Here is a 71,676-nt window from a genome sequence, read left to right as displayed (position 1 = left end):
AGTTGCAAACTGGGGGTTCTCACTGGCAAGCAGAATGGTTACATTACCACCTGCAGGCGGTGGAGCCTGCAGGCAGGTGCGTGATGCCTGGGGAGTGAGTGAGGGGGCAGTCTCCTGGTAGGTAGGTGGGGCCTAGTAGCAGACAGGTGAGCAGTTTGGTCTTGAAAATAAGCTGCCCAAGTTTTTTAGTGGTGTGTGTGTGTGTGTGTGTGTGTGTGTGTGTGTGTGTGTGTGTGTGTGGTGGGTATGAAACCTAGGGCCTCATACATTTGGCTTGTACCCTACCCCTGCACTACATCCCTAACCCCCAAGTTTTAAAAAAAAACTTCTTTAACGGTCTGAGCAGAGAGAGCCTTATGTAAATTTAAATTTCATTCCTCCTACACACACACACACACACACACACACACACACACGGGCCTCACTCTACATAATTCCACTCTTGGTGGATTCCCCCGATACCCACCCCACCACTAAAGTGCAAGATATATAGAAATAGAGAAAGAGAGACCTGAAAATAACTCACTTAAATAGAGCACTTCTTTGTCATGTGCGTGCTCAAGCCTGGCCCTCACTACACTGAAAGGAAGCTTTGGTATTGTGGTCTCGCTCACTCTCTTGTTCTGCTTTCTCTGTGAGAGAAAGAGAGAGAGAGAGAGAGAGAGAGAGAGAGAGAGAGAGAGAGAGAGAGAGACCACTCCTTTGTTTATGGAGCTTCTCAAAGTGCCATGCATGTTGTGCCCATGTAGTGCCAAGGACCTCTGTGGTAAACTGCACTCTACAGTTCCTGCACTCTCCTGTTTCTTTCTAGTCTTAATGCTCATTTCCAGTTCTTGTTCTCTTCTGTTTCTCTTAGACATGCTAGATGTTGGTATTTGGGACAGGACAGGACATCAGCCTGGGTGACTGATATGTGTCTTTTTAAATATTTTTTTGCCTCCAGGGTTATTGCTGGGGCTCAGGGCCTGCACTACAAATCTACTGATCCTGGAGGCTATTTCTCCCCTTTTTGTAGCCCTTGTTGTTTATTGTTGTTATTATTATTGTTGTTGTTGTCATTGTTGCTGCATAGGACAAAGAGAAATTGAGAGAGGAGGGGAAGACAGAGAGGGGGAAAGAAAGATAAACACCTGCACACCTGCTTCACTGCTTGTGAACTGACCCCGTTGTAGGTGGGGAGCTGGGGGCTTGAACTGGTATCCTTGTGCCCATCCTTGTGCTACGCACCATGTGCGCTTAACCCACTGCGCTACCTCCAGGCCCCTGACTGATATGTGTCTTAGAGAAGAGGAGACTGGAGAAGAGATAAACCTGCTTCTCAAGTTCATGAGGATTCCAACCATGTCTCCTTGACTCAAGAGCTTTTAGTATGACTCTTAACTTTTTCTTTGCTGATGTTTTCTTCTTCCCAGAAAAAGAAAAAACCAAACTGCAGAAGCAGAGAGAGGATGAGCTAATCCAGAAGATCCACAAGCTGGTGCAAAAGAGGGACTTCCTGGTGGATGACGCAGAGGTGGAGCGGTTAAGGTGAGCGGGCAGCAGGCTGCTCTGCACAGGTCACTGGGCCCCAGTTCTGGTTGGCTCTTCCTAGCCAGCAGCTTCCTCTGCTCCCAACACTTGCAGTTTGGCCTAGTGGGCATGGTCTCTGCAAACACTCTCCAAGTGCTATATCTAAATGAACCCCCAGCCTTCTAGTCTGAGAGCCCATTTCACATTCCAGAGAAGGATCTAGCTTCCAAAAGGCTGGCAAATGCCTGTGAATCTTAAATGCCATTTGAGAGGGCAGAATGTGTCACTCATTCTGTTCACTGTGCTTTCTTCCTCCTGAGTCCTCCAAGGCACTTTGCTTCTCCTCATCAGAGTAGGGTGCCCTTTGAAGGGCTGAGCTCACTTGTTCTCTGAGACCTGCCACATAGCTCATGGGAGCATAGGTATCTGACTTAAAGGGGAGGTGTTTCCCAGCTCACTGATCCTTCAAAAGGGATCAGTTCCACACTAGACGCTGGGAGGCACTTACTTCTTTGTTAATATGTGTGTTTACTTATGTGCAGGTTCATCAAATACAGTGTATACACACAGCAACCATACATATCATGCAACAACATACACAACAAACTACACATACCACCTCTATGTAACATACAGCATACATACAAATCATGCATAACACACAGCACCCAACATACAGGCACCATCCACACAGCATGCATCAACACACACCAGCTCTACACAGCACATATTAGCACACCACCTACACACAACAGTCACCCCACATACACATAACATAACCAAGATGCATGAACATCCACATAGGACACACAACATAAATGCACCAACCACAAAAACCTGATACATGGTCCCAGACACCTCACCTCACTCCTTGTTTTGTTAGTCCCTCAATTCACTCCTTGCTCACTGTACTTCTCTTTTTCTTCTTTGCCTGTTTTCACAGGGAGCAAGAAGAAGACAAAGAAATGGCTGATTTCCTGAGACTCAAGTTAAAACCTCTAGACAAAGTAGCCAAGTCTCCAGCTAGTGAGTGTACACTTTATTCTTTCTCTTTCCCCCTCATCCAAAAATAAAGGGAAACAAATAAAGCACATGTCTGGGAGCTGGAGAGGACACAACAAAATACTTTCTTTTTTTCTTATTAGTGATTTAATATTGATCTACAAAATTACATGTCAATGGAAGTATAATTCCATACTGTACTGTTCCCACCACCAGAGTTCTGAATCCCCAATCTCTCCATTGCAAACCACAACAGTTCTCCTAAGGTTGCAGACATGGGTTAACTATCATCTCTACAGTTTCCTACATTTGTACATAATTGCCCCCCTTTTCTTTCAGGTCCAGTTCTCTCTTCCCCTCCAAGCCACATATAACCCTATTACTACATCCAAATGTCCCTCCCTTTTTCCTTCTGTCTCTCCGGGTCCTGAGCTTGAGTTCGGAGACCTCTTATCCTGTGCCTCCTATCACTTCCTCCCCACTGGGAGTATATAGATCAAAATTATTTTTGGGGTACAGAATGTAGGCGTTCTGGCTTCTGTAATTGCTTCTCCGCTGGACATGAACATTGGCAGGTTGTTTCATACGCCCAGCCTATTCCTATCTTTCTCTAGTGGGGTAGAGCTCTGGAGAGGTGAGCTTCCAGGACACATTGGTGAGGTCATTTACCCAGAGAAATCAGGATGGAATCATGAGGGCTTATGGTGACATTCCTGATGAAAGTGACCAGTGGTGACAGGGATCTGTTATAGGTCTAGACCCATCATATTTGTGTGGAAATCCAAAAGTTCTCTGACTAGGGCCCCAGATGATGAGGTGGCATGATATTGACTGAAAGGGCCAATATTAAGTGAGCCAGTCTCTTGCCCCTATTCAACTTTTGTAGTCCTCTTTTTATCTGATGACCTTAGACTTTCTCCTGTTGTTTAAGTGTTGAGTGTCATTTGTTGAATCCAACCAGAACTAGGTTTTGGGGATCTGTCTTCTTTGGGCCTTTCTGCTAGATTGCCAATATAATTTGATCTAAGTCTAATTGATTAGAGACTTTATAATGCCTTCTTTAGGTATTTCAACTAGGATTTCAGGTTCATTAGGTTTGAGTCTAATCACTGAGGACTATTGAACACTTTTACTTTGAGTTATATAATTGCCCCTTGCTTCTGGATACATGTGCACCTGTACCTAGTACCCTAAACCCTAGCCAATATCTAGTATCTGTAACTTTGTTAAATAGTATGTCATCTAACATGGATGTAGGTAGTCCCACGTGTTAGGAAATATCTCACCAGGTTTGAGGAGTTGTGAGGTTGACATCTCAGGCTCGTTATCTCTGGCTACAGCCCACAGTAAGAATTCAGTAGCAGCATAATGCGGGAATGGCAGCATTAGTAGCAATTGGGTTTTGGTCAGCAGAGGTGGTATGGCAGTAAGGAATCAGAGAGAGAAATATCAAGAAGTATGGGCATAGTCCTAGAGGTACCCAGACTGGGAAAAATGAGGCTCTTAAAGAGAATGAAAAGAGTTTCTTGTAGTCTTAGAAAGAGTTTAAAGTAGCAATAATTAATTATTATAACCAGATTAGTTGGGGGTTTGTTTTCTATAATAATCCAATGATTAGCATCTACAGTAATATACTTGACCTCACTGAGCTTTGTGCCCTTGTATCTGAAAATCCTTGTATTTTAGATCCTGACAGGTTTTGACCTAACTGTCTGGCCTAAAGTTGTAGTTGACGTAGATCTTTAAAAAACTATATATGCAGATATATTTTTAGAGCTCCTTGAACAGTTTAAGCCCATTGTTAGAATCTGATCATCAGGGCAGAGGGTAGATGGCATAATGCTTATGCAAACAGACTCTCATGCCTGAAGCTCCAAAGTTCCAGGTTCAAGCCCCTGAACCACTATAAGCCAGAGCTGAGCAGTGCTCTTGTAAAAGAATAATAAAGAATTTGTACACCTATATTCATAGCAGCACAATTTGTAATAAATAGCTAAAACCTGTAAGGAAGCCAGGTGCCCAACAATGGATAAATGACTGAGAAAGCTGTGGTATATTTACACAATGAAATATTATGCAGCTATTAAGAACCATGAATCCACCTTCTCTGACTCATCTTGGATGGAGCTAGAAGGAATTATGTTAAGTGAAATAACTAAGAAAGACAAAATAAAGAATTTGATCATACAAATCTGAAACATTAAATACTTAGGCTTTATAAAGCAAATATTTACTTAGAGCTATGTGCTAGGCAGTTAGAGAACCTGAAGTATTTAATCTATTTTCCTCCTGACACAACAAAATACTTTCTAGAGACCAAACCTTAGCACAGGAAGAAAATCTTCAGCACCAGCTTCATGAGTGCAGCTAGGTGGTTGTTCGAGCTCTCCTGTCTAAGAGGATGCTGTTTGTGCTTCCATGTTCTGTTGCTGTTGTCTTGAAATTTGTCATCATCTTTGGAATAAGGGGCCCACGTTTTCATCTAGCACTGGGCTCTGTAAGGTATACAGTGGGTTCTGGTCACTGCTGTTGCTCTCAGCTCACACAATGGGGTGCATTTCATAGAAGGAGCTGAGTGACCAGTGAGGCAAGAATCTGGGGGCCAGGACTCAGGGTGCTCTGGCCTCTGCTGGGCCTTCAATCTCTGGAGGAGGAGCTAAAACAGTGTTTGCACAATGTTCTCAGAACATAAAATATTCCATGTGAAATAACTTTGAGAAATGCTGTATTTGAGTCTCTATTTGGAGGGGCCCAACCTTCATTAGCACATTAAAGTGGTAACAGGAGCTGGTGTCAAGAAATTATCATGTCTTTGTTGACCCAGTGAGGCTACTTGCCTTATAAGAAATGGATGCTCGAGTCAGATCGGATGGGCAAAATGGGTAGTTTATTAGGAGAAGAGCATCAAGAAAGCTAGAGAAAGAGTTTACTGGTTGGGTGCATGCCTTGTCCTGTGTGTGGCCCAGGTTTTAATCCTAACACCACATGGGAGGTGATACACAGCACCAGAGAAAGCTCCTGTACCAGTTCCTTTCTTTCTCTCTCTTGCTTCTTCTCCATCTCTCTGTCTGAATTGAGAAGAAAAAAAAAGTGTCCTGGGAGCAGTGAAATTGTAAGGCTCCAGCTCTGGGGTGGCGGTGGGGGGGAGGGGCGTGAACTGAGAACCAGGACTTCTGGGATTGTGTCCTTGTCTTTCTTCCATTTTTCATGTCTGCCTCTCTTAGCATTGTTAGCTTCATTTTCTCCAATTACACAAGACTTCTCCATGGGACCAGAACTCCAGAATCATAGCTTAGCAGCAGTCAGGAAATGTGATACATCTAAATATATACATCTCAGCAGAAGGTTCTGATGGACCCTTCTTGGGTTATTTCCTCATCTCCCAGGCCCATCATTGTCACCAAGAGTCTGGGATATTGTGACTGACTAGGTCTGTGTTACATGCCCACTCCTATAGCCTTGGGGCACAAGCTGTTAACAGAGGAAAGTGGACTGGGACTCTTGCCAGGAAGATGAAAGTCAAAGCTGCCAGCATCTTCTATAATCATAAAGCTATTTTCCCTGGCCACCTACTAATATCTTATGAAGTAGTTGTGGACGATAGGGGAATAGCAACAGAGAAGGGCCATGGACCCTTCTACAGGTCCCTCAAATGGAAGTCATATGGTCTCTACCTATTCCAGCATTCTTGGTGGGCTGCTTCTTTCATTAAAGACAAAGTAGAAAAACTCCACTTATTATTATGGAGAAAAACAAGGAAAGTTGAGTTGCCTTCTTTTTTTTTTATTGTTGTAGTAATTATTGTTGTTGTTATTAATGTTGTTGTTGTTGGATAGGATAGAGAGAAATGGAGAGAGGAGGGGAAGACAGAGGGGGAGAGAGAGATAGACACCTGCAGACCTGCTTCACCGCTTGTAAAGTGATTCCCCTGTAGGTGGGGAGCCAGAGACTCAAACCGGGATCCTTATGCCGGTCCTCGTGCTTTGTGCCACATGTGCTTAACCCGCTGTGTTACCACCAGACTCTCTGGAAACTTGCCTTCTATTCATGCTTTTGGATAGGAAAAAGAATTTTGGCAAAATAAATAAATAAATAAATAAAAATTAACTAATCCAGTACCACATGCAAGGAACCAAGTCTGAGGCCCAAATATATACTACTTAACTGGTGATAAGATACTAAATGAAATCTCTGGAAACCTAGGAAAGCAAATACTAAACTGGGTAGGGGATGGAGCAAAGGGTTTTACATGCAAGAGGTCCACAGACTCAATTGTTGGCAAGTGAAAGCTAAACAATGCTTTTATCAAAACAAACAAAATGCAAAAAAAAAAAAACTTAGTAGGAGGCTCTTATGCATCCCACCATATGAATCCCACAGATAAAACAACTTTCATGAAGATGAGTCATCAGTAAAAATTAAAGACCAGCGGTGCATTGAAACACCATGGAAAGACATCAGTAGATGCAACAAAGAGAATATCCCTCTCAAGAACCAGAAATAGCAGATTGCCTAAAAGATATAATAACACTAAGTCTATTTAAAATGATGAAAGAGCTAAGTGGAAGAATAAATCCCAGTATCAGATGGCAGGATGGCATTATGAAGAATGAATAAATAGATTTACCTTCTCAAGCAATTATTGTCAGTAAAGCAAAAACTCAGTAAATCAAACAGAAACACAACTGAAGAGAGAGTTGATAAGTTGAAGCACATAACTGAGGAAATTGTTCAGGAAGCAGCACAAAGAGTCACAGATAGAAAATAGAGAGGCTATGAAACAAAATAACAATAAGAAAGTCCCACATGCACCTAATAAACATTTACAGGAGTGATAACAGAGAACAAGAGATGGACAACAGGTAAGTATTTTCCAGAAATAAAAGACATAAACCCTCAAATTGAAGGGAGGTGAACAAACATTCCCATCTGCGCATTTCCCAGACACTTAACTGTTAGGCCTTGTGGTTTGGCTGATACACCAGCAGGGAGAACTGACTAGAAAGGCAAAAGGATGTGTGGCTGGAAACAAGGACAAAAAGCCAGTGGAGGTGGGAACAATCACTAGGCCCATATAAGCACACACACCAGCTCTTCTTATATCTATAGACTTGGAGCAAGGACTAACATTGGGCTGTCAGGGGTCTGGGGCTGTGGATGGTCAGGACTCTTCTTACCACATCCCACTCTGTCTGTCTCTCTCTCTCTCTTTTTCTCCCTGTGCTCCTTCCTTGCTGCAGGCTCTCGAGCAGAGAAGAAAGCGGAGCCCCCACCAAGCAAGCCTACCGTGGCCAAGACGGGGCTGGCACTCATCAAGGATTGCTGTGGGGCCACCCAATGCAATATTATGTAGCTCCCCCATGTGGGGTGCCTCCAGTGCCATGGGAACCACACCTGTTGTCTTCATAGCCCCCTTTTCACCGGGGCCCAAGATTTCTCCAAAGTGAAAGGGGTTGAAGGCAAGCCTGTGACTGCCACCAGGGGCCATGTGCACTGCAGGTGGGGCCTGGCCAGTCCTGTATAGAGTGTAGCAATAGGAAGTACCCCCCCCCCAACTGTCGCATGGCCCTCCCCAGAGCATGCCAAATCCAGGAAACTTGTCTCACTGTTTCTCCAACCACCAGGAAAGGTCCTTCCTCCAAAAGAAAAAAGCCTATCTTCACTTCTCTCTAGCTGTATCTCACCCACTGTGCAAATGAACTGGGAGAGGGGCATGCTCCCCAGCTGTGTGTAGTTGTGACTTTTCAACATGTTGGGCCCATCCCTACCTCCCCCAACCCCACCTCCTAACTCTGCTGTCATGCCTTAGCCCCTGTCTGTATCCTTTCCCTGAGGTTGTACCCCACATGTCTCGAAGATAGAGAGAACTTATCCATAAACACAAAATTTGTGTGCAGTGTTGTGGTCACGCCTCCCACTTCCATCCCTCCTGTGTCTGAGGGGTTTAAGGTCAGGAGCCTGTCTCTCCACTATGGGCTCTTCTTCCCTTGCAATATTTGCCCCTGGGGTGTAAGGCAGAGGGGGGGCTGAGGGAGCCTGGACTGGAGCAACACCAAGTGCTCAGAAGAGGGAGTGGAAAGGTGGAGGCTTTAATAGCAAAGGGAAAGGAATGGGGCCCAGAGCAGGTGCCAGCAGGACACCACTCACCAGCCTAACACAGACCTCTGCAGACCACAGCCAGCAGCTGCGGGAGAGACGGCTTGACACAACCAAGTCCCATCCATCCATCACTGGGGGTGTATTTTAACCAGCTTTCCAATTCATCTGTATAACCTGATGCACATTTGCTCCAGCCAGCTGGGTCCAGCCTGTGTGACCTCTCTCTGTATGTGTGTTGTGACCGGTTGCAATAGCTAGCCCCACTCAAGATTCGCTGATGTTTCCATGCAAACGGAGACCACACAATATTGAAAAAGGTTTTACTTTTTTTTCCCCTCTTGACCATGGGTGTAATCTATGTATCTAGTAAGTTGTAAAAAAAATATATAGTAATTATAAAAGTTTCTTTGGTGGTTTTTGTGTGTGTGTGTGTCTGTGTGTCTGTGTGTGCGTGCGCGTGTGTGGTTGTTTTAACTCCCAGAATTCCTCTAAGAGACTATGCTGATCTTTTTAATGCATTTTTTTCATGATTGGCATTCTGTTGTACAGTTTGTTTTTTCCACTTAGAATTCAATCACTACCTTTCTCCTGTGTCATTAAAGGCTGTCATTAACATAACATTAAACACTCTCCATAACTATTTACAATAAGCTCTGTAACCCATATTGTAAATGTCTAGGTTGCTTCTAGTTTTCTAGTCTTATAAATAATGTCTTGGTAAGCATCCTGGGGAATAAAGCTCCTTCTCAATTTCTGATTTGTCCTTAGATAAACTTTAAGAGGCCAAGTCCACATAGGTTGTGCTTTTTTTCCCCCCAAATATTTATTATTGTGGATTATTTTTTCTAGGTGGGGAGAGGAGGAAGAGACCAGGGATCTAGGTCTCTACCTAGATCCTAGGGGCTCATATATAAGAAGCATATACCACTGAGCTTCACCCTGACCCTTTTCAAAAGATTTGTAAAGCAATAGCTCATCTGACTGTCACTCAAGTTACAGCAACTTTGGAGTGGAACAAATCATTCTTTCTTTTTTATTTCTTTATTTTACCACTCCCATAACCAAAGATCTGTGTCCCCCATCCCCATACCAACAGATAACCACTATAGTTCTCCCACAGTCTTGAAAATTGGTTGTCATTTTTTTTTACATTTGCATGATCAATTGTTTATGTTCCACATGAGTGAAAGCATTCTGTAGTTGTCCTTCACCTTCTTCCTTGCTTCACTGAGCATCATCTTCTATAATTCCATCCATTTTATCCCAAAGGGCATAATATCACCCCTTTTTATTGCTGTATAACATTTTTTGAGTATATGTTCCATAAATTTTTTATCCAGTCATTTATTGAAGGGCATTTTGGTTGTTTCCAGGTTTTTGCTATTGTGAATAAAGCCTCTATAAATATTGGGTACATATACTTGCTGAAATCAATGTTCTTACCTCTTTTTATTTTTATATTTTATTTATTTATTAATTAGAGGAATAGGAGGAGACAGAGAAAGAACCAGACATCACCATGGCACATGTGCTGCTGGGGACTGAACTTGGGACCTCATGATTGAGAGGCCCCAACACTGCATCACCTCCCCGACCACAAGTCTTATTACATCTTTTGGGTATATGCCTAGCAGTGGGATTGCTGGGTCATATGGCATCTCCATTTGTATTTGTTTAAGGATTCACCATAATGTCCTCCATAGTGGTTGTACCAGTTTATATTCCCACCAGCAGTGTAGTAGTTCCCCTCTGTCCACATCCTCTTTTAACACTTAACGTTCCTTATTTTATTGATGGAGCCCATTCTCACAGGTGTGAGGTGGAATATCAGTGTGGTTTTAATCTGAATTTCTCTGATGATGAGTGAATTAGAACATTTCCACTATGTTTGTGGGCCATGTATATCTCTTCTTTAGAGAGCCGTCTTCCCACTTTTGTTTTTTTTTTAAGCTGTATTAGTTCTTTATAAATGTTTGATATTAACTGCTTGATTGAAGTATAGTGTACAAATATCCTTTCCCATTTGCTGGGTTTCCTGTTTATCCTTATGGAATTTTCTTTTGAGGTGTAAAAGCTTTTTAATTTGATATAATCCGGGGCCAGGCGGTGGCACACCTGGTTGAGCGCACACACTATAATTTGATATAGTCCCATATTCTTTTTTTTTGTTTGTTTTTATTTCCCTTGCCCATAGGGTGGAGTCTCCAAATAAGTCTTTAATGATAAGATCCTGAAATGTTTCACCAATGTATTCTTCTATGTATTTTATATTTTCAAGTCTAATATCTGTATCTTTGGTCCATTTTGAGTTAATTTTGGTGCATGGTGTTAGGTGGTGTGGAACAAACAGTTCTCACCAAGGACCCTGGAGTCCTGTGTTCCAAGGACCCCCTTGTGGGCTGTACACTCTCAAACCCTCCTTTTCTGCCTCCCACTCACACTTCTATATGATTTTTTAAAATGCATAGTTAACAATGAACCTAAGACCTCGAGCATGCACACTACTGCTTAGTGATCACACTGGCTCAGATTTTCTGAGAGAGAATAGAACAAGAGACAGACACAGAGAAGAAGACACCATGGCATCACTCCACCATCCATGGAGCCCCCTCAGTGCCATCCATGATGCTCCCATATGATGCTGGGGTTCAAACCTAAGGTTTCACATGGCATCACAGGATGAGTGTTCTAGTGGGTGGCCTATGCCAGCTACTGGATGTAGGGCTTACCTTAAATTTCATCTTGTCCCTTTCGTTAATTACATCAGCCAAGACCCTGTTTCCAAAGATGGGTTCCATCTGAGATTGCAGGTAGGCACAGGATATTCTTTCACCCTGGACACAGACCTTTCTTACCCCTGCAGTGAAAGCCCAGGCTCTGTGCTCCCTTGTGGGCCTGGCGAGCCTAACCTCAGAGCAATTAGAGAGCAGTCACTCACCAGTCTAACCAGCCATGGAGATCGAAGTCCTCATTAAAATCCTGCTTCCGGTATCTCCACTGAGCCCTGGGCTAGACCAAACTGATGTTCCTGCTCTCCCTACTGATTTCTTTCAAAAGCCAAAAAACACCATTTATTTTGGCTTTCACAGGAGAGCAGAAGGAAGTAATCATTTGAGATGGTCCTGGATCACCAGGCTGCCTTGCAAAGTTGGGCCCTGGGATCCCACAGCACCCACACCCACTTTTTGGAAACCAGCTGAGAGGATGATAATTGGAAGAACATTAAGAGCTGTGCAATGAGGCATGCAGACACACACACTCTCATTTATTCTTCACCTCAGTCCCACAAGGCAGATGGTGGTCCCCTCTGCAGATAAGCAATCCTCCCCCAAGATCTTTGGGCAAAGTCCCTTGTTTAGAGGTGAGAGGTCACCATTGATCACTCCCCGCCAACACACACACACACACACACACACACACACACACACACACACACACACGTTGTCCCTTCCCTTTCCTTTAGCATCAAAATCAATATCTGCTCCAAACGGGAGCTGGAGAGAAAGCTCTCTAGGTACAGTGCATGCCTAGCCACACACAGCTTCAAATCTTGGTACCACATGAGAGATCCTATGCCACCAGAGGAAGCTTGGGTGCTATAGGGCCTCTCTTCTCTTCCTTGTCTCTTTCTGAATGAGTAAGAGGCTTGGAGCAGTGAAATTGTGTATGCATGAAGTTCTGGCTCTGAAAACACACACACACACACACACACACACACACACACACACACACACACACACACACACAGTTTGACCCAGAGGTGGTGTGAATGGAAGAACTATATGACAAGGGACCAGAGGACTTTGCAGTAGGAGGGACTTGGCTGATGCCAAGTGTGTCTGTCAGTCAGGGGAGAGCTCTCTCACCATGGGGGGGGGAGGGTTGGCTCACTGTCCCCACTTGGCAGATAAGGGAAGTGAGGCTCAAAGAGAAGCCATAGTTCAAGGTCACACAGCATACTTATGTAAGTGGTAGAACCAGGACTTGGGTCAGAGAGAAGGTAAAAGCCTAGCACAGGGTGTTTATTTCTCATTGTTTATCCTGGCTGCACCAACATGTTGTCATTAATTAGGGATGACTCAATAAGCGCAGCTGAGTCTCTTATAAGTCTTTCCACTCAGTGGTCTGCTGCAGGGACTCGGCAAGTCAGCTCATTTGTAATTGGAAAAGAACATTACAACATTACAACACTCCTATTGCCACCAGCCAAGACACAGATGCCAGATGACAACAAGACAGCTAGCTGGGTTTTAGGGGGCTGGGCAAAACACTCAGGAAGTTGACTGGAGGAATAAATTCCAGGCCATTTTTGCATCCATTAAAGTGTTAAGTCTACTCAATGTAGGTACCCCTGTATGCTCAGGAGACTGGCAGATGTCACACAGAGAGATAGGAACAGGCTCCCTCTCTGACATGAAGTCTGAACAGAGCCCCTGATCAGAGGGAGGACTTAATCATGGAGTAAGCCCACCCGAGTTTAGAATCTGGCCTCGACACCTCCCTTTGAGTCTGGATCTGCTCCACTGTATCTCAGTGTGCAGTCTGGAACAGGGAGAACCAGATGTGTTCAGACTAAGACAGATGTGGGAAGAGAGCAGAACAAGGCCCATTGCAACATAAATCTTCACAGGATGAATTGACAGGTAGCTCTGAGATGAGAAGGGGAACCAGCCTCTCTGTGATTCTCACAGGGTCTGGGGCCGAGAAGGCGAGTAAATTTAGGCTTCTTGATGCTGACAATGAGCAGACACAAGAACACACTGCATGGCTTAACTCCAGTGTTAGCAGAAGCCTCATTCTAGGTATCCAAGCCTTTCCCAGGGGCTTCTGAACTAGTCACACCTCATTTTGACTCCCTCTCCTAACCCCTTTCCATGACTATCCCCTTCCTCAATATTTTCTCTCTAGTCTCACATGAAACCCTTAAATATATATATATATATATATGGAGAGAGAGATTCAGTTATTAATATAAGAAAGAGAGAGAACCAGAATGCTACTGTAACACATGCAACTTGTGGAGTCAAACTCAGGACTTCATGCTTGTGAGTTTAGCATTTTATCCATTATGTCACTTCTGGGCCACAAGTTTGTATTTTTGTATCTTGGGGGAAATGATACTATTGAGTGGCTTCCCCTGCCCATTTTTCCCCCAGTCTCTCTCTCTCTCTCTCTTTCCTTTTCCCTTCTCTTCCCTTTTTCCTACCAGGGTTGCTGCAGAGGTTTGGTGCCTACATGATAACTTTACTTCCTGTGGCAATTTTTTTTTTCTGATACTGAGAAAAATAGGAGAAAGTTGTATGTTTTGGGGGGGAAAGACACCTGCAGCACTCCTCTGCTTGTGAAGTTTCCCCACTGCAGGTGGTGAATAGGGACTTTAATCTAGGTCCTTGCTTGTACATGGTAACATGTGCTCTACCAGGTTTGTCACCACGTGGCCCCCAATCTCGATTTCTTTTGAGAGAGGGAGAGACACCAAGGCACTGCTCTCTCATCCATGGAGTTTCATCTGGTTCTGTCCATGGTGCTTCTATGTGGTATTAGAGATTGAACTCAGGATCTTATGCACTGTAAGGTGTGTACTTCGCTAGCTGAGTCATCTCCCAGCCCTACATCCCACTGCAGAACAGAGATATATGTGCCAGGGAGATAACATAGTGATTATGCAAAAGACTTTTATTCCTGAGGCTCCAAAGCCCCAGATTTAATCCCTAGTGCCACCATAAGCCAGAGCTGAACAATGCTATGGTTGAAGGTTGGGGGAGAAAAGGAGAGATTTCTTCTCTTATTCTATGTCTGATGCAGACATATCACGCCCAGGGACTGCCAACAGAGAACCTATAGCCAGCCAGTGGGTTTAGCTGTCCTCACAGAGACACAAGAACTCTGTGGGAAGTAGAAGGCATGCAGGCCCTGTATCTGGGGAGACTTGCAGGCAGAGGTGATAGATGAGGCCTTCACAGAAGTACATGGAGAAGCCTTGACATGAGCAGCCTGAGGAGTTCAAACAAGATAATACCACATAGGCCCTGTCAGCCCTGTTCACATCAACTATGATGATTTTTGACTGGCTTCCTACCTCTCTGCCCTAATTCTCCATTTCCAAACCCTTCCTAAGCTCTTCCCTCCCAGCAAATGTTAATTCTTCTCTCCATCTTGCTGAGGAAACTTCTGGCCTTCTACTGCTGGTTTGGAATTGTTAGGCTCCATATTCCATGTACCTGAGAAGTAAGGAGTTCTCATTAAAAAAAAAAAAAAAGAGAGAGAGAGAGAGAGAGAGAGAGAGGTGGTCCAGGAGGTGGCGCAGTGGCTAAGGCACTAGACTCTCTCAAGCATGAGATCCTGAGTTCAATCCCTGGCAGCACATGTACCAGAGTGATGTCTGGTTCCTCTCTCTCCCTCCTATCTTTCTCATAAATAAATAAATAAAATCTTTAAAAAAAAAAAGAAAAAGAAAAAGAAAGAGAAGTAAGGGTTCTCATCTTGCCAGCTCCAAACCCCAAAATGCCAAGAAAGCTTTGACAGTGCCCTCTAGTATTAATTAAAACATGCCAAATTGGATCATCTTTCCCCACAGGGTAGAGGCATATAAGGCTCATGCTGCAATCACATTAGCAGCCTGGAGGGTGGCCAGCTACTACAGGGGCTTAAGTGATGCAGAAGAGCACAAGGTCAAGGAAAACAGCTTGTGGCAGGGAGGGGTAGAGACAAGTCAGGGTTCTTGCACCTTCTTCAGCTTCAAACACAGTTTGAGACCTCCCCTATCCTGGAGGCTCCAGGAGGTCACAGATGCAGGCTCTATAGAAAGCAGAGGTGAGTCCCAGAGTGACACTCCTGCAAAAGGATAGGAGAGGGTGCACTGGTTTGAATCTGGTTTGAGATAATGACTTGTTTCTTTTCTGCACAGACAGATCTGCTTTCTGAGGTCCCAGGTTCAATCCCCAGTCCCATCAGAAGCCAGAGCTGAGCAGTGTTCTAGTTTCTGTCTTGCTCATTAAAATAAAAAATTTTTTCAATGTATTTTTTATTGTTGTTAGTGATGTTGTTGTTGGATAGGACAGAGAGAAATGGAGAGAGGAGGGGAAGACAGAGAGGGGGAGGGAAAGATAGACACCTGCAGATCTGCTCTACTGCCTGTGAAGCAACTCCCCTGCAGGTGGGGAGCCGGGGGCTCGAACCAGGATCTTTATGCCAGTCTTTATGCCAAGGACCTGCGCTTAACCCACTGTGATACCACCTGACTCCCAAAATAAAATATTTTTTAAAAAAAGGGCTGGCAGAAGTTGGGTGGTAGCGCAGCAAGTTAAGCGCATGTGGTACAAAGTGCAAAGACTGGTGTAAGGAACCTGGTTCCAGCCCCTGGCTCCCCACCTGCAGGGGAGTCGCTTCACAAGTGGTGAAGCAGGTCTGCAGGTGTCTATCTCTCTCTACCCCATCTGTCTCCCTCTCCTCTCTCCATTTCTCTCTGTCCTATCCAACAACAATGACATCAATAATAACTACAACAATAAAACAACAAGGGCCACAAAAGGGAATAAATAAATATTGTTAAAAAATTGGGCTGGCGGGGGTCGGGCAGTAGTGCAGCGGGTTAGGCGCACGTGGCGCAAAGTGCAAGGACCGGCTTAAGGATCCCGGTTCGAGCCCCTGGCTCCCCACTTGCAGGGGGAGTCATTTCCCAAGCTGGTAAAGCAGGTCTGCAGGTATCTTTCTCTCCCCCTCTCTGTCTCCCCCTCCTCTCTCAATTTTCTATCCAACAATAACAGCAATGACAACAATAATAATAATGACAACAAGGGTAACAACAAGGGCAACAAAAATGGGAAAAATAGCCTCCAGGAGCAGTGGATTCATAGTGCAGGCACCATGCCACAGTGATAACTCTGGAGGCAAAAAAAAAAAGGAAAAAAAAGTTGGGCTGGTAATGACCACAGCCAAGGTGGTCAGCAAAATGGATTTCTTCCACAGGGAGAAGACTGGCAAGCACCCTAATTTTATTCAATATTTTTATTTATTTATTTATTTTTAAAGATTTGACTTATTTATTAATGAGAAAGATAGGGGGGGGAGAGAGAGAGAGAGAGATGGAGAAAGAGAAAGAACCGGGCATCACTCTGATACATGTGCTCCCAGAGATAGAACTCAGGAGTTCATGCTTGAGAGTCTAGTGCCTTTGCCACTGCACCACCTCCTGGATCACTATTTTATTTATTTATTAATGAGAAAGACAGCAGAAAGAACCAGGCATCACTCTGGTATATGTGCTGCCCAGGACTGAACTCAGGACCTCATGCTTGACAGTCCAATTCTTTATTCACTGTGCTCCCTCCCTGGACCACTGAATCTGTACTTTTTTTTTTATTAAAATTTTTTTAACTAGCTTTATTTATTTTTTGGATACAAACAGTCAGAAATCAAGAGGGGAAGGGGGAATAGAGAAGAAGAGAGAGGGGCCGGGCAGTGGCTCACTTGGTTAAGTGCACATAGTACTAAGCACAAGGACCTGCACAAGGACCCGGGTTCCAGCCCTTGCTCCTCAGCTGTAGCAGGGACACTTCACAAGCTGTAAAGCAGGTCTTCAGGTGTCTGTCTTTCTCTCTCCCTCTCTATCTCCCCCATCTCTCTCAATTTCTCTATGTCCTAGCCAATAAAATAGAAAAAATGGCCACCAGGAGCAGTGGATTCATAGTGCTGACAATGAGCCCCAGCAATAACTCTGGAGGCCAAAAAAAAAAAAATGTGGGAGAGAGACATTTGCAGCACTGCTTTACTATTCACAAAGCTTTCTGGATGCAGGTGGGGACTGAGGGCTCGAACCCAGGTCCTTATGCATTGTAACATGTGCACTTAACCAGGTGCACCACCACCTGGCCCCCATGGTATTTTTATCTTTTTGCCTCCAGGGTTACTGTGGGGGTATGGTGCTGGCACTATGAATCCACCGCTCCTGCAGGCCATTTTTTCCTGGTTTATTGGATAGGACAGAGAGAAATTGAGAGGGGGAGAGACGATAGGGAGGAAGATAGACACCTGCAGACCTGCTTCACTGCTTGTGAGGCAACCTCCCTGCAGGTAGGGAGCTGGGACTCGAACTGGGATCTTTCCTTGGGCCCTTGTGCTTCCTACTATGTGCACTTCACCTAGTGCACCACCGCCTGACTCCTTCATCCTAGTTTTATATTGGAGACTTTTTGTGGTTACTTCTTATCCTCTGCACATTGTTATGAGTAGGAACTAGCCCAGTTCAGAGGGTCTCAACTACAAAGGCTAATGTTTCATTACTTGATAGTGTCAGAGGTCAAAGCAAAAGGGCCCCAAAGATGTTCGACCAATTTCCATTTCATCTACCAGAACAGGTGAGATGTTAGGGGATTCCCCACGTGAAAAGCTGACAGCATATGGCTGGTTTCTAATGCCCACTCATGAGTAAATAAAAATCACTCACTTTGAGAACTCAAATTTGATGCTTGCTTGTAAAGTTTATTGACAACTGTTTGGTCCCAACACACAAAACAGCACTTGAACCACAAAAAAAAAGTGTTCAAACAAAGTAGACAGTTAAGAGAAATATCTCTTCCCCCAAGCCCAATTCAAAACAAACAGTGCAAATGGGAAAGGGGGGGGGTTGTGATAACTTTTGTCTGTTTTATATTTAAACAGGTAAATCTAATCGGTACATCTCTCCACCCAGAAATAAAGAATTTCATTGTCTTAATTCTCTTACATTATTTTGTCACATCATTTAATTATGCCTCTGGATAAAAAAATAGACAGCGATTGGACTGGCCATTGCAGAGTACGTTATGAACACAATGAGCTTGCGCTGCATTCTCTGACATCTCAAACATCTTCAAACAGCAATTATTAGCATCTCTCTCTCTCTCTCTCTCTCTCACACACACACACACACACACTCATGCACACATGTCCCAGGTTGGTGGGCAGTGGGGCTAGAGTATGGTTCTACCACACTCACACAACAGCCCCCAACCCTAGTCTCTTTTTTGTTGGTTGCCCAAAGAAGCTGCCCTTATTGACTGCTCCCAGTGACTTGTAATGGTGCCTTGGACATGTTTCAAGTTCACTTGCTCACTAAAGCCTAAGTGTGCAAATTCAGCCTTACAAAATCTCAAGAGTAAGGCAAGTGATATTCTCAAAACCAACTTTGTTAGACTATTTAAAAAGCTCCTTAAACAATTTGCACATTTGCATTCCACCCCCTGTCACACTATGTCTGTAGAGCAAATAATGCCTTTGGAAGGGTTCACAGAGTGTCAGCACGTTTAGAAAGTTTTTCCAGTGCTGTTACATCCTGACTGGGGCCCTAGGTTGGGATCTGGGAAACACAGGCTTTATTTAAAAGACTTGGAGAACAAAAATCTTACTTGTAAAAATCTCTCGATAGCCCTTATTTCGTGGCATTTTATCAAAATGCTGGCTTTCTAGAAATTACAAAATGTAAACATTTCCCCAAATAAACCATCTAACTAGTGGAAGACCTTATGCCAACAGGTTTTCTCTGCTCTATGGATGAATCCGCCATTTTGCCCAACAAATACAACCCATTGTAAATGTCAGGCTTTTCCAGGAGGGGTCAGAGGTCAGCCATCACCAGGGTACCTCAGCCACCTCAAGGCGAAGGTCATTCCACAGGGCAGTGCTCCCTCAAAGGCTGGCTTTCCCCAAATGCCAACATCAGACACCACGAAAGAACCCCAACATGCTTCCAGCATCGAGAAGTTAACAGAGTAAAAACACACTATGAAAAGACACTGAGCTAACACAGGCACACATGCCCACTAAGCTTCCCAGCTACCAAAACCAGCTTTAAAATTACAAAAGCAAGGTTAAGTTGATCAACCTTGGCCTTTATAGGTCTAGATAGAATTTCTTTCTCTTCCTAATGGAAAGAGTATTGATACCATTCCTGTTTAAGAACTTTACCCTCTTAGCTCTGATTTGTAATTTATGCATTTGATGCATATTTTAGAAAATCAGACTCTCTTTCCAATATTGCCTCTTGACACACAATAATGTGTGTTGGAACTCAAATGCTAACTTCAAATTTGTGACACCAAGACCATCTCCTTTTCCTTAACCTAATGCATGTCAAACTGGAACTTAACATAAAGGGGAAGCTTAAAACATTCTCAACTGTCTAGAAAGCTCCTTAAATGGAGCCATAATGTGGAAACATTTTTAAAATATTTGTGATGAAGCCACATTTGTCATCTACAGACATAGTTTAAAAAAAGAAGAAAGACACACTTACAAGTCACATGGAAGCCAGGAACCTCCCTATCCAACTTGAAAAAATACATTCCTCCTCCTCACCTACCCTTCTTCAGTGTGTGAATGTGCAGGGTCACTGAACAGGCTTCGCCTCAAAGATATATCATGCATTTACCAATACTGTCTGAAAACATCAGTAAGCAAAGGCTTAGAGACTATATTAGGCTACATGTAGGATTATACCACTGACGTGGCTAGTGGAAGTCAAACTGCTTCCTTCTGACTGTTTTCTTCTTACAGAACACCATTATGTTTCTTAATAATGAAGGAAAATTTGGTAGAATATATTAAGGATTCTTTTAAAATAAATGACAGAAGGTGTACAATATATATATTTTAAGAATAACTGGGGGAGAAAAAAAAAGCGGAAGTTCAGCTCAAAGCTGTGTTCAATATAAAAGGAACAAAACATTGTGGAAGACACCTAGAGGTGAAGTTAAGTGTGTGGGGGGGTTCATTAAAGGCTGTAATTTTGGAACCCACTTGTGTGTACAGAATCAGACTGTTATTTCCCCCCTATCCTAATCCTATATTTAGGAGAGTCAAAGCTTGGTTATAGGTGCAAAGGAAAAGTTGGCTGCCAATTTTACTCTGGTTTTGGGTTGCTTTTTGGCTGGGCTTTCCACAGGGTCCTTGCTGAGCAGTGATTCAGGGGGCTCCGATGAGGGGGAGCTTGGCTCTGGGCCAGTAGCAGAGATGCAGGAGGAGCTGGCATCAGAGGGCAGGCTTCCATTCTTGATTAGTACTGGAATTTCTATGGTCTGTCCTTGGTTTAAAATCATGTCTATAAACACAGAAAAGCAAAGAGGTTTAGTTCTAGGACCTGCAAGAATGTGTTTATTCTTAGTTTCTTTCTCATGTTTTCTAAAGAAAAAAAAAAAAGGAAGGAGGGAGGGAGGAAAACGAAAACATTTTTAGATGTAACTGTTTATACTGATGATGAGAGAGGGAGGGAGAGAGAGAACGGAATACCATTTATCTCTGGCATATAGGTCCTGAGTGACTGGGACTATAGGGGTAAGAAGGTGGCTCAGTACAGAGCGCAGCACTCATATGTGCAAGTTCAGAATTTAACCCTCAGCACCACATGTGTCAGAGTAATGTTCTGTTCTGGTTCTCTCCCTCTTGTTAATACATAAATATACCTTTAAAAGAGAGAGAGAGAGAGAGAGATTATTTGAATAACCAGATTAGGTAGTGCTGAGCCTGAAAAGTGTAGTTTTTTTCTCTCCATTTAAGCACTTTGTATGTTAGCATTAGGGTTTTACTTTTGAAGTCCACAGAAGACCAATGTCCACACCCAGCCAACACAGTATTACCTACCAGGTTCTTGAGGGTGTTCCTCAAACTGAATGAGGTCAGCAGACTGGAGGATGACGGGATCCGGTCTCAGCTGAGGGGATGGCAGGCATGAAGGGACAGGTGCGCACAGGAGGTCCACAGGAGAGTTGTCAGTCAGGCGGAGAAGCTCCTGCTCCACTGAACAGGACCCTGGACAAAGAAGGCAGGCTGTGTGGGAGCAGACTCAGAGGCCAGACTATTAAGAGGCTATACCTGAGAGGCTCATTAGAGATGAAAAAGGCCAAGCAGCAATAAAGACTCAAGGTTTAAAAAACAAAACAAACAGCACTGCAGACAAATTAAAACCACATTGAGAATCCACATCATGCTTGTGAGAATGGCCTCCATCAACAAAATGGGAAATGACAAGTATTGATGAGGATGTAGAGAAAAAAGGACTTGGCTACACCATTTGTGGCAATGTCAACTGGTGCAGTTTCTCTGAAAAACAGTATGGAGAATCCTTAAACAAAAATGGAAATGCTTCTCAATCCAGCATTATCATTCTTAGGCATATATTTGAAAGACATGAAAACACTCATTTAAAGGGATGTATGAGGGGGCTAAGTGGTGGTGCACCTGGTTAAGCACACACATTACAATGCACAAGGACCTAGGTTCAAGCCTCTAGTCCCCACCTGTAGGGGGAAAGCTTCATGAGTGTTCACCAGGTCTGCAGGTGTTTCTCTGTCTCTCTCACTCTATCTCCCCCCTCCTATCAATTTCTCTTGTCTGTATCCAATAATAAACACACAAAAAAATAAAAATAAATAAATGGATATCCACACTTGTTGGTATGCATGAGACCCCTTCTGTTTCATTTGGTTTAAATCCCCCCTGCTTAACACGATTCTATTTACATAACCACTTCATTCTATTTACATAACCTCTGTTAACAAGCACCACCTTCCCTCCAGGGCATTGGTGGTTTAGTGGTAGAATTCTCACCTGCTCCACCCCCTCTCCTTGTCACACCCTGATCCTCTCCTTGTCACACTCTGATTTTCACCAGTCACTTTTCTCTCCACCCTCTCTATGTCACATCCTGTTTCCACCCTACTTGGCAAGTATATATAAAGACAGCATTGTGAGTTTTACGGTACCTTTAGTTTAGCTTAGCTTGATATAGATTGTGCTGCGTCCTGCATGAATAAAGAGATACTGCCTACAGCTCAACCATGAGTCCCTGGTCGTCTGTTAACCGCCCGTGAAGCCAGCCCGGCGAAAACAACACATACCCCTATATTCCTGGTTGCACTATTCACAAAAGCCAAGGAGTGGAAGTAACCTAAATATCCACCAACAGATAACTGGATGAAGAATTTATGGGATATATTCTCAACAGAGTACCACTCTGCAGTTAAAAAAAAGTTGATATTGTGCCTTTTGCAACATGACTATGCTTAGAGAAGTAAAAGATGAAAGACAACTATCAGATGGTTTCACTCATGTGAAATATAGAGAATTAAAACATGCAAAATTGCCAAAAAAGAAGAAAAAGTAGCTGATCTATGTCTAAGACTTTGTGAGAACTATAGGGACATGAGGGTACAAAACATTTTTTCCCAGAGCATTGCTCAGCTCTGGCTTATGGTGGTGCAAGGGATTGAACCTGGCCTTTGGAGCCTCAGGTATGACAGTCTCTTTACAAGACCATTATCCTACCTACCCCTGCCCTGTAATCTGGTAATTTGTAAATCACTTGATGACGGGCTTTTTGGCCAACACCAGGCCAGCCCATCCTCTAGAGCCTCCGTCAGGGAATCCTTGGAAGTCCCCCACAGGCAATATGGGCCTAGACTCTGTAATAGACCCATATCTCCACCATCATTCATCACTCCCATCAGGCCCCCTCCAGTGGCCTCCCCAGGACCCTCCCTCACTGTACAGCAGCAATGGCAGGGACTCTCACTCTCTAAAGGGAGGCTGGTCAGCCTACTCTGCCCCTCGAGGAAGACGGGTCCTGACATAAGAGCAGCCTAGAAGGTTCCAGCTGCGACCATGAGCTCAGACTGACAGGGACTCAGAGGTCACACAGGCTCCTGTGCTGAATGTGAATGTATGTGGGTCCTGGGTCAGATTGATGGGGTAAATAGTCAATTGTATGTATATACTTTCTTCAGCCTTCAAAGCTACTTACTCTGGACCTTAATCCAGCTTTCTAGTTCTATACTGAACTCTGACACCATCTTCCCAGACAATATTTTTTAGTTCACCTGCAGGTTAGATATTAAGCTTAGGCATAATAGTAATAATAATAATAATAATAATAATAATAGTGTCATGGGGCCTTAGGTACATACCTAAAATAAGCTTCCTATATTCTTTCCATCTCAAGATCCCTATTCTCATCTGCTCTATTCCTACTTTTTGTTTCCTATTTATTAAACAAATTTGACCTGCTTTGTACCCTACCCCTTTTGGCCAGCACGTTGCAGATGTTACCATGATTCCTTCCTGACTTTTCTGAGCAGACGCCTTCACCCATGTGTCCTGGAGCCTCCCCTCCCCAGAGCCCTGCCCCACTAGGGACAGACAGAGACAGGCTGGGGGTGTGGATCCACCTGCCAATACCCATGTTCAGCAGAGAAGCAATGACAGAAGGCAGGCCTTCCACCTCCTGCTCTCCCAAAAGAGTTTTGGTCCATGCTCCCAGAGGGGGAGAAATCTTATTAAAAGATGACCAGAGAGCTTTGAATTTCAAATATTGAAATGATTAACTTTCACGTTAGCTATATCAAGACTTAGATAAAGAAAACTGACAGTTTCAACAGGAGACTCTTACTTATTTATCTAAATGACTACAGACCCGCAGCTGTAGAGTATCTAGTGGACACTAGAAGTTTATTTAGACAGTATGATTATTTTTTGTTCAACATATATTAAAGGGCCCAAGATCACATCAAATTGATGGGGTTTATAGTCAACAATACCTTTCCCATATTTGGGAGCTACTCTCTGCCCTGATCCAGCTTTCTGGTCCTTCTGCCAGAAAATAATAATAATAAAGAAGAAAGAGAAATGTCACAGGCCATGATAGTACCAGTCTATGTTCTAGGGAATAGCAGCCTCTTAAAGTCCTAGTGCAGAAAAGTATTCTGTAATTGTTTTCTGAATAGGGAAAATAAAAGGTGCTGAGAAAGAGTATGAGTTAAATGATCGAAAGTTCAGAATGGAAAAATTGGGATCCCATTCTGTCACCTCCTAGCTGAGTGATCAGGCAAGCAAGCTACTCGACCCTCCAGAATTTCAGTTCCTTTGCAGAATAGAAACAATGACAACTGAAAATTGGGCTGACAGCTAAAGGCAGTGATTTGCATAAAGGTAATTTATAAAATGTAGAATGCTGCAAAACTGTTTTCAAACACAGCGTGGCAACACTTGTTTGATGATATAAACTGTCATGTAGTTTCCAAAATTCAAGGAAGGCAAGGTTGGAGGCTGAGAGTGGCTCGCACTTTACCATGCACAAGAATCCAGACTTGAACCCTGGTGCCACACCACATTGGGGCACCTGGGGAAGCTTCATGATCTTGGGGTAGCTCCTTATCTCTCCCTTTCTGCCTCTATCACAAATAGAAAGGAAGAAAAAAAGAAGTGTTGGGAGTAGTGGAGTAGCACTGGTGCAAAGCTCCAGAGGACAAAAAGTGAAATTGCTACAGAGGGCTGGGTGGTGGCACACATGGTTGAGTGCACATGTTACAATGTGCAAGGGCTTGGGTTCAAACCCTCAGTCTCCAGTTGCAGGGGGGAAAGCTTCACAAGTGGTAGAACAGTGCTGCAGGTGTCTGTCTTTCCTTCTCTATCTTCCCTTTACCTCTTGATTCTCTGTTTCTATCCAGTAAATAAATAAATTAAGTATTTTTTTAAATTGCTATAGGATTTGAGCAAGTTGCTATCTGTCTACTTGCAGAGATGGTTCCATATAAAATCTAAGTGATTCCATGTTGTTTTCTGTAATATTAATTCCTTAGTACCAAACCTTCCCAGGAAATTCCTGTGACAAAGGTGTTCTTTTGCTTCTTCTTTTTTGTTTGTTTGTTTTTTAAGATTTTATTTATTTATCAGTGAGAAAGATAGAAAGAGAGACAGAAAGAACCAGACAACATTCTGGTAAATGTGCTCTGGGGACTGAACTTGGGGACCTCATGCTTGAGAGTCCAGTGCTTTATTCACTGCGCTACCTCCCAGGCCACTGAAGGTGTTCTTCTTAACCCAACTTTAGTCAGGGTTCTTGCCCTTGATCTTTAACTTCTGCCCTGTCCTTACTGGGTTCAGGCTAAGCAACAATCTTGGGAAAACAAGTTTGGCATGACTCCCTGACCTTTGCAATCAGACCAAGTTCCTTATCCCTACCCTTGCTGTTTTGACCTGCTCTCAATAAGATTCTCCCTCCAGTTCCAACCATTTTGCCCCAAGGACACTATCATTATTTTTCTGGTTGCTAAGTAATACTCAGCAGAATGTCCCATAACTTTCTCAGTCAGTCATCTGTGGATGAGCACTTGTGCTGCTTCCACTCTTTGTTTAACTAATTGTTATTATTTAACTAATGTTTGTGAAGAGTAATTTCTATCTTTATAAACTCTCTCTTCCTTAGCCAGTGGGAGGAGGAAAGTCCACCTCCCAAAAACAGGACATAAGCTCTCTTTTTTCCACTCTAGCCAAGGAATGAAACTTCAAGAATTCATTTCTTTTTTTGTTTTGTCTTGTTTGTTTTACTTATCACTTTACAGACTAGACAGAACTATTAGTAACATCATTAGATTACCAACACCCTACAAAAACCATAGCCAGTTGGTCTAGGAGGTGGAACAGTGGATAAAGTGTTGGACTCTCAAGCATGAGGTCTAGTTCAATCTCCAGCACTGCCTATACCAGAGTGATGATCTGTTTCTTTCTCAAAACAAAACCACACACACACACACACACACACAGAGCGCCAGTCAACTAAAAATGTCATCAAATGCAGGGTAACATGGTCTAGGAGGTTGTTGAGGAGCTAGAGCATTGGACTTGTAAGCATGAGGTCCCAAGTTCAATCCCCAGCATTGCATGTACCAGAGTGATGCTCTGTTTTTCTCTCTCCTACTAATAAATGAAAAACTATTTCAAAATGCAGAACATTTAAACAAACACAAGACTGTAATCAAACACCAGAATGACCTGAAAGAGGCACAGCCCATCACCTCTAACTAATGCAGATGACCTCATGACCCAATCACACCCACTTCCCACCCTCTCTTCTTACCATCGCCTCCTGCTCCGAGTTTGAGTTCGGGCACCTCTAGGATTTGCTGGGTAGCTAAGGGCCCATTGTCCTGACTGGCAGGGGAAAGACCAAGTGAACTCAAACGACCTGGAGGATAAAGAGCACCTGTCAGAGAGGGAGGTGTTAGCAAGAAAAGCAGGTGTATGGATGGGGCAGGAGGTGAGTGCTTACTTACTTTTCATGTCATTTTTTAACACCACAATTCTCTTATGACCGTGTCCTTTTATCCAGACCACCTGCATACAGACATACTATAGGTTAAGCAGCAGAAAGGGAGGGAGAATCAAAGGGAGGGAGAAAGGGCTCAGTGTCACCTACTATGCCTGCCTTATACCTAGTAGGGTTTAAAAACAAAATCAGGGGGTCAGGCAGTAGCGCAGCGGGTTAAGCACACATGGTGTGGAGTGTAAGGACCAGCGTAAGGATCCCGATTCGACCCTTGGCTCTCCACCTGCAGGTGGGTCGATTCACAAGTGGTGAAGTGCAGGTGTCTATCTTTCTCTCCTCCTCTCTGTCTTCCCCTCCTCTCTCGATTTCTCTGTTTTACCCAACAACGACAGCAATAACAACAATAATAACTACAATAACTATGGGCAACAAAAGGGAAAAAGTAACCTCCAGGAGCAATGGATTTGTAGTGCAGGCACTGAATCCCAGCAATAACCCTGGAGGCAAAAAAAAAAAAAAAAAAAAAGTGCCAAGGACAATTTGACTGGTGACTCCCTGGAGTCTAGTCTACACAGGCCCTCCCTTGTGTGTCCAATGAGGCTGCACTAATCACAATAACTCCTTCAGCTGCTAGGGTGCTGACTCTATAACCTGACACCTTTCTGATGGCAGGGTCTTAACTTATTCACCTGACACACAGGGACCTGTAAGGGGGGGAACGCTAATAGTTTTCATTATTACAGTGTGTTGGGGAAGAGTCTACCCACAGGTGCCTGTCACAGTATTCTCCTGATATCATTCCATTTTTCTGTCAGGAGAGCAAGCCTTGGTCTCAAGGAAGCCCAGGAAGGCACTCACCTGTGGGATTGCTCCCAAGAGCTCCTCCACTGTATTGTAGCCGTATGTCTTAGGTTGCAGAGATTCTCCGACATACTTAGTATAGGCCAAGGAAAATTCATGAAGGAAAAGCTGCTGGTAGTGGTATGTGTGAAGTAAAGACCGCACATTCTTGGCAAACACATATAGACTAGTAAGCTTCACACACTCCTCTGTCTTGTCGTTGGTAAATACCTGGTCAAAGAGAAGACACAGCATTAGAGACTTCCAGAATGACTGACAGGTCCTGTCCCAGAAGTGAGGATCTTCACTTGGGAGTGAACTTGAGAATTGAACTCTCACCCCTTTGTACTATTTCCTTTTGTTCAAGACCCCCAGGCTTCCTTTCTCTCTCATGTACTCTTTTTTTTTAAAAATATTTATTTTATTTATTTATTCCCTTTTGTTGCCCTTGTTGTTTTATTGTTGTAGTTATTATTGTTGTTGTCATTGTTGGATAGGACAGAGAGAAATGGAGAGAGGAGGGGAAGACAGACAGGAGGAGAGAAAGATAGACACCTGCAGACCTGCTTCACCGCCTGTGAAGCGACTCCCCTGCAGGTGGGGAGCCGGGGTTCAAACCGGGATCCTTATGCCGGTCCTTGTGCTTTGCGCCACCTGTGCTTAACCCGCTGCGCTACAGCCCGACTCCCATCTCTCATGTACTCTTTCTTCAACCCTCTGCTATCTGAGGTTTGCAAATAGAACTAAAATTTGCTCAAGACTATAGCCTTCTCTTGGAGGAGATCTTTCAATAAGTCAGCTCTGCCTTGGCTCTCACATACTGGCCATTTTCAAGTCAATTTTCAAGTTCACTTAGAATTCTTCTAATCTTCAAATGCCATTCTTAAAAGGCTACCTGGATGGCCAGGCACTTGGTGGTCATTTGTGACCTGTATCTGACTAAAAAGTCATAGGGAGTCACTATATAAATCACCTACTCAACAAGTTATCTATTCAGAAAAAAAAGGAGGGACAGGTAGCAAAATCCAGACTGGAACAAGACCATTCTCTGCCACTGTCCCCCAGTCCAAGAATCAAGAGGGGCCAGGGCTTTTATCCTGTTTTGTCACTTACTCGGGCAGCTTCTGTACCTTCCTGTGCTTTAGTTTGTTCATCTAATGAAATGACCAGCTGGTCCCTTCCAGCTCTATGCCACCTAGTCTATGCCACTAAGGTACCCAGAAAAACTCAACTCAACCATTTTTATTATGACAGTTCCAAAGAACCATTAGCACTCACACCTCTACTAAGTAAGGCAGACTCTTCAGAAGTTCAGTCAAGGTCATGAATCCATATTCACAGGGGTTGAGAGGAGCACTGTGGGTCATTTCATAATGTCTCTTGAGCTCATCCACAGAAAGGTAGGTATTTCCTTCCCATGACATCAGCAATACTAGCAGCTGGGCAGTGAGTGCACGCAAGGACTTGCGGTTTATCAGCTGAATCTGTTTGCCAGATTCCATGTCAGCAACCTGGGGGAAACAAGTATTCACATTCCTGTGAAGGCCAGAGAGACAGCCTAGCTCATACTCAGCTCAGCTAATGCTGCTTCAGCTAATGAGACTAAGGAAACAGCTCTCATTTCTTCTCTTAAATGGAAATAGTTTTATTTGTTTGTTTGTTTTTTTTAATGTAGCATCAGGGCCTCACACATATGCAATACCATCCGGGTCAATTCTTCTATTATTCTTTGAGGTTAAAACAGACAGACAGAGAAGAAAGTGCCAATCCACCATGCATGGAACTCCCATGCAGTGACTAGGCTCAAATCCAGGGCCTCACATGTGGTAACATATGCATTCTACTGGGTGAAGCATCTCTCTGTCCTCTTGAAGTAGTTTTTGTTTATTTATTTTATTTTTTTCCCACCAGGGTTATTGCTGGGGCTCGGCACCTGCACTACGAATCCACTGCTCCTGGAAGCCATTTTTCCCCCCATTTTGTTGCCCTTGTTGTTATACTTGTTAGTTTTGCCACTGATGTTGTTGTTGTTGGATAGGACAGAGAGAAATGGAGAGAGGAGGGGAAGACAGAGAAGGGGAGAGAGAAAGGTAGACACCTGCAGACCTGCTTCACTGCTTGTGAAGTGACTCCCCTACAGGTGGGGAGCCAGGGGCTCGAACCGGGATCCTTATGCTAGTTCTTGCACTTTATGCCACTGTGCTACTGCCTGACCTCCTTGAAGTAGTTTTTGAAGTAGGTTTGACTTTAGCTTCTTTGGCACACTAGATCAACATGTCAGGTGAGATGAGCACAAACCGCTCTGCCTGGCACAATACATATAAAGTGCTGGACTCTCAAGCCTGGGCTCACAAGTTCAATCCCCAGTAGCACATGTAACAGAGTGATGCTCTCATTCTCATTCTCTCTCTCTCTCATTAATAAGTAAAATCAGAAAGAAAAAGTTCCCTGAACATCCCTAACCAGAAACTTCCATCAATGCCATCCCTCTCTTGGAGTTCTCTTTCCACTCCCTTCTGTGGAAAAGCAATAAAGACTGGAGAGCTGATATCCACTTGTCCAAAATTGTGTTAAGGGCTGCTATATTGGGGTTTGTTTAGATGACACTCCATGGGGCTTCTCTGCAGACCTTCTTCTAGTTCATCAGGTCTAGTCCTGAAGATGACATTTTCAGGGGTTAGGTGGTAGCTCACCCAGAAAGTATACATGTTGCCATGTTCAAGAGCCCAAGTTCAAGCCTCTGGTTCCCATCTGTAGAGGGGAAGCCTTCATAAGCAGTGAACCAGTGTTGTGCATATCTCTCCTCTCTTTCCTCTCTATCAAAAAGAAAAGCTATTTTCATATATGATTATATATCTACCACTCATTCTTTTAGTTTCAAGATTTAAGTAATTATGCATTCTGGATGGAAAACCTTGTGAAAATGACTGAGGTTAGCATTTGGAGACCACACAGGATACAAAGAAACATACCTGATGACAGAGAGAGAGAGAGAGAGAGAACACACCTTTATTAGAATTAAAATAGAATTCTGGTAGCCCTATTATTGAGACTCTGTTTTTATCCCTTTACCTGCCTCTTTAGGGAGGACACAGGTCTTGGTACCCACTACCAAAGCACATCAGAAGGAAGGCCTAGTGGTCCGGGAGGTGGCGCAGTGGATAAAGCATTGAACTCTCAAGCATGAGGTCCTGAGTTCAATCCCCGGCAGCACATGTACCAGAGTAATATCTGGTTCTTTCTCTCTTCTCCTATCTTTCTCATGAATAAATTAAAAAATATTAAAAAAAAAAAAAAAAAAAAGGAAGGCCTAGGTATATAAAAATCTCAGAGGTGGGTCAGGAAAATAGCTGAGCTGGCAGAACACAGAAGTTGCTCCTGGGGGCCCCACACCCATCTCAGGAGCTTGGCAGGAGCAAGGGCTTCCCACTTCCTTGCCCCTCTACCCAATGCCCTGGTCAGTTCACCACAGTGACTAGCTCAAACCTTCTCCACAGTCTTCAATTTTGAATTCTGTCTCCTTCCTCTAAGTAGCTGATTGCACTTCATCTACTTGACGGGGGGGGGGGGGGGGGGGGGCTCTTGGAGGATTATTCTGATTTCCCTGGTGTAATATGTACTTAATATCTGTAATGCCTCTCCCCCCACCTACTTTCATTTCTGTCAAGATGTCTTTGTTTTTTTTCTAGGTGACTTACACAGTAAGGGTCTTTATTTTACTCATGATAGAAATAGATGAGAACCAGGTCATTGCACTGGCACATTTAGTGTCAAGGAATGAACTCAGGACCTCATGCTTTTAAGTCCAGTGCTCTAGCCACTGTGTCACTGTCTAGACTCTTTAGGGCTCTTGATTTAAATAATACTTTCACCTTAAATTAACACATCCCACTGGCAAGTCTTGTATATTACTGAGGTGACATAATTTACATGAGACTTTTGCTGACTTTGCATTTGAAAATTTGACACAATACTTTGAGCATTAAGTATTTAAGAAAACATTTTAAAAACTTTTATTTATTTATTATCACTGAATAGAGACAGAGAGAAATTGAGAGTGGAAAGGGAGAGAGAGAGAGAGGGAGACACTTATAGCCCTGCTTCACCACTCATGAAGATTTCCCCCTACACTTGGGGACCAGGGCCTTGAACCTGGGTCCCTGCACATTGTAATGTGAGTGCTTAAGTAGGTGCACCACCACCTGGCTCCAGCATTGAGTATTTTGAAACTTTTTTGGCCACATAAAAAAATAAGTTAAATTTAGATGACAAATACAATTTGCAGAAGTCACAATATTTGTCACACTATTCGCATCAGAGGTGTCCCTCTTTCCACTAAAGTGAACCCCTATCCACCTGACTTACCTTCTCCAGAACCCCTGTCCATCATCCTTTATCTTTATTTATCTTCTGTCTTTTTCACTGACCCTCCTCAGGTGCTCTCAGACATGCTCAGGTCTAACTGGAAAGCACCACCACCAAATATCACTTTTGTTTCCCTTGGGCCTATGTCTTTAGCTTCTGTCCTCTTTCTTTACAAGTAAGCCAACTGAAAACTAGGTTTCTTGTTGCCATTTTCTTGTGGCCTACTCCTCATTCCTCAATCAGTCCAGTGTGGCTTCTGTCCCCTTATAACACAGGTGTCGGCAGCCAGTAACATCAGGACCTCCAGTTAGGAAAGTCTGAAGGGCACAATAGTCCCTGTCTCACTTGTTCTCCCAGTAGCAGGTAATGGTGCTGGTTGTTTCTCCTCCTTGGCCATGAAAGCTCTGCATTCCCACTGTCACTCCCACTCTCCCATGAAGCTTCTTCCTATTCTAAATGACCAGTACATAGGTTCCTTCTAGGCTATTGTCACTTTGTAAATTTCCCTTTCTACCTTCTTGTGGTGAGTTTTCTTGGTCCTGTGGTAAAGGTGACCTGAAATAGTCAAGCTGTTCTGTCTAGGCCTGGGCAGGTCAGCTCAGCCCAGGGTGGGGTAGGAGAGGAGGTTTCCCTCTCTAATCTACTGTTACCAGCACCCAGAGGCAATTCTGAGGCTAGCTTCCTCCTCAATCAACTTCTTATGTGAGTCAGTCTGGAAAAATAAGAAGAGATCTGTGATTAAATTTCACCTAAAAACTAGAGAAAGGGGCCAGATGTTGGCGTACCTAGTTAAGAGGACATACTACCACGTGCAAGGACCCAGGTTCAAGTCCCTGGTCCTCACCTGCAGGGGGAAAGCTTCATGAGTGGTGAAGCAGAGCTGTAGGTGTCTGTCTCTCTATCTCCCCCTCCCATCTCAATTTCACTGTATCTATCCAAATATATATATATATATATTTTTTAAATTTATTTATTCATGAGAAATATAGGCAGAGAGAGAGAGAGAGAAAGAACCAGACATCCCTCTGGTACATGTGCTGCCGGGGATTGAACTCAGGACTTCATGGTCGAGAATCCAATACTTTATCCACTGCACCACCTCCCGAACCACAACAATGTATATATTTTAAAAACTTCACAAAGTTCTGTTTAGAAAGATCCATCTTCAAGTCAACAGTGCTGAGATATAAATACTGAGAATAAATACTCTGGGATAACAGTGACCCTCTCAGTTTAAAATAAGAGAAAAGAAAAAAGAATAGCCATACACTGTATGGCTATTGATAAATACACAAAATCCAAGACCAAAATTCTAAAATGCCAAACCAAAGTCATTTTCCTATTACCTTGTCAGTCATGAGGTGTTCACGAAATACAAAGCAAGTTATGAAGCAATAAGCTAAGCACATGTGAACAACTCAATGTGGACTGTGGCCCCACTAATTTTACTCTGAAAAAAAGAAAAGAGAGAAAGAGAAAAGCTGTTTACCTTTACAACATGGCAGAGTTTCTGTGTTAAAGCCGAAATAGAACTGACATCATAGTCTTGGAGGCGAAATGTATAACCAAAGGTTTTAGCATATTCTGTAAGTAGATCTGTCATCATAAGGCAGTTATCTTTTTGGGACCGAAGGAGTTTAACAAACTGGGCAGCTAGAGCTTTGAATCTTTCTACCTCTGTCAAAGTAAGGATTTTTTCTTCTCCACATTCCAATACCTTGGAAAAACACACAGGGAGAAAGAAAGGGAGATTTAACAAATTATTACTGCTTATGGAACTAAATAGTATGAAAATATAACCAATAACTAGACACTTTAGTGTGAGTGTTTTATTTTTTTTTAATTTTAAAAAAATATTTATTTTCCCTTTTGTTGCCCTTGTTGTTTTATTGTTGTTGTTATTATTGCTGTTATTGATGTCGATGTAGTTGGATAGGACAGAGAGAAATGGAGAGAGGAGGGGAAGACAGAGAGGGGGAGAGAAAGATAGACACCTGCATACCTGCTTCACTGCTTGTGAAGTGACCTCCCTGTAGGTGGGGAGCCAGGGGCTTGAACCAGGATCCTTACGCTGGTCCTTGTGCTTTGCGCCACGTGCGCTTAACCCGCTGCGCTACTGCCCGACTCCCTTATTATTATTATTTTTTTTATTGCCACCGGGGTTATCACTAGGGCTCAGTACCAGCACTATGAATCCACTGCTCCAGGTGGCCTTTTTTTTTCTTTCTATTTCATTTGATAGATCAAAGAGAAACTGAGAGAGAAGACAGAGATAGAAAGGGAAAGAGAAAAACACTTGCAAATCTGCTTCATTGATCATGAACTGTCCCCTTGAAGGTGGGCAGCAGGGGTTAGAACCTACGTCCTTGCATGTAGTAATGTGTGTGCTCAACCTGGTGTGCCACTGCCTAGCCCCAGGCACTTTTTATTTTTTAGTAAGAGAAAGAAAGGCAGAGAGAAAAGACCAGAGCTCAGCTCTATGGTTGGGCTGGAGACTGAGCCTGGGACCTAAGTGCCTCAGGTATAAAAGTCTTTTGCATAACCATTATGCTGTCCTCAGCCCTTTTTAGTGTTTTTTTTCACACTAAACTCAGCTTTACATATTAAAAAGTTCTGGAAACTGGATGCACAGCACTGTAAACACATTTAACACTACTGAATTATACAATTAAAATGGTTAAGAAAGTGATGTGAGTTTTATCACACAAGAGTTATGTTAAGTATTTTGGGGTTAAAAATAGTGATATCATTGAAATCAACAACAGAGATTGGGTTTAATTGAGCATACCACTTTCATCAACTCGTGTTCAATCTGACTTCCAATGTAAGATTTGAAAGGTATGACACAAATGAAAGAATATTCACTTTAAGAAATCAAACTCTTGGGCAGGGGAGATAGTATAATAGTTATACAAAAAGACTCTCATGTCTAAGGCGCTTCAAGGTCCCAGGCTCAATCCCTCACACCACCATAAACCAGAGCTGAGCAGGGCTTTGGTTAAAAAAAAAAATATATATATATATATATATATAATAAATAAAAATAAAACCACTGAACCCTTTTTAAAAAGTACTAATCCTAAAACAAGTTTAAAGAATAATTTCTTTCTTGAGCAAAAAATACTTTCAGTTAAAATCACTAATGAGCCAAGAACATAGTTTCTCTGATCAGAATATTTCCAATTTTCATCCTAGTTTATAGTTTTCCTACTTCCCAGAAAAATGGGTCTGAAAACAACAGGATTTTTCCTTAATGCTGTTCAGAAAAATGTAGTTAAACTATTTACTTACTTGTAAAATGTCAGGTATGGCTTCAAAAAGTTCAAGTAGTTTGGTAAAACCATAGTATGCAAGTTTGCACTGCCGGCCAAAGTGGTGGTGGTAAGAAGGGATGAATTTGTTAAAAGGCATCCGAAAATGGGGTTGATGCCGCAGCAAATCAACAACATCCTTGGAGAACTGTTTTGTCCTTTCTATTTCATCCTGAGTACGTTCTTTATAATAACAACAAAAGCAAACAAAAAAGACCACATAAGTCAGTCTTTTCCCACTATTTGCATTTAATACTCTATAGTTAAGTCTATGGGCAGTTTATAATGGCAATCATCCATCCATGCCTTCCAAATACACATAATCTAACACATTCATATCCTCTTCTCTCATTGTGGGTAGTTTTTGAATTTGCTCTAGGGGAGAAGACCGGAAAGTCCCGAGGCACTGTGGTATAACACAAAACACACACAACCTTTTTACCTCTGTCAAATTTTTTCTTCTCCACATTCCAATACCTTAGAAAACACACAGATGTATGTCATTTCACTTTATAAGCTAAAAATAACTTCTCTAGATCTGTCTCCTCTGTCTGCACACCATATGTGAGCTCAATAGATATATAGAACAGCGTGTGTGTGTGTGTGTGTGTGTGTGTGTGTGTGTGTATACTTGAAAGATATGGACTGTATAATCTGTATTTGGGAAAGTAATCTAGAAAGGATGTCTAAGAAATAACACTTCTGAATCTTCACATGCTTTTATTCATCTAACCTTCAGTTAAAATTGCTAACAGAAAAGAGTACCAGGCATCAAAAGTTTAACAATAACACACAGGAGAAAAAGCTTGGATGTAGTATTTGTTTCTATTATGTTTGTAGAACTGGGAAAAGACTGACACATCACTCATTTCTGCTTTGGAATACTACGAGTTCATGGATATCAGTCATCTGTAGGGGCAGAATTTAAGAACCACTGAGTAATCATAGTAGGAGAATGTGATAGTATTTACATTTAATTTTATCTATTCTATTTTCTGGACCTCAATTGGAGCTAATAAAATGTAAAATGCAAGGGCAGAAAGATAGCATAATGATTATGTAACAGACTTTCATGCTTGAGGCTCTGAGGTTCAAGGTTCACCTCCAGCTCCACCATAAGCCAGAGCTGAACAGTACTCTGGTAAAGAAAAAAAAAAAAAAGTAAATACAAAAACATTCAGTTGAATTTAAATTTCTTGTCAAGTGTTCATAGTAAAGCAGCTCAGTTAGAAAGAAGAGACTATCAACACTCATGGTAACTTATTCTAAACTGGATAATTACAGCAGAAACAGTCACAGATGGCTGCAAGAGACATTTGAAGAAAGTGCTGGTTTTAACTTTATTTCTCCCATGAGAGTGAATTTTGAAAGACTAGCATGCTTTTCTTCCGGACAAGTGGTTTCACTTACTATGAAAAACCCAAGATCCACTATATAGTAGATAATCGTTCTCACTATGTCTTCCATGGACTTTCCAGGAAACACAGAGGACAGGGAAAAGGCATCCCTAAGTGAGTTCATGTTAAAGTAATCACTGTGGTAATAGTTGGTTTCTTTTAAAAATATATTTATTTATTTATTATTATGGGATAAAGAAAGAGAGAAGCTGAGTGGAGGGCAGACAGAAAGAGACAGACACCTGCAGCCTTGCTTTCCCCCTATAGGTGAGGACCAAGGGTTTGAACCTGCATCCTTGTGCACTGTAATGTGTGCACTTAACCAGGTGTGCTACCATCAGGCCCCAGTAATCAATCACTGAGGTAGACAATGTTCTTCCAGAAAATTTAAGTCAACATACCTCTTTTGGGAATACAAATCACCATTTCATTATCTTGTTGGGACAAGCAGATAGTTGTGTCTGGAATCTCTGAAATAATATCGATCAGTTCACAAACACCATATTCAGTGACATCCCAGTCCTTTGAAAAACACCTAAATTTTAACCATGGAAGTAGGAAAAGAATGAGAAACATTACTTTTCCAAAAGAATGCTACATAGAAAAGTTAGATAATTATTAAAATGAGGGAAAGTATTTTTAAATACTTTCTTCTTATAAACTCACCAATGATAGGCCTGTGAGAATTCTCTCACAACAACCTGTTTGCTGGCTTGGGATTTGAGAAGTTTGAGTAAATCCTGAGTAAACCGCTTCACCTGGGCCCTATGGGTAAGGGTCAGCAAACGCCTGGAGCCCATCCCAAGAATCTGCAAAGCAAGAATCTGGTATTTATACTGTTAAGACTGACTTTCTTCAATAACATGCTCTTGTCTTTAATTGCTCTCACAAGAAGTGCCCTTATTGTGTGAGATCTGCATTTTGAAATGCAGATCTCAAAATGTAGATCAACAAAATGTAGATCTTAAAATGAATCATCAAGTACCTGGAACCTATCTTTTTTTTTTTTTTTTTTTTTGCTCTATACACCCTTCCAAAAATAGTACTGAGTATTGGACTGAGGAAGTGGCTCAGTGGTAGAGTGCATGCATGAGACCCTCGGTTTCAGTCTTTTTTTTAAATCACATTTTTAAAAATGTATACTATTACTCTGAACAATTAAGCTTGTCTTTGAAGGCTGATGTTTTCAGGCTATTCTACAAGGGGAAGCTATTCTAACAATGTAACTTAATAGGTAAAGATTTCTTAGGAACTGTTCTGCTCATTTGTAATTAAGGTAAGTCCATGTTCACAGCAGCTTCTCTGTAACAGCAATTCTAGGAAAGCTGTACTGGGAAGGTCAGTATATTGAGACCAGAAGGACAATAGCCTCAGTGTCCTAAGAAGCACCTTTAAATTGGACTTACTTAAGTTTAAACTTAATTTGTTTTCTGGAAAACTGAGAAGCCACCTGTCTGTGTTTTCTGCATGCTGAAGAGCTTGGTCAGGATGTCTTGCTCTGAGTTCATTTGCCAGAACATAGGTTACCACCTATCCTGGTTTGGGGGCTGCAACAATCATATCTATAGAGGGAAATTCCAATTTATAAACTATTTCCATATTGCACCAAAGGAAAAGACTCTGGAGTGGGTGAGGGTGGGGAGAATACAGGTCCAAAAAAGATGACAGAGGACCTAGTGGGGGCTGTATTGTTATATGGAAAACTGAGAAATGTTATGCATATATAAACTATTGTATTTACTGTTGAATATAAAACATTAATTCCCCAATAAATTAAAACTAAATAAATAAATAAATAAATAAATATTCCCAATCCTCACCTGCAACACATGAGGCACTGCTTCCAATAATTCAATCAACTTGGAATAGCCATAGTCTGATACCCGACATTGCTTTGCAAAGTGGTGGTGATAGGAAGGGATGAAATGACTAATCGGTATGACACAGGATGGTTGATTCTTCAGTAAGTCAATCACTTCTCTACTGAACTGGATCAGCTGTGGGTTACCCACAGGACTTTTAGAACGTAGAAGCCATGGGTCTAGATATGTGGGGAGTAAAAAAGAAGGTAAGACAGAATGACTTCACCAGCTCAGATAAAGGTAACCTTGAATAATCCTGCTTGTGCTCAATTATGATCACACAGCTTTACTTCTTGGCTCTTCTACTCAGGTCCCACATAATCAAAAGCCAAGCCCAGTGTGTCTCCAGACTAGCAAATGCTTTCCCACCTCACCTTGAAGTCAAGTAGCCAAAGTAAAGTACATCCCTTCAGTGCTAACTTAAAGTACAAGTAGCAAATACAGAGGATGTTTTCTGCTTATAAATTTATTGTATTTCAAAGATCCATAGGTAACTTAGCTAAGTGAAACACTCTCCCACAGAAACAGAGTCATTTATGGTCTTCAAGCAGAAGAGCCCAATTACTGCTACTGGAGTGAAAAGGTGGCTTTGAAAATAGGAAGTGGCAATACAAAACTAGCATAATAAAAAATTCAGTAAGAAACAGGTCATTGTGATTCTTTTGTAAGTTCATATAATTAGGACAACAGTTTCATTATAAAAATAATCAGGTGCGGGGGTCAGGAGGTAGCACAGTGGGTTAAGCGCAGGTGGCGCAAAGCACAAAGATCGGCATAAGGATCCCGGTTCGAGCCCCTGGCTCCCCACCTGCAGGGGAGTCGTTTCACAGGCGGTGAAGCAGGTCTGCAGGTGTCTGTCTTTCTCTCCCTCTCTCTGTCTTCCCCTCCTCTCTCCATTTCTCTCTGTCCTATCCAACATCAATAACACCAATAACTACAACAATAAAAACAACAAGGGCAACAAAAGGGAATAAATAAATAAATAAATAAAATAATCAGGTGCAGCCTTGGAGGTGGTACAGTGGCTAAAGCATTGAATTCACAAGTACAAGGTCTTAAGTTCAATCCCTGGCATCACATGTGCCTGAGTGGTACAAAGGTTCTCCCTTTCTCATAAATAAATAAATGAACCTTTAAAAAATAATCAGGGGGCAGGTGATGGCACACCTGTTTGAGTGCACATTACAATGTGCAAGGACCTGGATTCAAGTCTCAGTCCCCAACTGTAAGGGGGAAGCATCAAGAGTGGTTACACAGTGTTGTCGCTCTCCCTCTTTCTCTTTTTTAATTTCTTTTTTTTTTATTATCTTTATGTATTTATTGGATAGAGACAGCCAGAAAACGAGAGGAAAGGAGTGACAGAGAGGGAGACACCGCAATATTACTTTATCACTTGCAGAGCTTTCCCCTTGCAGGTGAGGACTGGAGATTCAAACCCAGGTCTTTGCACATTGTAACATGTGCACTCAACCAGGTGTGCCAGCACCCAGCCCCACTCTCTCCCTCTCTATTTCCCCTTCCCTCTCAATTTATGCCTATTCAAAGTTAATTTAAATATGTGTTAAAATAAAACAAAATAATAATCAGGATGGGGATGTAGTTCAGTGGGTAGAAAGTGTGCCTTCTAGGCCTTTGGTTTGATCCCTGGCACTACATTAACACCAAGTGCAGAGGAAAATGGAACATATGGATGGTGGAGTGGTGCTTAGGGGATTCTCTCCCTTCTTCTCTCTCTTTTTTAAAGATTTTATTGGGAGTCGGGTGGTAGCGCAGCGGATTAAGCGCAGGTGGCTCAAAGCGCAAGGACCAGGCATAAAGATCCTGGTACGAGCCCCCGGATCCACACTTGGAGGGGTGTTGCTTCACAAGTGGTGAAGCAGGTCTGCAGGTGTCTATCTTTCCCCCTCTATCTTCCCCTCCTCTCTCAATTTCTCTCTGTCCTATCCAACAATGACGACGACAACAATAAAAATGCAAGGGCTTTGGGAAAACAAGGAAATAAATAAATATTAAATAAATAAGTATCCTAAAAAGGTTTTATTTATTACTGAGAAAGTTAGGAAGAGAGAAGCAGAACCAGACATCACTCTGGTACATGTGCTGCTGGGGATTGAACTTGTGGCCTCATGCTTGAGAATCCAATGCTTTATCTACTGTACCACTTCCCAGACCACCTCTCTTTCCCTCTTATAAGAAGAAATTAATTGTGGCCTGAGAAGTGGCACAGTGGTTGGAAGATTAGATTTAAAGGTTTTAGGTTTGGTCCCTAGCATTGCATGTGCCACAATGATGTTCTTTCTGGTTCATTCTCTCTCATTCTCTTTCTCTCTCTCGCGCGCGCGCATGTGCGCGCGCGCCTTTTCAAATTGGAGTGGGGAGGTGGGTCATGTTCAAGGCTCTGAGTTCAATCCAAAACACTGCATTAAAAAAATAAAATGAAATGAAAAGTAAGTAGTGAAGGAGCTAGGGAGACAGAATAATGGTTATACAAATGGCTTTCATGCCTGAGGCTCTGAGGTCCCATGTTCAATCCCCAACACCACAATAAACCACAGCTCAGCCATGCTCTGGTGACATGACATGACATGACATGACATGATGGGAAAGTGACATCAGAGACAGGAGAGAGTGGTATAACATATGGGCTCTGGTGTGGTCAAGACTAAGAGGGAATCTGAGTAGGTGGATAAGCTTTGGAACAAAATTTCCCCTCTAAGAGAAGAGTTCCCTGATTGTTCTTATCTATTTTCCTGTAGGAAAGGAGAAAGTGGGTGAACTAAGGAGGTCGTGTTGCAGGCCAGAAAGAAGTATGTATTACTATAAAGGTAAAAATTTACTGAGTTGTTTATAAGAAGCAACTCAACTTGTGTGGGCATCCAGAACTCAGACTCTCACCCAAATCAAGATCCAAATGTCCTCATCCTTTACATTTATTTTATTTTTTAAAAAGAGCTTTCATTTAATATTTATTATAAGTAGAAACAGATAAATTGAGAGAATGGGGAGATATAGAGGGAACTGTTTCACAATTCATAAAGCTTCCCTCCTCCAGATGGGGACGGGGGCTTTAACCCCAAGTCCTCACATACTATAATGTGTGTGTTCAAGCAAGGTGTACCACCACCCAGCCCCTAAATTCACTTCCACATTTATCAACTTCAGAAATGTCAATCAACATGAATTTCAAAAGTAAATTGGCAGTAAGAGATACCACCTTCAAATGCTAGAAACTATCTTTAGAAACTATCAGGCTGGGGGGTCGGGTGGTGGCGCACCTAGTTGAGCACACATGCTACAGTGCACAAGGACCCAGGTTCGAGCCCCGGGTCCCCACCTGCAGGGGGAAAGCTTTGCAAGTGGTAAAGCAGGTCTGCAGGTGTCTCTCTGCCTCTCTTCCTCTCTAGCTTCCCTCCTCCTCTCAATTTCTGGTTGTCTCTATCTAATAAATAAAGATTAAAAAAAAAGCAAACTATCAGGCTGGGGAGATACATAATGGTTATGCAAAAGACTTTCATGCATGAGGCTCTGAGCTCCCAGGTTCAATCCCCAGCACCACCATAAGTCAGAGCTAAGTAGTGCTCTGGTCTTTCTCTCTGTATCTCTCTCATTAAAATATATATAAAATATTTTAAAATATATTATTGGGGGGGTTGGGCAGTAGCATAGTGGGTTAAGCGCACATGGCACAAAGTGCAAGGACCACGGTAAGGATCCCAGTTCGAGCCCCAGGCTCCCCACCTGCGGGGGGGGGGGTCCCTTCACAGGTGGTGAAGCAGGTCTGCAGTTGTCTGTCTTTCCCCCCTCTGCCTCCCCTCCTCTCTCAATTTCTCTCTGTCCTATCCAACAACATCATCAATGACAGCAATAATAGTAACAACAAGGGTAACAATAAGGGCAACAAAAAGGAAAAAATGGCCTCCAGGAGCAGTGGATTCGTAGTGCAGGCACTGAGCCCCAGCAGTAACCCTGGAGGCAATATATATATTTTAAAAAGAGGAAATTATGTTTAAAAAGAGATCACTGACAAGCCAAAATGCTCCAAAAGGTTATCGAAGAGATTTGTAATTGCAGAATTTGGGTTATGAATATTTTATAAATCCATGCTGGTACTTTTAAAAGGTCGAGGTGACACCAAAGAACTTTAAGTTCATTATACGGTTGCTTCTGGTAGGGTTAAAAGTCTGCAGCCTCCTCACGGAAGCTGGTGGCTCCCAAGAACCAAATACCTGTGTTGGGTGGTGGGGGTTTGTTGTGAATCCATTTAACCACTTTGATGCCATTCTGTGCAGTGGCAATGTTTACACCTGGGACACAGGTGATGAAGTGCTCTAGAGGAACACCCCCTAGGTTTTCCTGCACAACTTCTAATTCACCAAACTCCGAAGCATAACATTCTGGGAAGCTGAAATGGGACAGAAACAGGCTAATTACAATTAAAGAAAAGTAAAGCACTTGCTAAACAAACTTTTCTGTGCATGTACCAGGATTAAGGTCCCAGGAAAGCAATCTGCTATTTCCCTCTGGTATATCCTGATAGTACTAGAAATTCCTAGACAAATTTCTCCAGCCCAGGAGGTTAAAAAGTAGGGCAACTGAGTTATAACTCAGTTTGCCTTAACTACGAGAGGCCTTAAGGTGACTTATTCCTGTGCTAACCCCTAGATTAAGTCTACCCATCTGTAACTACAACTATCTACTACAATGCATGCATACATCTGTTATAGCACTTGGAATAATCTCTTCTCTGTGGAGTAGAAACTAGCCTATGTTTAAGTTTCTAAAGTTCAGCACAAATGCAAATTTTCTTGTTGCACTATTGAGCAAAAGAATTGCATGTCAGAGATATCTTGACAGCCAGGCTAAAAACATTAGGATGAAGTTTTTTTCAAAATTTGGTTGAGGAGAGGTGTGGGTACAGGCCAAACTATGCAGAGAACTGGGACACTGCATCACAATGTCTGTGGCATGTTCACCTTAGCAAAGGTACAGTGCCCTCATGTGTTTGCAGCAGACTGTGAACCTGGGGTGCAAATGTCTTCAAAGAGAGAACCACAAAAGGAATCTTATAAGTGTCTGGATCAAATTCATGTTCACTGCAGAAAGAGAACAAAGAGGTTGGTTGACATTTCTCAGTGGCTTATAAAAGGTTCTGGAGGTAATTCTAACAGATACTTTATGACCTTATATAAAAAATTTTTCTCAAGGGAAATGAGTGGCATACCTGAAATTCTTATTGGAACAATGCTGTCTGCAGATGGGCTCATGATATTCCAACTCTTCAAATATAATTGGGCTGCAATTGGTTGAGGAGCCATCGTGCGACTGGGAGGACCCCAAGGGGCTCTGTCTGGCTTGACTGCTGGGTAAGAGACAGACCAGTCTCCCATTTCCTTGTTCACGGATTGCAACTGTGTCTGTTAATTTATATAAATCTGACACATTCAACTTGTGCCCAAACCTAAATGCAAGGAAAAAAGAGAGTGATGCTGACTCAACAATAGAACATTTTCCTTTGATTAGACAGAAATTTCAGTCCTGTTTAAGTAAGAGCTATAACCAAGAAAGCCTTTCTCTTTTTGAAAGTAAAACTAGAATTATGTTCATAAATTCATTCTCTTCCAAGCCAGTGATGCTTGGCACTCCTTCAAGCTATCTTTGGCTCACTGTCTGTTATGATCATGTCATCTGGTACCTACTCCTCTGTCCTCTCTCTTCCCCTACTGACCTCCCATGCAGTTTCCTTTTTTTTCCCTTCCTTCCTTCCTTCCTTCCTTCCTTCCTTCCTTCCTTCCTTCCTTCCTTCTTCATTTATAAAAAGGAAACATTGACAAAACCATAGGATAAGAAGGGTACAATTCCACACAATTCCCACCACCAGAACTCTGTATCCCATCCCCTCCCGGTAGCTTTCCTATTCTTTAACCCTCTGGGAGTATGGACACAAGGTCATTGTGGGATGCAGAAGGTGGAAGGTCTGGCTTTTGTAATTGCTTCCCCTCTGAACATGGGCGTTCACAGGTCAATCCATACTCCCAGTAGGGTGGGGTTCTAGGGAACCCCATGTAGTTTCTATAAATGACCTCCCCTAATTCTGTGAGGGAGGAAAATAGTTCTTTCCACATGGCTCCCCTTTGCTTCCAAAGCCCTCTGTATTGCCTTTCACCTCTGCTCTCTTCCTCCAGAAGAGGACTGTTCCTTTTCAGCTACTCTCTAACCTTCCTTCTACCTCAACCTCATGACCTAGGCTTCCTCTGAGACTGACTCTTCAATCACCTTTCCCAGTTTTGGCTTTCATGTTGAGAGCTCATCCTTCCCTGCCTTCACTTCTTTAATAATTCAGTGGCTCTGTTATCTACAGAACAATGGTCACATTCTTGGCTGTTTCTATCCTCTGATTCCTCAAAGTATTTTCTCTTTTCTACTCCTTTTAGTGAGTTTGCTTTGTTCTATATAATCATTTGTGAGTATCTTCTCTTTCCCCCAAGACAGAAGCTCCTCAAAGAAAGGGCTGTCTTCCCAGCTTTGTATTCTCCATGGAGTCTCTTTCTTTCATCCCACAGTACTTGCTATGCATTTATTACACACTAGGTAGTAAAGACATGGTGTTAGTTCAGAGCCAGTTCTTGTTCTGAAGCCTACAGTCTAGAAGGTGTTAAAATTGCTCAATCAATGAATAATATATTAAAAAGTCAATTGGGGAAAAATAAAGTATAAGCTTGGGGTATAAAGTCTAAGTCTGCTAAAAAAAAAAAAAATGTTAAAATCTACCACCGTCTTTGCCTCATTTCCTCTGAGGCAGGAAGTTCCTTAAGAGTCACCACCACAGTTTTATGTATAGAAGGCACTAATCAGTATTGACTGGTTCAGTGGAAAACAAACCAGCAAAAACGTAGTCAGTGGTTAGTGGAATATATTGACTGGTATGGTACTGAACTCTCATGCCTCAGACTCCCAGTTTGGTCCCCAGTGCCACATGTACCAGAGTGGTGATCCAGTATCTCTCAATGTCATAGGAAATAAAAAAATCTTTAAAAAAACAAAAACAAATCTAACTTACTTTTTTTCATAGATATCTGTAAATTTAAAAAGAGGCAGACAACAGGCAGGAGCATCCTGAAGAATACATATCGTTTCTGCACTGTAAAACAAGATTTTAATCAATCAGAGCAGGGCAGGGGTAGATAGCATAATGATATCTTATGCCTGATGCTCCCAAGTCCCAGGTTCAGTCCCCTATACCACTATAAGTCAGAGCTGAGCAGTGCTCTGGTGGGAAAAAAAAAAAAAAAAAAAATCAGAGCACAGACAACTTCCTCTTCATTCCAAGTGGCATTTTAAGAGAGTTCATAAAAGTGAAAACATGATGTGTATGCAAAATAAATTTACAAATTTTGGATATATCAGAACTTATTTTCCAGAAAAGACATAAAGAGAGGATTTTAGGTACAAATTTCAGAATATCAAGTTACACACTGGAAATTTAGTCAGACTCAAGCATAGGGATTCTTATATCTGTGGATCAGAAGGGCACTGACTACACAGTGGGACAGACATGTTGTTAACAGCAAAAGACAGAAGAGCTTGAGTGACTCCTGCTATAACGCACTTCATAAGTTACAGATATAGGAGAGGACTTCCTATAATTGAGGACTCACAAGTGAAAATAATTTCAGGAGGCCAGTGGTGGTGCACCTATGTGAGCACATATATTACAGTGTGTAAGGACCCAGGTTCAAGCCCCCAAGTCCCCATCTACAGGAAAAAGTGCTTGCAGGCTTCTCTCTCCCTATCTCCATTTCCCTCTTGATTTTTCTGTCACTATCCATTAAGTAAATAAAGATAGTTAAAACCACAGCTTAAGCAAACAGAAAGGCGTGCATGCGCATGCGCGCGCACACACACACACACACACACACAGTGACTGGATTTAACACGAGTTAAAGGATTATGGATTCTTTCCCTTTTTTCTGTTCCTGAACTTTTCAAATTTTCTACAATGTATCTTATACCCTATTTTATTATAAAAACCTGATTTGAGATAAGGTACAGTACATGTCAGAGAAGATTTCTGAGAGTCTAAACATGAAGAACAGAATGCTGTTTCATAAGCTTCCCCCAAAACAAGGAGAATCAAAGAAGAATGAAAGCTTGTTGTGAATAAAAGTATCACTAGATTCCTAAGACTGACACAGTCAGACACATGGGGCTGGGCATCTCTAACATTAGGAATATCTCTGCAAGCTGAGAGACTGCAGCTGTGCATCATTACTCTTGAGAGACAAACCCAACTTATATTAAGATTTGAAGATCTTTCAGACTTTCCAGGTTTATGAACTACTGTAGAGGTCCACTATTTTTAGAACCTGTTCTGTAGCCTCTTATTTTGCTCCTCTGCATCTGCCAAATTTTAGCTGTATTTCAACTTTGATTAATCACTTGAATGTAAGTGCAATTATTTCAGCTAGTTTATTCCTAACTTCTGGCTTATTTCCAACCCTATCAATTGAGAGTAAACTCTATTGCTTACATAATCATAACGAGAGGGCCGGGAATGTGATAAATTTTTCTTCTTTCCAAAACTGTTTCTAGGCCAAAGTGTTACTTCCAGAAATAAATGACTTCTTTCTTACCTCAGTATAGAGAGTGATTTATTAGCAGTTCCTGTGGAAAGTGAGACCAGGATCTTCTTGCTGCCAATTTTGTATCTGTGGAGGCTATTCACTGCACTGATTGCTTCCTGCAAATTCTCCATCTGAACCACAGCCTTGAGTTGGTAATCCGTATGGGGACTAAGCTCCACACTCTTCACCTGTGCCAGTAAAGAGGCAAGCAGCAATTCATGTCTGCCCAGAACCAGTGCTTCCAGAGGGAACCAGGGGGATTATGTCTGAACCCTGCACTTCTGCCAACCTGAAACTAAGTGAGTAATCAAAAGTGACATTCAAGGACATTATATTGAACTGGCCTGCTCCTAGCTCTGGCATACCTAGCTCTCTGAGGGATGCTTGAGGGTCAAACACATGCAAGGGATGTTATGGTCTTCTCTAGACTCTGCAAACATTCTGCATATTGAGGACCATCAATATTTCAGCTGGTAGAGTGAAGGATATGCACACCTGAGGTTGTCACTTCAAACCTTTGTGCTGTATGTGCCAGAATGGTGCTCAGGTTGCTCTTTCTCTCTCTCTCATGAAATTACTCATATGAAATAAAGTAAATCTTTAAAGAGAAAAGAGTTATATGCAACAGGTGCATTTTTAGTAAGCTTCACTTAAAAAGAGACAGAATCAGATATATTGAGCTGTTGGAAAAGTCATGAGGTAATTTTCTATACAAATATGCATCATGACTTCTCCAACAATCCAGTAGTTATTAGACACATTTCTGTATATGGGCAGTCAGAGCTAACTAAAACTCATTAGTGTTTTCTTTCTCAAAGTGGCCTTTAAAGTGTGCTCCTGCTGAGGTTCATGCTTTCTGAGACTCTGTCCTGAAAACTGCATGCAGACCATCATGAGTGGACCAGAGGAGAAAAGAAGGCATTCTGACTTGCTGGGGAGTACTCATAGCCCAGCTGTGGCTATGAGTTGAATTTAGTTCCCTTGACTTAAAGTGCCAGCAAAGAATAAAACATGGAGAAGAACAAGAGGGGAAAGGTTACCTTGCCATGCCTGGAAAAGGCTTCCTGCATGAGTTGTTGCAGTTCCTTCCGGGATAACCTGTAGTCGATGTTGCTGATCTGGATGTCAGCACCATTTGCATATGGGTCTGGGCAGTCGGCAACAAGGCTTGGGTTTACGATGTTGAAAGCAAGTGGGGACACTCTGTTTGAAAGATTTGGAGACATACTCCTGCTTAAAACATACATATTGAGATTATTTTATAAACTGTTGCTCTGTTTAGTATAAATCAGTCAGGCTTTGACACTATAGATAAAAATGGCATATTACGGGAGTCGGGCGGTGGCGCAGCGGGTTAAGCACATTTGGCACAAAGCGCAAGGACCTGCGTAAGGATCCCGGTTGGAGCCCCCGGCTCCCCACATGCAAGGGAGTTGCTTCACAAGTGATGAAGCAGATATGCAGGTGTCTGTCTTTCTTTCCCCCTCTCTGTCTTCCCTTCCTCTCTCCATTTCTCTCTGTCCTATCCAACAACAATGACAACAATAACAACAATAACCACAACGTTAAACAAAAAGGACAACAAAAGGGAAAATAAATATTTAAAAATGGCATACTATATCAGATTTGCTTTTCAAATGTGTTTTCTAAAATGTGATACAGATTTAGGCTTATTATCAAAAGTATGGTCTTGACTCCTTAGCAACCAATAATGTATTTAGTGTTAAATACTCTTTCATTGCATAACTTTGCACTGTGGTCACTTATTGTTACAAACTAGCTCATGATAGCACTGTACGTCACTGAACCTCTCCATGGCTCTGAAAATACCGGATATATTTGCTTATAAGTTGAAGTCCTCTATATAAAAGAAGGCTTTTAATATGGATTTCTGGTGTAACTTCTCGGGTCCAAAGCCTCTTTCTCTACTGAGTCTTCACCAACTTAGCAGGGTAAGTGCAATGTCAGAAGGAGCTCTTGGGATGCAATACATCCTCAGGGCTCCTTTTCCCCAAAATTACTTGGTATGAGTTTAGTAATTGTTGTATAATTTCAGTGGTTTACAGAGATTCTTATGGGGCAAGGGAGATAGTATAGTGGTTATGTGGAAGACTTATATGTCTGAGGCTCCAAGGCTCCAGGTTCAATGCCTAGCACCACCATGAGCCAGAACTTAGCAGTGCTCTGGTAAAATAATAATAAAATAATAAATCATCGAGACCCTTACTCCTCAAACAGCTTCCAATAATAACTTTATGAATAAAAATAACCAAATGTATGTATGTCTAGGTTGCTCTCTTTCCTCAACATGATGAAGCCACAGGAAAATAAACGGTAAGGGCATCTTAATATCCCCACCACTAGTTCCAAGGGCTTCTTTCTTTCTTTTCTTTTTCTTTCTTTCTTTTTTTTTTTTTAATTAGTGATTTAATAATGATCAACAAGATTTTGGGATAAAAGGGATACAATTCCATACAATTCCCACCACCAGAGTTCCACATCCCATCCCCTTCATTGGAAGCTTCCCTATTCTTTAACCCTCTGGGAGTATGGGCCAAAAATCTTTATGAGGTGCAGAGGGCAGGGGCTACTTTTGACCTCTGACCAAGCTTCTCACATGGAGAAATGGTGAGACACACTGCCCTCTAATGATAGCAAAGATTACCAGAGGAAAAAGGGACTGGGGAAGAAAGGATGAATACCTTCTTTTTTTTTTTTAACTTTATTTATTCCCTTTTGTTGCTTCTTTATTGTTGTAGTTATTATTGTTGTTGTTATTGATGTCATTGTTGTTGGATAGGACAGAGAGAAATCAAGAGAGGAGGGGAAGACAGACAGAGAGGGGGAGAGAAAGACAGACACCTGCAGACCTGCTTCACTGCCTGTGAAGCGACTCCCTTGCAGGTGGGGAGCCAGGGGCTGGAACCGGGATCCTTAACACAGGTCCTTGCGCTTTGCGCCACCTGCGCTTAACCCGCTGCACTACCGCACGACTCCCAAGACCTTCTTTTACTGCATGTTCCTTTGTATTGCCTCAATTCTTTAAAACAGATATATTATTTCATAATACCTCTTATCATGTCTAACTTTCCCCTTTGCCCTTTACCCCTCCCGACCCCCCCAACCCCCAATGCAGAAACTGGACTTACCGAGAAGACCAGGTCTGAGATGTAAGCACAGAACCAACTTGCCTGGATGCAATCAACTTGCTAAAAGCTGATGGGTAACTCACTTGGAACATAGTCTCCTCTTTATCTTTTTTCTCTATGGGAGAACTGGCAACACTTCGGGCACTGGGGTTCTCTTTTCTATTAGAGGAGACAATTGAGAAAAGGTCATTTGTTTCCCTTCCTGTGAGATAATTCAGCTATGAAAAAAGTAATTGAACCTACTTTGTATGGGTTTTGTAAACGGCTTCAGCTATCCCCGAGTTTTTAGGGATGGGCACTGCAGCACTTGAGTTTCTGTGAGCAGGTGTCACCAGCCTGAGGTGACCTTGCTGGGATTCACTGTTTCTAGAACTACTCTTTGACTCCATGCGGCACAGCTCCTTAAACAAAGATAAGAACCAGTTAAGTTTTTCTTAATTAATTGAGGGGGGGGAACTAGACCATCATTCTGGCACATGTGATGCTGGGGATCAAACTTGGCATCTCATGCTTGAGATGCTCTCTTGGGCCACAAGAATAGTGAAGTTTTTAATGGAAGCATCCAAGAAGTGTCAGACTCGAAAGAGAAAGCACCTAACTTTGAGTATCTCAAAAATGAAAAAGGCATGCCAAAAAAGAGCAGAGTGGGCAGGGAAAACAGAAACTAAACCTACTGCAAACTTCAGAAAGCAAGAAGTATCAAAATTACCTGTAAACTTTTCACATTTGCATTTTTTGTCACCAATCCTGAATTTGCCTGCGACCCTTTTCCAGGTGATTTGGCACTGGAAGATTGTTCACTTGCATCTTTGATGAGGCACAATTTGGGATTTTTAAGTTTTTTTGGAGACTTCACTTTGTCAGCAATGGTGCTCTTTGCTTCACAGAGCTCTCGATTTTTTGGAGTAAATGACACAATAATCCTATTACCAAAGACATCTTCATTTTCCATTCGCTTCTGAGCCCGCTCTGCACTATCCTGGTTGATGAAGCGGAGAATTGCACTGCAGCCTGTGATACTCATCACTTTCCCGCCACAGTTGTCAGACAGGCGTCTGAGCCTGTTGCTGATGCTCTTGCCATCTTTGTTTGCTGGCAGGTTATAGACATAGAGCAGAGTGTGGCACTGCTGATACAAAGGAAAAGTGTTACATACAACAGGCTAACTCAAGGCCATACTTCAATTATACAATTATAAAATGCAAAGAACAATGAGTGAAATCAAGTCAACACTTAAGCTAACAGCCCTGCAAGGGAAGTAACGGTGCTTTAGTGGGGGAGAGAGTAAACTTACTTTGGGTAGGCAAGATAGTGAAAGTTCTTTTAAGGGGACAGGCGGTGATGCACCATTAAGCACACAAGTTACCATGTACAAGGACCCAGATTTAAACCCCTAGTCCCTAAGGGGAGATACTACATGAGTAGTGAAGAAGTGCTGTGGGAGTTTCTTTTTCTCTCTTCCTTTCTATGGCCCCCCCCTCCTCCTCTCTCAATTTCTGTCTCTATAACCAAAAAAAAAGCAAGCCTCTGGGAGCAGTGTCTGTCACACTGGGAAGGCACTAACAGGAAGTAAAAAAAGGTTGACTCTTACTCCATTACTTCTATCCACACTGATACAAAGTATCGCTACCACATTACCATGATCAGGTACCTGGGGTTCCAGCACCCAGTCCCCACCTGTGGGGGAAGCTTCATAGGTGCTGAAGCAGTGCTGCAGGTGTCTTTTCTTTTTCTCTCCTTCTCTCCCTCCCCCTTTCCCTCTCAACTTCTCTCTGTCCCGTCAAATAAAAGAAAGGATAAGGGGAAAAAAGAGTTCACCAAGGGTAGGAGATTAGTTGTGCAGGCACGAAAGATAACCATATTGGCAAAAAACAAAAATAAAAATGGGATATGGGATGGAGAGGTAGCATAACAATTATGTAAAAAGACAAAAAACAATAACAACAACAAAGTACTGCTAGTTGAACAGTGAGTAGGCTACTAGGTAAATCCAGAAGTCAACTCCCTATAATATTTTGAGGAGATAAAAGCAAAATTCATACATATTAATACTTTTTTTTTTTGCCTCCAGGGTTATTGCTGGGGCTCGGGTTATTTCTGGGGCTTGGTGCCAGACCGCAAATCCACTGCTCCTGGAGGCCATTTTTTTCCCCATTTTTGTTGCCCTTGTTGTTATGATTATTGTAGTTGTTTATTGATGTCATTGTTGTTGGATAGGACAGAAAGAAATGGAGAGAGGAGGGGAAGACAGAGAGGGGGAGAGAAAGACAGACACCTGCAGACCTGCTTCACCACTTGTGAAGTGGTTTCCCTGCAGGTGGAGAGCTGGGGGCTCAAACCGGGATCTTTACACCAGTCCTTGCACTTTGTACCACATGCGCTTAACCTGCTGCATTACCACCTGATCCCCCATATTGATCCTTTATTTTTAAGAGCAAACAGGAAAGTTATTAGGCCTTGTTTCAAATTCTGGCTGCCCTCTTCTGAAAATCAGTCTTATCCATGCTTGGGGACCCCCCCCCCCCAGATCAGGGGGCTATCTTCAGTCTCCATAAACTTACACAGAAATTGGGAAAATAAAATAAAGTGAAATACAAGCCTACTTACCGGCATTTTTAACGGTAACCTAGGGGGCAAGTCAGAAATGAACTCCTCAAATCTGATCAGCTCATTGGCATGATGCAGCAGTGCTTCTGAGGCCTGATTTTTATGGACCAAAATTATGTGGAAACCATGCCTGTGTCGCAGGTCACTGAGTTCCAATGCAAAATTGACATCAGCTGAAAGAAAAGGTACAGCCCACCCCAAGCCAAAATATTAGAAACACTCCACAGAGACAGAGGACTCTAGTACCACCCACTGAGAAAAGAATGGTTGAGTGTATTCAAAGTTGTTCACCCCAACTCCCTTTCAGGGTCCTAAGCATGTTACTTCTTGGAGTAAAAGGGATCATAAAATAATAATTGGGGATGTCTCAACCTTGGAAATTACTCATCTTGGATTTTTAAAAATCAGCAATACTGGGTTGAAGAGAAAGCTCATTAGGTATGGCATCTGCACTGATATGCAGTGCCCAGGTTCAAGTCCTGATACCACATGGGAGGTGTTATGGCAACAGGGGAAATCCAATGCTGTGGTGTCTCGTCTTCCCAACCAACCTCCCTCCCCCCTCTTTTCCTCCCTCCCTCTCAATGAAAAAGCATCCCAGAGAAGTGAAGTCAAGCATGAACAATGCCCTGTCTCCAGATGTGTATACACATACACATGTACACAGAGTAGCAATATGGTCTGGGGATGGGGTGGGGAAGACAAAGTTTAGAGGTGGCCAAATAGCTCACTTGGCTAGCAAGTTTCTTTGCCATGTGCACAACCCAGGTTCAAGCCCAGCCACTATTTCATTGAAGGAAACTTGGGTGCTATGGCCTCTTTTCACTTTCTGTCTCTCTGCCTCTATCTTAAAAAAAGAAAGAAAAAAAGGCAAAATGTAATATTACATGTACATGGCCCAGGTTTGAGCCAGTTCCCACCATACTGTTGTCTTATCTTCCCTGCCCCCTCGCTATTTCTATCTGAAAAAAACTGGCTCAGAGTAGTGAAGCTCAAATAAACAAATGACATTTAAAAAAATTAATCTTACCCTACAAGAAACCTCACTCAAGTCCAAAGAGAAGAGAATCTCAGTAGCCACAATTTCTTTTTCTAAGTAGTTCTCAAATCTATGCACATATATGTTCTATGTAATTCAGTCTCTTTGGAGGTAGATTTTACTTTAAGGTGTTCTCTCTCAGAATCTGTAATTCCCACACTGAGATTAGCTGAAGTCAACATGTATCTACACTTACTTGACACAAGAACCACAGTGGCTGGAGCCGTGTGAGTATTTGCAAACCTTCGGAGGCTCTGGCGCAGTTTATCATCAGCAGCATTCTTTGCAGTAGCATTGATATGGGCAACAGTTACCTGCATTCATTTATGACATGGATGAGTAAGCATGAGTTTAATGAAAAAACTACTACATATTCTACTCAATTTTTAAAATTTTACTTTTAGACAGAGACAGAGAGGCAGAGAGAGTAAAAGAGAACACAGCACCAAAGCTTCCTTCAATGAGGTTGCAGCCAGACTTGAACCTGGGTCCTGCACACGGCAAAGCAGTGCACTATCCAAATAAGCTATTTCACTGGCCCTATCCAGCTCTTAATAGATAATCATTGAGGAAAGGAACTTATCATTATTGCCACTTACGAGTGAAATATGTATATAGCCAGATTTTAATAATTTCTAAATTGGTTCTCCAAACAAATTAATCATCCCATTCTAAATTCTCAATGTTTCTGTATGTTACCTATTCCCCTTTCAGAAAGAAGGTAGAGAAATGGAAGTGAAACTTGTAGTGAAATGATCTCTTACTAAAAACAGACAGATTAATTGATTGATTCAGTGAGAGAGAGAGAGCAAGATGAGAGGACTACTCTGGCATTTTATGTGGTGCTGGGGATTGAACCCAGGGTCTCAAGCACACAAGACAAGCAGTTTACCCAACCCCTTAAAAGCTTTTGCCAAGAATTTGGCAGCAGCAGAGATCTGACATATGGTTAAGATAAAATTTGGGTACTTGATGTTATTTATCTAAACTGTACATTATGTATGGCTTTCAGGATCTAGAGCTAGATGGTGACAAGAGAAGAAATATCTGCTCTAAAGGGAGTTAGTGTTTATTCCTAGTAAAACTATATAATCCCAAAACAAGGTTTGTTTTTTTAAGAGGTGCTTCAACAGCATACAATACACAGTAGTATTTATTTACTTTTATTTGATAGAGACAGCCAGAGATCAAGAGGAAAAACAGAGATAGAGAGGAGAGAGACAGACACCTGCAGCACTGCTTCACCGATTTGAAGCTTCTTCCCTGCAGGTGGGGACTGGGCACTTGAACCCAGGTCCTTGTGCGCTCAAATAGGTGCACCACTGCTCAGCACCCACAATAATATTTATTTTTGTAAAGAACACAAATATACTATTTTAGACTGCAATATTAAATTATTGTCCTAAAATTCAAAAGAATTGGCCTTTAGTTTAACTAAAGAGCAGAGACTTTGAGGTCAGAGAACTGGGTTTTAAATCTCAGTTCTTCCACTTCTGGCCAGGTGATCTTTAAAAAAGTTGCATAACCTCTGGGGCTTCAGTTTCACTTTTAAATTTCTGACCTTTGTTCACACAGAGGTTACGAAAATCAAAGTTAAGATTATTATACGTACCCACTGTACTTGAACAGCATTAGTGAAAGATCAGATGTGACTAAGCAATTTTTTTTTTCATTTTTTGGAGACAGAGAAATTGAGAGAAGGGGGAAACAGAGAGACTCCTGCAGCACTGCTTCACCATTCATGAAGCTTTCCCCCTGCAAATGAGGACCAGGGGATTGAACTTGGGTCCTTACACAATTGTATCACAGGCGTTCAACCAGGTGTGCCACTGTCCTGACAAAACAATTTCTAGTACTTGAGAGTTCACCATTTTCTTTTATTTGAAGACAGTACAAATGCATATTAATTAAACATATTTTGGATTGCAATTTCTTTCTTTTCTTCCTTTTTTTTTTTAACCAATATACTGCTCAGCTCTAGCTTATGGTGATGTGGGGGATTGAACCTGGGACTTGAGAGTCATGACAGTCTCTTTGCATAACCATTATGCTATCTCCACCACCCCATTCCTTTTATAAATCACATGTGCTTACTCAACCATATTAGGTTAAAATTTCTGACTGAGATTTCTCAGTGGTAAAGAACAGGACTTGCATCCATGATGTCCCAGGTAAGATCCCAGCACTGCATATGTCAAAGCCAAGCAGTCAGTTCTTTTGCTCTCTCCCTCATCAGAATAAGTCTTAAAAAAAAAAAAAACTTATGTGTGCATATTTACCTGGCAATTATTCAGCTCTTGAATAACTTCTTTGTTTTCTTTACTTATGTCACACACACAGATGAATTCTGCTTCTCTGTGGCCTTTAAAAAACTTCTCACGGATTCTCTGTACAACAGCAGTAGCCGAGCGGCCAGAGGGAACTGAGCAGTTTTCAATATCCCAAAAAACTCCAATGGGGGGTAAGTTTTCTAGCATCTGTCCAGTTAATGCAACTTCTGGTGACCCTTAAAAAATGTCAACACTTTCAATTACATATAGAGGAAATTTTTTTACAAATTTATAATAATATAAATAGGCAGAGTTCCCTATCATTCTTAAGAAAACAAAGTATTGTCTAATGTTAAGTTTAAGGAATCTAACCTTACTGATAGACCTAATCAGACAAATACACCCAAGCTGTCTGTATGATCACTATGGGATTATTCCTAGTTTTCATGAGAGAACAAATACATCTAAATATCAAGTTACTTTAAACCCACAATAAATCCATCATAGAGCATGAGAATCATTCTCAGGCTGACCAGCTGTGCTTCTCTAATACTGACAGTATGGATGCTGCAGTTCTAGGACCTGCTGTTCATGTTTCACCTACTCCTACTAAGTAAGAACAAAGCAGTGACAAAGGGGAAGTCACCACTGTCCCTGATTTAAAACCTTGACTTTCTGGGGAAGTCATCTGTTTTTATTATACTTTATGGAAATGATATTGTTTTATATGTCTCTTTATGTTTTAGGGGTTCGAGTTCACTTCTTTTCAAATTATATGCTACAGTACAGATATACACCACCAAGGTACCACTCTCCCTCCCACACAGTTCACTGGATACCCTGAACCCTTCTATCCCTCTCCTACCTCCCCTTGGTGACCTCACCTGCCCACCTGGGAAAACTGCCCACCTGCTTTGCCATGTGAGTGATCGAGTCTCTGGCACACCATGGGAAGCCTGCTGCTGCATTAACATCTGGGTTAATATTTTATATAATGTTTTTAGGAGACAAACTACCATATTAATTACTTGGGGAAGGATGGGGTAGAGTGAGCTTAGGTCTTCAGATAATGCTTCCAACCAGTCATTACTAAGTCTTCTTAAATACTAGAACTTCTATAGAGTATATACTTAACAGGTATGGATATGAACTTCAGCTGATGTCAAATCTCCTCCAGCACTTACTGATATGTTGTTGTTTTTTTATATATTTATTTATTCCCTTTTGTTGCCCTTGTTTTATTGTTATTGTAGTTATTTCTGTTCTTGATGATGCTGTTGTTGGATAGGACAGAGAGAAATGGAGAGAGGAGGGGAAGACAGAGAGGGGGAGAGAAGATAGACATCTGCAGACCTGCTTCACCGCTTGTGAAGTGACTTCCCTGCAGGTGGGGAGCCAGGGGCTCGAACCAGGATTCTTACACCGGTCCTTACATTTTGCAGCACCTGTGCTTAATCCACTGTGCTACCACCCAACTCCCGATATGTTTTCTACATATAGTTTCTGATCCCAAATAGCTCCAGTCCAACAAAAGGGGCAAACGATACACTGTTCTGTAAAAATTTCAAGGCTTTTTACCAAGAGATGGAAAGGGAGATTCATACACAAAGTAGCTTTTAAAGGTGACCTAACGGAGTATTAAAAATTAGTATCAGATACCAAAACCTATTTGAATATGTACATTTTATACCATTCTGTCATTTACCAAATTTTGAAGCGGCTTTGCCTAGACTGGTCGCCAATAACAATGTGGTCTCCTTCCCTGTTCCTTTGGTTCCACAGCCATTACACAGAGGAATAGTAACAGGTGCAGTTTGAGTATTTGGAGGTGGTATATTTGGCCAGACTTTAGCAGCATCAATTATACTATTTCTTGCCGGCTGTTTTAAAATTTTTTAGAAAGAGGTTTCAGATACATCATTTCAGAATCTAGAATTATATACAGCTGAAAACACATTCTAAGTGTTTCTCCTTTCCACTTGTTATCCTCTGATAAGATGTATTTACAAATCATCTTCCCCAGGGTACTAGCTATCAATTAACAAACTCTAAAAAGTTACTTGAAATGATCAGAGAAGATAGTCACATGATCAGACTTTCCTATTCTAGTTCTATATCTACTGCGATGGAACCCTTATACAACCTTACACAAAAGGCATTAAATTTTTTACTTGAACACTGGTGCAATTGAGGCCAAGTTCAAGTTGTCCAAATGATTTACAAAAGGACAACACACAGTTACCTACATTACACAAACGAGTCCATGTCTAATTTCAGTATTGATTTTAAGATAAATGAACTGTGGGGCCAGGTGGTGGCGCACCTTGTTGAGCACACATTACAGTGTGCAAGGACCCAGATTCAAGGCCCCAGTCCCCACCTGCAGGGGAAAAAGCTTCAAAAGTGGTGAAGCAGTGCTGCAGGTGTCTCTCTGTCTCTCTCCCTCTCTATCACCCCCTTCCCTCTCAATTTCTGACGGTCTCTATCCAACAAATAAGAGAAAAAAATTTAAAAATATGTATTAAAAAAAGATAAATGAATTATGGTTTCGCCAAGCTTGTTTTATATGTTGGAAATAGATAATACTACCACAAGAGGCTTCAAGAGCATAAATGATATAAATAATTACTCTGTACATTTTTTGAATGGTTCCTTGCATTCTACTCTGTGCTTCTCATAGGACCAGCTGAAGTTATGTTGATAAAGAAACAATGCCATTATGGGAGCACAATAAAGCCTTTTAAAAAATATCTTTTTAAAAATTCACTCCTCAAACCTCAGCTGTACCCAACATAATACAAAAAATACAAACCTTGTTTAGACAGTCTTCGCAGTAAAGTGAGCCCTTTAAACAAACCGGAGGTACCACATTTAGGTGCAAAGAGTTGGTGCACAAGTGAGGTGTCAGCTCCGACTGTGAAATGTGCTCTTCCAAATGCCCTGGAGCCCCACTTGTGAAATCAGAACAGGGGAAGTAGCCAGCAGAGGTGCAGCCCTGCAGAGCTGGAAACTGATGCAGCTTGTGCACATTCCTGTGACATGACTGGAAATGGACCTTTCCACAACAGGGTAGGTGCTTGCAGGAAGACAGATTACTTTCTAGACACATGTTGGGGAAGTCACTCACAAGGCTGGCTAAATTGTTCCTAGCTGAGGCATTCTGGAGTGGAGATGCAGACTGGAAGGCAAACCCTGGCCCTACCTGACATGTGATTGTCCTGGTACTTTGTGAGTCTAACAGTGCACCTGTGTGAACCAAGCCACCAGTACTTCTGCCACCACCACCACCACCAAAATGCATCGGTGAAGTGGAGGGTTCATTAGTGCAGTGAGCACAGCAGCTTACTTTGGGGACAGTTGAAAGTTGAATTTTAGGTTTCTGAAGAGAATGAATATCTGGAAGTGGGACTGCTGGGAAAAGTTTAGAGCCAGCATGCAGAGGAGATGGTACATCCTTTAATTCCACAGCAACTTTCTTGTTCTCCATGTAATCTTTCTGAGAAAAGAAAATCAGAACACAAGTTCACTTTAGGAGGGCATTCAAAAATGGAGAGTGATCAGACCTGTTTATATCACTCTATCATGATCAAATAAAATGGAAAGAAAACATCTTTCCAAAGGCATTATTTTATTATTTTTAAATTTATTCTGTATAGAGACAGAAATTGAGAGGGATGAGGGAGACACAGGGCTTGCATCCAGGTCCTTGCACACTGTAATGTGTGTGCTTTGCTAGGTGTACTAGCACTCAGTAGTCGGGCATTCTTAAGAGAAATTTGCAGGAGGAGAACCCCAAAACAGATAAAATTATGACTGTTATTCCTGAATTTTTTTAAATTTTACTTATTTATGAGGAAGTGAGTGAGCGAAAGAGAACCAAAGCTTCACTCTGGCACATGCAACACTGGGGATGAAACTTGGGACCTCCTGTTTGAGAGTCTAAAACTATCTACTGTGTCACCTCCCAGGCTGCTACTTCCTGAATTTTAAGAGGCTAAAGGAGAGGATCCATTACACCATTAACTAGCAGGATTAACCATCTGTATCAGTGACCTCCCTTTGCCTTTTCTGAAGACAGAAAAAGTGGTGTGGAAAGAAAACCATAGTCACAACATTCAATAAAAATGATTTGTAGCAAAGTTCTTTAAGAGAAATACTTAGGGCTGGGTGGTGGCACACCTGGCTGAGCGCACATGTTGCAATGTACAAGGACCCAGCTTCGAGCCCCTAGTCCCCAACTGCAGAGGGAAAGCTTTGGGACTGGTAAAGCAGTGCTGCAGGTGTCTGTCTCTCTCCCTCTCTGATCTCAATTTCTGGCTGTCTCTATCCAATAAATAAATATTTAAAAAATTTTTTTAATAATAATAAAGAGAGAATTACTTAGTAATTCCTGCAGCTGGATCATATTAGGTTTTGGTAAGGTCCTCCAAAGGAGAATGAGATTCCCAAGAATATGGATGAGCTCTGCCCAAGTGGCCCATCTGTGCAAACATCTATAAACCCGATGCTAGTGACATTCAACAAACCATAGGAGATTGTGATCTATAGTTCTAATGCCAACAATTATTCTGTGGCTAGTGAAAAGAGCTAGGGTAATTAACAGACCATCTAGAAAAAGACACAAGAGAAATAGTTTGTCAAAGGCAGCTAAGACATTAAAAGCCAATATCTATAAAGGTTACAGCATGGCACTGCTATCAGAGGCCTGGGTTTGAATATGATACTCCTAGCTGAGTCTGTTTCTTAACCTTCTTCATTTCCATTTCCTTGTCCTTTGATTGGAAACAACAGACTGCAGCTCTATAGTTGCTAGGATAATTTAAGATGATGCACATAGGGCCAGGTGGTGGCACACCTGGTTGAATGCACATGTTACAGTGCGCAAGGACCTAGGTTTGAGCCCCCGGTCCCCACCTGCAGGGGGAAATCTTCACAAGTGGTGATTCAAGGCTGCAGGTATCTTTCTGCCTCTCGCCCTCTCTTGTCAACCCCTTCCCTCTTGATTTCTGGCTGTCTCTATCCAATAAATAAATAAAGAAAAAAAAAAGATAATGCACATAAAGCGCTTGACAGACTACCTAGCTAATAAAGGGGACATGACTGTGGTCCGGAGGTGGTGCAGTGGGTAAAGCACTGGCTTCTCAACCGTGAGGTCCTAAGTTCAATCCCCGGCAGCACATGTACCAGAGTATGTCTAGTTCTTTCTCTCCTCCTATCTTTCTCATGAATAAATAAATTCTTAAAAAAAAAAGAAAGGGGACATGACTAACCACTAGCCTTATTACTAGATGAAAAAGATGTCCAAAATGCCTTGATATGGAGTCTGAGACAAGCTCATCTTTCAAATCATAGGAAAGTTCATCTGACTGCTATGGTTGCTTCTTCTGTTGTGATTCTACACTCATGGGGTGGATGTAATATTCATCTTGGAATAGTCTGGGTTTTCAGTTAAGACTTTCCTAAAAGGGAGGTAATAGTAATGTCTAGATCAGTCAGCAAACCATATATCCTGTCATTCTGGAAATTACAGTTCAGGCTAGAAGCTACTTGGCATTCTGACTTTTAGATCTGGCACTTATAAGCAGAGTTATTGTGAGCTGGTGTCCCTGAATATACTCAATTCTGGGTGCCTCTGACAAAGTCCACTTTATGGAATTGTATAGTTGAGAGTGCAACTTTCTGCCATGGGCTTCTGGGGGTAGGGTAGATCTGCTATTCCAGGAAGCCTGGTTGGGGTGCCAAGCCTCATTGCCAACTGTCCTTCAAGTGAAACACTTCTGAAATGACCTGAATCACTGATGCCAAACAAACAATATAACTGTATAGTGAAAACCTGAAGAAGATGGGAATTTAATTGATTTAAAAAAAAAAACTTTTATACAAACTCATGATAAAGTTTTATTTAAATCCCAAATACAGTAAGAAAAATGAAAACAGGAAGGTGGTAATATGAGTCACGAAGCAAAATCAGAAAATGTCAAAAGTCACCAGGAATGGACAAAGCAAAAAGTTATAGACATATTTAAAGATCCAAGAGGAATCCTTCACAGAGAAAGGTCGTCAATAAAGTCCCATCACTCTTTCCTTGATTAAAAGACTCAAAATCAGGTGGTACAATAAAGTAAAATTCACTGTATTTTCCTCCAATGTGAATCTTTTACTTTACAATGTGAATTTTTATCTTTGGCATCTGTGGCTTTCCATAGAAGCAGATTGTCTCAAAAACTTTAACATTAAGCATTCAAGGTATCTATTGTTACTTAAGAGGAGAAGTCCAGAAGTTGAAAATTGTGTTCTCATTGAGTCAAAAATTACAATAACTGTGCTACAAGAAGTAACTGGGGTACACGGCAAACATGGCACACAAACCCAGGGCAAGAAACTATGTGTCTCTGACCAAATGGACCTCCCATCCATTTGCAGTAAGAACTTGCAATGTCCTTAGTCTTGTACATAATTACCGTTTGGGGACTAAGTGGCAACGTTTGCTCAGGACGAGAAAAGCAATTAGAGAATTTCCAAAGCCATGGCTTAGCATCATTATCTTGTTGAAGCCATCCAAGTGTTCTACTGCAGGAGTTCTCAGTTCCGTTTCCTTCCATCATACAGCCATACAAATTGGTTCAACATTCTTTCAGCTTTCTTTTCTTTCATTCTTCCACCCTGTTAAGAATGAGAATTCACCATTATTTATATGCCTAAGTATAGATTTTATGATATCTTAGAAGGTAAGATGATACCTATATTTGTAATGCAATGGCACCCAACAAGTGAGTTCTCTGGAAACAAAGAGTGGAAGCAATGTGTACTACAGGGGGTGGTGAATTAGCTCACTTTCATAACAAACTAGTTCTCCATGTGAGCAACTCAGGTTTGAGCCTGACCTCCACGACACGGAAATAAGCTTCAGTGCTGTGGTTTCATTGACTGTGTCTGCCTTCTCTTAGTCTTAAAAAACTGGTCAACTTATTTGACTCTTTTTTGCATGAACTCTTAACTATATCAATCTGATTTTTTTTTTTTTTTTTTTTTTTTTTTGGTCTCCAGGGTTATTGCTGGGGATTGGTGCCTGCACCATGAATCCACTGCTCCTGGGGGCTATTTTTTTCCCTCTTTTGTTGCCCTTGTTGTTTTATCATTGTTGTAGTTATTATTGTTGTTGTTATTGCTGTCACTTTTGTTGGATAGGACAGAGAGAAATGGAGAGAGGAGGGGAAGATAGAGATGGGGAGAGAAAGACACCTGCAGACCTACTTCACCAATTGTGAAGTGATCCCCGCCCCCCGCAGGTGGGGAGCCGGGGGCTCAAACCGGGATCCTTACACCAGGGTCTTTGCGCTTGGCGCCATGTGTGCTTAACCCACTGTGCTACTGCCTGACCCCCTATCTGATTTTTTTTTTAATCTATAATCTTGGGGACAGGAAGGTAAATCAGTAGTAGAGTACATGCTTTGATGGGTGAGGCCCTGGGTTTGATAGCCAGCACCATTCAACAATAAAGCAAAGAGAACATCATAAACATTTATTTATTTGTTTATTTAACTATTTTTAAATCTTTATTATAATAGAGACAGAAATGGGGTGAGCATGGGGTGGGTGAGGAGAAGGGAGAAAGAAAGAGATACACTGTTTCACACCTCATGAAACTTCCCCTCTGTAGGTGGGGGCCAGGGGCTCTAACATCATAAAAATAGAACATATTGGTTTGTGGTCCAGGAGGTGGCACAGCGATAAGGCTTTGAACTCTCAAGCATGAGGTCCTGAGTTTGATCCCCGGCAGCATATGTGCCAGAGTGATGTTGGGTTCTTTCTCTCTCCTCTTATCTGTCTCATTAAGAAATAAAATAAATAAATAAATAAAATCTGTAAAAAAAGAATATTGGTTTCTGTCTCTATCTTTCTCACATTCATTCTTGCTTTCTCACATACTGAATCTATAATCTTCCATTTGTCATGCTTCATAGCTCTTTTTAAAAAAAAGTGAACTCCAGGGGGGGGTGGGTAGTGGCAGACTTGGTTGAGTGCAAACATTACAATGTGCAAGGATCTGGGTTTGAGCCTCCGGTGCCCACCTACAGGGGGAAAGCTTTGTGAGTGGTGAAGCAGTGCTAAGGTCTCTCTCTCTCTCTCTCTCCCTCTCCCTCTCCCTCTCCCTCTCCCTCTCCCTCTCCCTCTCCCTCTCTATCTCTCTTTCCCTACCCCCTTCCCTCTTGATTTATGACTGTCTCTATCCAATAAGCAAATAAAGATATCAATTTTTTTTACAAGTGAACTCTGCATGATACCTTTTTCTTTTCTATGAGCAGCCACATTTGAGAGAAGCAACCAAATATAGACACCTGTATAATTCTGAATGAAACCACTTCTCAGTTTGCTGGGGTCAGCTTCCTGAGGTACTTAGCAGACCTTTTTTCTACAGTAAAAAAAAAAAAATCTTTTTGACTTGTGTCCCTAAAAACTCTACTTGTGAAAGGCAAAAGGAGAGAAGAAAGGGGCAACCACTAGGGAGAGATAGACAGCCTGGGGTATGGATTGACCTGCCAACACCCATGTCCAGTGGAGAAGCAAGAAGCCAGACCTTCCACCTTCTGCACCCCATAATGACCCTGGGTCCATACTCCCAGAGGGATAAAGAATAGGAAAGCTTCCAATGGAGGGGATGGGATGCAGGTGGTGGGAACTGTGTGGAACTGTACTCTTATCCAACAGACTTTTCATTCATAACTAAAGCAATAAAAAAAGGAAGGAAGGAAGGAAGGAAAGGGGCTAGTAGTGTTAGTAAAAGAAGCACCAGCATAGCCTCATCATCAATTACATAAGATTCTGGAATTGATTTATTGACTTACTCCACTATGTCTTTGATAGGAGTATGGAAGGTTCAACTTAAGGGACTTCATACACAAAGTCCCTAAGACTTTGTAAGAGCTATGGTAGTTATCATTGACAGGGCATGGGACATAGAACTTTAGCAGTTCTGGGAATACAGTTCTGGAAGCAGTGTGGGCATACAGCCTGTAATCTTGCAGATTTGTGAACTATTAATCACAAATGAAAAATGGCTTATAAAAATTTCAGTGGCTGTCCAGAGACTTCACGTGTGGAATGGCAACCCTTCAGCTTCATTACTCGGGTGAGACCTTTCCTTTTATAGTACACTCTAATTTCATCTCAGGTAGTTCACTTTCTAACAAAGTCCCATAACCTAGATATACACCAGTTTCTGTGAGAGAGAGCTTATGTTCACACGTACCCATAAACTACTGCAAAATATATACCTGAAAGCAGAAGTACACTAGAGTTTGCAGTGAGTACCTCCCTAACACTTCCTCTCCACTATTCCAAGCCTGGGATCCATGATTGTTCAACAAATTGTTTGGCTTCGTATGTTAACTCTCTTTTCAATCACCAGGTTCCAGATGCCACCGGGATGCTGGCCAGGCTTCCCTGGATTGAAGACCCCACCAATGTGTCCTGGAGCTCAGCTTCCCCAGAGACACACCTTACTAGGGAAAGATAGAGGCAGACTGGAAGTATGGACCGACCAGTCAACGCCTATGTTCAGCAGGGAAGCAATTACAGACGCCAGACCTTCTACCTTCTGCAACCCTCAACGACCCTGGGTCCATGCTCCCAGAGGGCTAGAGAATGGGAAAGCTATCATGGGAGGGGGTGGGTTATGGAGAGTGGGTGGTGGGAATTGTGTGGAGTTGTACCCCTCCTACCTTATGTTTTTGTTCATTAATCCTTTCTTAAATAAAAAATTTTTTAAAAAAATTTCAGTGGTTTCAAGTTTGGTTCTGCTACAAAACAAATCAAACCAATTTCTCAGTTATTTAGTGTGAGATTTACCACCAAAAATCTAAAGGAGAAATTTCAAGTCACAAACATGGAACAACACTTTTAAGTTGCAAACAGTACAATGAAAGCAGATCAAATCAATAGTCATCCTCTGGCATGGAGGCAGTCTGCTAGAGGAAAGAGCAACTGAGTCTCATTCCCCAATCTTCACCATCATACCTCCAATCACCTAGTCTAATCTTTAGTGACTGTTTTAAGGTTATTAATTTATCTTTCAGAGAGTTCAAATGGCATTTCCTTTAGCTACTTCTCTGATAAGATGCTCTTCTTGAGGTTTTCCTTTATTTATTTATTTATTCATTTATTTTTACAATAGGGGCAAGCAGAGCGTGTGTGAAAGAAACCACAGCTTGAAGTTTCATTTGATTCAGTGGGAGTCAGCTTTGAGTCTGGGTCACACACATGGCAAAGCAGTGCACTATCCAAGTGAGCTATTTCACCAGCCCAAGAGATTTTCACATTTACAAGATAGGGTGAGGGAAAAGAAGTACTGTATCTAAGGAACAGAAGAAATGAGATGGCAAACTGTGGCCTGCCAGTCAAAATCAGTGGCCTGCTTATATTTAAATGGCTTGTGAACTAAGGAAATATTTTACATTTTTCAGTTCTTGAAAAAAAAACCAAAAGAATATTTTTCAGCATGAAAATCATATGCAATTCAAATTTCAACATCCATAAATAGTTTCAGTGAGATAGTGCCACAAACATTAAGTAACTTTTTGTATTACGGCTTCAGAATTGAGTATTTGCAGCTACAGCAGAGACAATATGGCACAAGGTCTAAGATATTTACAATTTGGCCCTGCTGTGGATGTCACAAAACTTAAGTTTCTATGTCCTCCATGTAAAATGTAAAGCTTCTCCCCTGTATATTTCACAACATTAATGGAAGAAAAAAATTAAAGTAAGGTGTGTTTTTATCATTGTTAACACATGTATCTGATACATTCATGTAGTCTGCTACGTAACATGCACTAAGTAATTCTATGTTTAATAAGGCCATGGATAAAGCAACTTTCTATCTACTATGTAGTTAAGAATGGTTAACTTGGAGACAGGGGTAGCTTTAACTGCCACAATGATATTAAGTTATAATACTGCCTTTTCTTATAAATACAGGTCATCAAAAACAATTTTTATTTTATCATTTCATTCATGTATGAGAGAGTTACAGGTGAGCAAGAGGAACAAAAAGAGAAACCATAGTAGCACTCCCAACATATTCAGAGACAGGGACTGTACAAGCCTGAGCTTTTTGTCACTTAAAAATCTCACAGATCATAAGAATTTATGATATTCATGACATACACAATGTTGGCATGCTTTCTTAACCTTCTCTGGGGCTAGCCTTAATTAAGCTGGTATGCTTAACATAATATAGGCTTACAAAGCATAAGCACCTATTTCTTCATTCAGCAAGCATTTAATTAGCATCTTCTGTGTAGTAGAACTTGGGATTCTCACGTGGGGTGCAAAGTTAATAATAATAAAAAGACAACCAGCCATTTATGTAATTTCTTCCCCCCAGTAAATCTGTGACATTGATTTTTGCCCAAAATGAAAGAGGTGAAAGTTCAAACTTGTCTACCTCTCTGCCACACCAAAGTACCTTCACTACTGCTTCATATAAACAAAAGCAAGCACAATATTTGCTAGTGGTCTGTACCCTTCTACTTCCCCAACTATTTCTGAGAATGCCACTAAGTAGATAGCTAACGCAAGTGAGTAGGAGTCTCACTTCTATCCTATCCCTTAAAGGCTCTGGGCAAGTCAGCTATGAGCAGACTCTAATTTCAGATGGTCTACATAATCCCCAATTGGCTCCTTCTCTTCTTGCAGCTTTGGACAACTAATAACCTATGTGAACCTCATATCTCATCTGTAAAATGGCCTGGTAAGAATAGGAGTACCTGGCCAGGAGACAGTATAATGGGTAAGCAAGGCTCATGCCTGAGCCGTCGAAGTTCAAGGTTCAATCTCTGGCACCACCATAAACCAGCAGTGAGCAGTGCTGCCCTATCTGTATACTTCTCTTTGTATCTCTCTCTCTCATTAGAAATATATATATATATATATATAGAGAGAGAGAGAGAGAGAGGGAGAGAGAGAGAGAGATTGAAAGAGAGCGCGCCGTGGTTTGGATTCAGTAAAAAATAAATAAAAATAAGTCATAGTAGTACACATGATATCGGTCTATTTACAGTCTTTAACTTCACACTACTCCATTATACTATTGTTCCTTTTATGTCTTAAATGATCTTGTTTATTTGCTTTTTCTTTTTTACTATTAGTCTCCTCAATCATGAAAATAGGATGTTTTCTTATTCAGTACTGTATCTTCTGCACACAGCGCTCTCCTTAACGCATAACAGTAACTGTTAAGCAAATGAGAGTTCAGCAAACGTCTAGGAAATGGCCTAGATTTCAGCTTTCATCGAAGCAAACCAGTATGTACCGCTCAGGGATGTTGGAAAGTTCAAAAGATACAAATGTAACAAGAGAACTCTTGGTAACAACAGAACAGGGCTCTGGCAACAACTCTTTAAGACTTGTATCAACTGGTCTTGATAAAACAAGCAAGGGAGTAGTTCAACCACTAAGACTCCACACTGACAAGTCAGAAGACAAGTTAAACCAAGGGGTTATGAAAGGCCAAGGGGGATGCACTGCTCAGAGAAGTTGCAAAAACCACCTCCCCTTTACTCCCCCTCCTAACCGTCCAACCGTGCACAGTGCTCGGGAATGGTTGTTTTCCACATCTGGAGGGCCCAGTAGGGAGTAGGTAGAGAGACAAGTGTAAACGGGGAGTCAAATGCCACTCAAAGGGCAGCCGTGGCGCAGCAATGACAGTGTATAGACCCAAAAGTGAGACAATGCGAACCCCCCTATAGGAACTAGCTGTTGAGTCTCAGTTCTACCTCTCGGACAAGCCAACCAGCCCCCACTCCCCACCAAAAATCCAGGTTAGAGTGGGGGGTACTGTCCCCATCCAGCCTGGTGGTCCCAAAGCAGCCGACCCATCACCGACTAGCTCCCAGAGTTGCCAGTAAACTCACCCCAGCCGCCGGCTCCACCTCCGCTCACATTCCTGCCCCACAACCTTACCCCCCGCCCCCCCCCAGGCCCTTTGTTTTGATTCCCGACTCCGCAGCTCCCGCCGCCGCCGCCAAGCGCACCCTCCACTTCCGCTTCCGCCCTGCCCCGCCCCACCCCTGTCGCAAAACCCACACCCTTCTGTCCGCTCGCCCCGCCCCTTCCCCAGCTCAGCCCCCGGCGTCGCGGCCTCGCTGCGCGGGGCGTGCTGGGATTGGGGGGGGGCGGGGCCTCGCGGCCCTCCAGCCTCGTCAGGCTCAGTCCCCTCCCGATAAATCCTAAATCCGGACCTTCTGGGGGGCTGACCCCAGCTTTTTTGGCGAAAACCCTCAGTTTAACGCAACCTCCCACCTGACTGGCCGTTGTGGAGTGGAAAAGCACCCGAAAGCAGAAAAAAATTAGCTTGTGGGAGTCGGGCTGTAGCGCAGCGGGTTAAGCGCAGGTGGCGCAAAGCACAAGGACCGGCATAAAGATCCCGGTTCGAACCCCGGCTCCCCACCTGCAGGGGAGTCGCTTCACAGGCGGTGAAGCAGGTCTGCAGGTGTCTGTCTTTCTCCCTCTCTCTTTCCCTCCTCTCTCCATTTCTCTCTGTCCTATCCAACAACGACAACAACAATAATAACTACAACAATAAAACAAGAAGGGCAACAAAAGGGAATAAATAAATAAAATAAATATTTTTAAATTTTTTTTTTTAAATTAGCTTGTGAGGTGGAACCTGAGGGGGGGGGGAAACGCCGGTGTTTGGTGCATTTTCAGCTCTGTGGGTCTTTAGGGGGAAGGAGCATTAGACCAGGTTCCGTGAAAACCCCCATCGGGTTGACCTGTCTGCCTCTCGATCTTGGCCTGGCTCAGTCGGACTGTCCACATCTCCCGTACGTCATGATCCCGCTTCATTTCTTTGTTTTCTAATTAAGTGACGCTTAATATTCTCCAGCTTCCTTTATCGATTGCAACCTGGTGGGGCGTGGAGGGGACCGACATGCTCCCCGCGAGGCCCTTGAGCCAGCAGGGCATCTCCGAGCCTCACGTGACCGGCTGGCAAAGAGAAGTGCCGGTCCAGACGGGGCTGGACATTGTCACCAACAACTAAGAGATTCTGGTGACTTAAGAAAACGGTACTATTGGAAACCGATACAAGTTTCCCAAAGACTGGTTGAGCCAGTCAAGGAAAAGCCTTAAAAAAAATAAATAAACTCCTGAAGCCGGTGATTCCTTGCATCTTAGTGGATAAATATGCCGAAATCTTAAGCGCAGAATAATTTTCCTTTGTTACCTGAAATTAAACTACTCAAGACTCTTGAGCACGAAGGTCATCTGTGAAACTGCCAGCTGCTCCCTATTTCCTGTTGCAAATTAGGAGAAAAAAAAAAACAATAGCCAAACCTAGACATACTTTAGATGTGCTTGCTGAGCACTAAATACATTTCTGAAGTTATTACTTCTGAAGTTTGTCAGGAAGCAAATTAATTTTTGCAAAAGCCAAGAAGTCAAAATTGCCAAAAGAGAATTTTTTTTTCCTTAAGGGGAACGTTTTTCTCTTAAAGCCTGAGGTGCAATGTGCATTAATTTGGGAAATTTTCTGGGCACGCTGATGTGTACTTGTAGGCGTGTACTGCAGAGGGCAAGCTCAAATACACAGCTGAAGAATCTTTTGCGCTTGAATTTCGTTTTCCAGGCGGTAGGGACAAGTACACACATCAGTATGCTCAGGTATTACTATAGTGTGAATCTTACCGTGTCTGGGATGGGAGCTTGTATTTTGCAAGTGGCAAGTAAAATGGAAGAAAAACAACTTTTTTTTTTCTGTCAAAGTACCAAACAAAATGCCTCTCTTTAGAGGTGTCATTCTCACTGAGTATAGGTGAACAGACCCAATTAACTAGAAATGCATAATGGAAATTAGGTGGTGTTTTCTTAAGTATATACTTTAAAAAAAAAAAAAGTTCAAAATAGGGCCAGGCGGTGTTCACGCAGTACAACGTATATATGTTTTTTTTTTAAGAAAAAGCTTTAAACCATGATACACAGTAAAAAGCAGCAATTCTAGGGGCTGAGTGGTGGTGCACCCAGTTAAGTGCACATATCACCCTACACAAGCATCTGAGTTCCCCCTGCTCCTCTCCTGCAGGGGAAAGCAAGTCTGCAGGTGTTTATCTTTCTCTCCCTCTAGCTCCCAGTCCTCTCTCAACTTCTCTCTATCCTAATAAAAATTAAGAAAAATAAAAAAGTTTAGAAAGGAAAAAATGGCTGCTGCCAATTAAAAAAATTGTTTGACTTGACTTTGGCATTCTTTCAAGTTCAGAGTTGCGTCTGTCTCAGTAGACTAGGTGCAGTAAATAAAAACAAATCACACTTAGTGGGGAATTAACAAAGCCTGAACTACAAATATTTAATATAATATGTATTAGTGATTTAATAATGGCTTACAAGATTGTAAAATTATAGAGGTTAAGTTCTACTCTGCACCCACCACTAAAGCTCTGTACCCAGCTCCAAATAAGTTTCAGTTAAATGCCTTTTTTTTTTTTCATATAGAAAACTGGCTTTAACAGTATACCATCTCTTGGAAATAGACAAC

The 71,676-nt window shown here is 42.1% G+C and overlaps 2 protein-coding genes across 13 annotated transcripts in view; one reads left to right on the top strand and one right to left on the bottom strand.

The window, feature by feature from the left end:
• Positions 1-9,367, top strand: part of BMERB1 (bMERB domain containing 1) — a 144,576-nt gene extending 135,209 nt beyond the window's left edge. The window contains exons 4-6 of the mRNA XM_007516527.3: positions 1,413-1,527; positions 2,453-2,535; positions 7,752-9,367. Coding sequence (XP_007516589.1) covers positions 1,413-1,527; positions 2,453-2,535; positions 7,752-7,864 — 311 coding nt within the window. The 3' untranslated portion in view covers positions 7,865-9,367. The remainder of the gene's footprint in view (positions 1-1,412; positions 1,528-2,452; positions 2,536-7,751) is intronic.
• Positions 9,368-18,069: 8,702 nt separating this feature from the next.
• Positions 18,070-69,209, bottom strand: MARF1 (meiosis regulator and mRNA stability factor 1). Of its 12 annotated transcripts, XM_007516528.3 has the most exons (27): positions 69,059-69,169; positions 62,606-62,807; positions 58,957-59,640; positions 57,850-58,024; positions 56,154-56,380; positions 54,071-54,188; positions 52,836-53,008; positions 50,938-51,357; positions 50,472-50,629; positions 50,229-50,387; positions 48,120-48,309; positions 47,089-47,267; positions 45,516-45,596; positions 43,680-43,916; positions 43,432-43,551; positions 42,685-42,860; positions 38,417-38,637; positions 37,263-37,405; positions 36,998-37,131; positions 35,180-35,382; positions 33,378-33,605; positions 28,804-29,034; positions 27,542-27,754; positions 26,691-26,751; positions 26,495-26,602; positions 21,226-21,393; positions 18,070-20,686 (listed from the first exon to the last, which is right to left on the bottom strand). In XM_007516528.3, exons 2-27 carry the CDS (start codon positions 62,747-62,749, stop codon positions 20,445-20,447), a joined length of 5,193 nt encoding a protein of 1,730 aa, XP_007516590.1. In that variant the 5' UTR covers positions 62,750-62,807; positions 69,059-69,169; the 3' UTR covers positions 18,070-20,444. The 12 variants fall into 12 exon arrangements, with proteins under 12 accessions (XP_007516590.1, XP_060028903.1, XP_016040825.2 ...); XM_060172920.1 differs by lacking the exon at positions 18,070-20,686 and having other exon boundaries at positions 21,202-21,393; positions 26,495-26,620; positions 48,120-48,312; positions 69,059-69,209; XM_016185339.2 differs by lacking the exon at positions 18,070-20,686 and having other exon boundaries at positions 21,202-21,393; positions 48,120-48,312.
• Positions 69,210-71,676: the final 2,467 nt, after the last annotated feature.

The sequence above is a fragment of the Erinaceus europaeus genome, chromosome 15 (assembly GCF_950295315.1).
Source record: "Erinaceus europaeus chromosome 15, mEriEur2.1, whole genome shotgun sequence".
Lineage (NCBI taxonomy): Eukaryota > Metazoa > Chordata > Mammalia > Eulipotyphla > Erinaceidae > Erinaceus > Erinaceus europaeus.
The sequence above is the reverse complement of the archived record's forward strand: the minus strand, read 5'-3'. Positions and strand labels throughout refer to the sequence as shown.

Coding starts and splice junctions, on each gene's coding strand:
- MARF1 (XM_007516528.3), bottom strand. CDS start 62,749: ATGATGGAAGGAAACGGAACTGAGAACTCCTGCAGTAGAACACTTGGA. Junction 43,552..43,679: donor TGTTCCAATAAGAATTTCAG/GTATGCCACTCA, acceptor CTCTTTCTGCAG/TGAACATGAATTTGATCCAG. Junction 37,132..37,262: donor TTCTCACAGGCCTATCATTG/GTGAGTTTATAA, acceptor GTTAAAATTTAG/GTGTTTTTCAAAGGACTGGG.